The 58,777-nt window shown below is 45.3% G+C and overlaps 1 protein-coding gene across 2 annotated transcripts; it reads right to left on the bottom strand.

Annotated features, from left to right (window-relative positions):
- Positions 1–16,316: 16,316 nt before the first annotated feature.
- On the bottom strand, positions 16,317–58,546 carry LOC141050982 (gastrula zinc finger protein XlCGF66.1-like). 2 transcript variants are annotated; one of them, XM_073547750.1, is made up of 7 exons: positions 58,438–58,546; positions 57,632–57,781; positions 57,323–57,502; positions 57,117–57,240; positions 56,940–57,037; positions 56,652–56,742; positions 16,317–17,588 (listed from the first exon to the last, which is right to left on the bottom strand). In XM_073547750.1, exons 1-7 carry the CDS (start codon positions 58,462–58,464, stop codon positions 16,720–16,722), a joined length of 1,539 nt encoding a protein of 512 aa, XP_073403851.1. In that variant the 5' UTR covers positions 58,465–58,546; the 3' UTR covers positions 16,317–16,719. The 2 variants fall into 2 exon arrangements, with proteins under 2 accessions (XP_073403851.1, XP_073403852.1); XM_073547751.1 differs by lacking the exon at positions 58,438–58,546 and adding an exon at positions 58,232–58,414.
- Between the last annotated feature and the right edge of the window lie 231 nt (positions 58,547–58,777).

The raw sequence follows: 58,777 nt of genomic DNA, 5'->3' as shown, positions 1-58,777 counted from the left end.
TCACGCTCTTTTCACATTGTTAAATTGCACAGATCCAGTCAGTCCCCCCATTCAACATAAGAGACGCTCTCACAAATCACTTAACCATCTGCTCACTCTTTCTATCCTCCTAGTCGCAGGAGACATTGCTCCCAACCCTGGTCCCCCATGTTATAGGAAGTCAAACCCTCCAACTGCTACACTCAGAAACCCCTCTAATCTTATTAATATTCCCTGCATGCCATCTGTCTCTCTTAATTGTGCACTTTGGAATTCTCGCTCAGTGTGTAACAAACTCTCCTTCATTCATGACTTTTTCCTTTCTAACTCTCTTAACCTCCTGGCTCTTACTGAAACCTGGATCCAGCAGTCAGACACTACCGCTGCTGCTGCTCTTTCTTATGGTGGACTTCACTTCTCTCATACCCCAAGATCAGACAATAGAGCAGGTGGAGGCATTGGTCTGCTTCTATCACCAAAATGTACCTTTCAGATTATCCCTGAACTACCCTCACTAGTCTTCCCTTCTTTTGAGGTCCATGCCATCAGACTACACCCCCTTCTCCATGCGAGTGGTGGTGGTGTATTGTCCTCCCGGCCCCACCCATCAGTTCCTGGATCATTTTGCCACTTGGCTTCCACATTTTCTCTCCTGTGACATCCCTACCCTCATCATGGGAGATTTCAACATCCCCATTGCTCTTCCCCTCTCCCCATCTGCTACTCACCTTTTATCTCTAACCTCCTCGTTTGGCCTTTTGTAGCTTACTAATTCTCCAACGCATGAAGACGGAAACTCCCTCGACTTGGTCTTCTCTCGGCTTTGTGCAGTGGATGATTTCGCAAACTCCCCTCTCCCTCTCTCTGACCACAATCTTCTTTCATTCTCTATCAAGAACTGCCAGGCTGCTCAGGTCACCCCCACTGTCCATACTTATAAAAACATACAGGCCATTAACACCCAGAAACTTACGAAGAACTTGCAGTCTTCATTGGCCCCTATCTCCTCCCTCTCATGTCCTGATTCTGCACTGAAGCATTATAATGAAACACTTCAAAGTGCCCTGGATGAATTTGCACCCGCTATAAATAGAAAACCACAACACAGACAGCGACAACCCTGGCACACCCTGCAAACACGTTTCCTGCAGCGGTGCTCCAGGGGCACCGAACGTCTGGAGAAAATCCAATCTACACGAAGATTTCATCCATTATAAGTTTATGCTTCAAACATACAACACTGCCCTTCACCTCTCCAAACAAACCTATTTCAATACCCTCATCACCTCACTGTCCAATAACCCGAAACATCTCAGACACTTTTCATTCTCTACTGAACCCAAGAGTACAGGCCCCAACCACGGAGCTCCGAGCTGACGATCTGGCCAATTACTTCATAGAAAAAATTGACCAGATCCGACAGGAAATTATCTCCCAATCACCTCATACCCTGCACTGTCCTCCCTCCCCCACTGCATCTAGCTCACTCTCTGATTTTGAACCAGTCACAGAAGAAGTAGTAAACAGGCTCCTTGCATCTTCTCACCCAACCACTTACATCAGTGACCCATTTCCGTCACATCTCCTCCAGTCCCTTTCCCCTGCTGTCACCACTCACCTAACTAAAATATTTAACCTCTCTCTCTCTTCTGGTATCTTTCCCTCCTCATTTAAGCATGCCATCATACATCCACTACTTAAAAAACCATCCCTCGACCAAAACTGTGCCACTAACTATAGACCTGTCTCTAATCTTCCCTTCATCTCTAAACTCCTGGAAGGCCTGGTCCACTCCCGTCTTATCCGCTATCTCTCTGATAACTCTCTTATCGACCCTCTCCAATCCGGCTTCCGCTCCTTACACTCTACTGAAACTGCCCTCACTAAAGTCTCTAATGATCTACTAACAGCTAAATCTAATGGTCATTACTCCATGCTAATTCTCTTGTATCTCTCTGCAGCATTCGACACTGTGGATCATCATCTCCTCCTCACTATGCTCCGTTCCATTGGCCTCAAGGACACCGTTCTCTCCTGGTTCTCCTCCTATCTCTCTGACCGCTCCTTTACTGTATCTTTTGCCGGTTCCTCCACTCACCTTCCCCTTACTGTTGGGGTTCCTCAAGGATCAGTCCTAGGCCCCCTCCTCTTCTCCTTGTACATTGCCCCTATTGGTCAAACAATCAGTAGATTTGGTTTCCAGTACCATCTCTATGCTGATGACACCCAATTATACGCTGCTTCTCCTGACATCACGCCAGTCTTTCTAGAAAACACCAGCGATTGCCTAAACGCTGTGTCTAACATCATGTCCTCACTATATCTGAAACTGAACCTGTCAAAGACTGAACTCCTTGTGTTTCCTCCCTCTATTAATGTACCTATACCCGACATTGCCATTTCTGTGTGTGGCTCCACTATTACTCCCCAGCAACATGCCCGCTGTCTTGGGGTCATACTTGATTCCAAGTTTTCCTTTGCCCCCCACATTCGATCACTGGCTCGCTCTTGTCATCTGCACCTCAAAAACATTTCTAGAATTCGACCTTTTCTTACTTTTGAGTCTGCAAAACTCTTACTGTTTCTCTTATTCATTCTCGTTTCGACTATTGTAACTCTCTTCTAATTAGTCTCCCTCTTACCATACTTAACCCTCTCCAATCTGTCTTGAATGCTGCAGCCAGGATCATATTCCTCACCAATCGTTACACCGATGCCTCTACCTTGTGCCAGTCATTACACTGGCTACCCATCCACTCCAGAATTCAGTATAAACTTATTACCCTCACCCACAAAGCCCTCCATGGCTCAGCACCACCCTACATCTCCCTTGCTTCAGTATACCACCCTACCCGTGCCCTCCGTTCTGCTGATGACCTGAGGTTAGCATCCTCAATAATCAGAATCTCCCACTCCCGTCTCCAAGACTTTACACATGCATCGCCAATTCTTTGGAATGCACTTCCCAGGTCAATACGATTAGTCCCCAATCCCCACAATTTTAAGCGTGCCCTGAAAACGCATTTATTCAGACTGGCCTATCGCCTCAACATATTAACCTATTCTATCCTTGTGTGGCACAGCCAAAAGTTTTACCATAACCAGGTTCCCCGCATCATGTTCCCACATGCTTTATGCATCCATTAGCCCTCTGTGTCTGTACTGATACACACTTTAACATTATGGCTGGTCCATACAATCAGGGCAACTGTTACCACCCACCTTTCGTGTCTCCCTTTTTTTTCCTCAGACTGTAAGCTTGCGAGCAGGGCCCTCATTCCTCTTGGTATTTGTTATAATCTATGTGATTATTGTTATGCTGCAATGTCTATTGTCTGTACAAATCCCCTCCGAAATGTAAAGTGCTGCGGAATATGTCGGCGCTATAGAAATAAAATTTATTATAAATTTATTAACAAGCTAAAAAAGGTATTTATGACTCAAAGGTGCGGGGTCGGGGGAGTCAAAGGTCCGACTAGAATCTTTATGGGACGCACAATTTAGTGATATCTTTACATGATATCACTAAATATAGGTGACAGGTTCCCTTTAAACGTAAATACTGTATATATGTATATACTTTTATCCTCTTTAAGGAATTAAAACCTGCAATTGTTTAATCACCTATATATTGTAATGCCATAGAATTGGCAGTTTAGGGCAGGGTTCCCCAACCCCAGTCCTCAAGGCCCACCAACAGGTCATGTTTTCAGGATTTCCTTAGTATTGGTCAGGTGATAATTGCTTCACCTGTGCAATGCAAAGGAAATCCTAAAAACATGATCTGTTGGTGGGCCTTAAGGACTGGGGTTGGGGAACCCTGGTTTAGGGTATGTGCGTATGGTGAGTATTTGCTTGAAGAAATTTCTGAAAGGATTCTGCATCTCTTGGCAGTTAAAATGTTGCAGCAAAAATGTGCGATTTTTGCATGCATTTTTGCACAGCAATGAATGCTTTTTTGAGCTAAATAAAGATTTTTTTAAAAATATGTTTTGGGATGTAATTTCCTGGTTTAACACCTTCTTTTTCATTTTAATGTAGTAGCATCAGGGTAATGGGATTAGGGCTTGGTGTCAGCAGCTGTCGGACACCAAGCCACCCTAGGTTTAGTAATGAAGAGGTGTCAGCCAGACACCCTAATTACTAAACTGGTAAGCAAAGAAATAAATACACACACAGATTGTCACCGGCCTATGTAGGAGCGTTAACAGAATGAACCTGCATAGGCTGTTACCAAACAGCAACTGGCAGAAATCAGCATGCTTCATGATAACTGTTAATTTTTACAAAAAATTGCATTGGCTCCCACGTAATTTTCATAACCAGCAGATGGAAAGCTTAGGGCTGATATTAATATTCTGGGAAGGAGCCAATAGCCATAAAGGTTCCCAGGCTATTAATATCATCTCACAGCTGTTTGCTTAGCCTTTACTGGATAGTTTACAGGGGGACCCCAAAAAAAAATAATAGAGTCCCTCTATAAAATAAACCAGCAAAGGCTAGGCAGAGAGCTATGGGCTGATATTACCAGCATAGGAAGGGGCCATGGATATTGGCCCCCTCCCAGACTAAAATCATCAGCATCCATCAGGCTAGTTTCACACTAGCGTTCTTGGGCACAGCGCAGCGCCGCCGCTTAGCTCCGCCCCCGACGGCGCCCCCGATGGTCAGCTCCTAGGATTGCATGATGCTGCATGCGATCAGCGTACCGTATATTTAGCGTTGGGTATGCTGACCGTGCGCTGGTCTGATTTTGCTGGCGCTGCGCCCAGCGCACAAAAACGCGTTGTGTTGCAGTTTTGTGCAAGAATTGACATGCTGCAGAAAAAAACAAACTGCAAATACTCAAAGGAAAATTTCTGATCATGTGTACAACACTTCAGGATTCTCATTGAATTAACTGGCATAAGGTTTCCATAGCGTTTTTGGCCCATTTCCGAGAGGGAAAAAAACAGCAAAAATGCAAAGTGTGCACATAGCCTAATAGCAAAGCGGTGGTTCTAAAATGAAGCCCAGTCTGTGACTAGGCTTTAGATGAAGACTAACATGGAAGTTAAATCACCAGCTGCCATCATTTCGAAGATCTCATCTATCTCACTCACAATCCAACTGTTGGGAGTTAAAGGTTTGTGGATTTATTGCAACCTTCAGGAGTATAGCGCCAATGTTTTTAGCTCTTGTCAGCAGCTTCTGTTATACTATCATTTATATCAGGAGAACAGCTCCAACTTGTACAGGATTGTACAAAACTTTTAGGTTATGTGTGTAAAAATCGCTGTAAAGTAAGAATGTTTAAGAAAAATAGAAGCGTTAATAGTTTTTATCAATTAAAATGCAAAGTGAATGAACAAAAGAGAAATCTGAATCAAATCAATATTCGGTGATCACTCTTTCGACTCTTTGCCTTGAAAACAACATCAATTTTTCTAAGCACACTTTTGAAAAGCAAGATTATGAAGGATTATAGTTAGTTGTATCAGTAACCAATTGTACCAAACAGGTGATAATGAAGACAAATCACATCGTGTTTCCACACTGGACTGACGTCTTTCTCAAGTGTAAAAACCAACTTGGTTACACTTGAGAAAGATGCGTGGTCTGGCATGGAAATGCGTTGTGGAAAAAAAAAATGCTTCTTTATATATTTGATCAAGGATCATCATTTCAGTCAGCCCAGCCCAAAACCGTGAATTGTATTTTCCAGTTTACCCTCCAGCCCCAGGGCAGTAGCAACCGATATTGAGCTTTCCCAGGAGCTTGGCCTACAGTATGTAAATCGCTCAGGAAGGACCTTTTCATATCACAGATCATACAGCATGGCAAGACTGAGAACAGCAACAATACACAAGGTAGCTATACAACATCAGCAAGGTCTCTCCCTGGCAAAAATTTTAAAGCAGACTGAGCTTTCAATACATGCTGTTCAAGCTCCTTTGAAGAACTAAGAAATAGGCAACAGTGCAGCAGAAGAAAGACACATCATGCTTATTTTTCTTCAAAATCAAGATGTCCAGCAGTGCCATCAGTTTAGAACTGGCAGCCACCACTGGGACCCAGCAACTTCAACTATTTAAATCTAATGTTCAGAGAAGTCTAGTGAGAAGAGGTCTTCATGGAAAAATTGTGGTCAAAAAGCCATATCTTTTACATGGAAACAAGAAGAAGAGGCACAAATATGCACAAAAACATGGGAATTGGTGTGCATTGGCAGCAAGTTCTCTGGACTGATGAGTTAAAAATAAAATATTTGTCTGCCACACATTTTTCACTGAAGGACTGTAGAGTGGAACAATAATGAGTGTCTGTAGGAACAGTAGGAAAAGTCAAGCATGGTGGTGGGTTTATGGCTGCATTTCAGTAAATGGCACTCAGGATTTGGTTGTAAAAATGATGTCCTCAATGCTGAGAAATACAGGAAAATACCCATCATCCGAGAAGCGTCTGACTAGCTACAAGCTATCTAGATTGTAAAGAAGACCAAGGAGTACTGGAAGGGAAGTGATAATATGGCCCCAAAAGCTCTAATCTTAACATTGAGCCTTTATGCAATTACCTAAAGTGACAGAAGGATTTGCAAGGGCCTACATCCATGGAAGATCTGGGGTTAGTTCTCCAAGATGTTTGGTAAACAAATAAAATTCTTGAGCTTCTTAAAATTATTTTGCTTAATTTTTCCAGGAGGTAAAACCTAAAGTGATAATGGTTTGAATATTTGATGGATTGCCAAATGTGCACACTCTGCTGTAAGACTTCATTGTTATTGTGGAATGAGAACGCATTCCCGAACACCACGTATCCATTATACAGAAGTAGCATTAAGAAAATCCAGTTCTCTCTCCCCACTACTATTCTCTATTGCACTTTCCAACTGCCTCATATTCTCCCCACTTATGGCTCAATCACTGTATCCACCTAGACATTTCTACTTTTACCTCGCTAGAAGAGCAACACCATTTGTCCCATTTTCCAGCAGATAAGTGGAACATGGCTGATAAAGTACTGAACTTCAATGTGAAGAGCTTGAACTCCTCAAATTTCAGAACCCCATAATGCTGACCATAACAAAACTTTATGTCAGTGTACAAGAGACTCAATTTAAGAGGAAAGCTTTTAAGAAATCAATGGTCAGTGGTACCATACTGTAGCTGCAATCACATCAGCCTCTAAAGGAGAATCTACAGTGTTATTTTACCTGGTCCAGTTATTCAAGAGCTCTCTAGTTGGTAAAATTGTGACGCACAATGTAGGAAAAGCTAAGTGCCAGACAAAGGGATAAGGGGAAGGGAGCCCAATACTAGGGAAGACCCCTTAGGCAGATCTAACGTCACCCTATCCACCCTAAGCGTTCCTATATAGGTTCTGCACCTATCGGCGAGCAGAATACCTAATACCGTCCTGACCCTAGCAGTTAGCCCTGCTTAGGGAAGGACGGGGTTATAATGGTCAATCCCCACTATGACTAAAGACAGATGTGATACACAAACAAGGGGAACACTTAGCTTGAGTAGACTCAGATAGAAGCACAGACGTCCTCCAAACACCAAAGAGGAAGATAGCCAACTAGCAAGCAAGATAGCAAGCTGGGAGTTATAAGTACCCTGGTCCAGGTGTGTCAACTACAGCTGGGGAAAGGCTGCCACTGAGTCCTAGAGTCAGGACCAGAAAGAAGTCTGCCACACAAACTGCTGAGACCTTCTGCAGTCGGATCTTTAATTGTTTTTATATTTTGACAGATTGTACTTTTCCAAAAGTGGCGATACCACATATGTGCATTTAAAAAAAAAAAAAAAAACAACTTTATTTTCAATGAGAGAAAAAGTGGTAATTTTAACTTTTTTTTTGGGGGGGGTCATATTTTTTAAAACTTTTTTTCACTTTTCACTGTACTTGTTAGACCACTTGTTGTACTGCTGGTAGGACTAAAAAAAAGCATATTTACATACTAAACCATCACTAGTACAATTTAATTCTCATTTCCGTAGTTTAATACAAAATCCCTACTATTTCTCGCTCAGCTCTTTAGATTCTAAGGCAATATCTTAACATCAAAAGAACTAAGAAATTTAGATCCAAGCGCGATGATGTAGGTTTTAAAAGAAGATGTTTATTGATGATTGGTAACAAGTTTGTAAGGTGTTGTCCAACGTCTCTCTTCTACTTCATCTGACATCAGGCATGGGGACACACTGCTGTGTTAGAATCAAATAGAATAATAGACTGCTCAAAATTACATTTCATTATACGATTAAAAGTACAACACTCAAAAATTCTTTGAAAAATAGTATTATAAAGGTGTGACCAATAAGGGCAATTCAGGGTGTAACCACAAATTACAGATAACTAGCGATGAGCGAACATGCTCAGAGACGGTGGTATACGAGCATAATCGCATGCTAACCGAGTGACTTCAGCGAGCTCAAAAAATATGTTCTGGTCCCCGCGGCTGCATGTCTCGTGGCTGTTCGACAGATGCAACACATGCAGGGATTGCCATATTTTTCAAGCACGCCGAAGTCACTCAGTTAGCACATGATCATGCTCGTATTACACCTTCTCTGAGCACGTTTGCGCATCACTACAGATAACTTGAAAAAAGTACAAATAGATAGTTGAGAGGCTATTCCTTCCCTAGAAATCCCTATTAATCACCCTACATGACAGTGGAGGTTGGCACCCTAATGTTAGCGAAATGGCATCACCGGTCACAATTTTTATACTGAATCAAATTATGTAACAAACATGTCCCATAATCAGGATCATATATCAAACAAAACCATTAATCTAGGATTAATTAGAAATCATGATTATTATCATCCATGATGGTTAAAAGGTATTATTCCCTCATCCTGCTGTATTGGCCCCTGTATTTCTCAGGGTTCATCAGGGGACCCATAGGTGTCCATCACGAAAGGCCCAAAGGATGCTGTGTGGTTATTTTTTATATATGTTCCTGATTATGGGACATTATTGTCATGATCCAGACTGGGTTTTGAGTTCTGTTTTCCCTTTCCCCCGGTTTGGTCATGTCAGGGGTTAACCTTGCTCAGCCTCAGTCTGGGTTCAAGTCGGCTATTTATCACCACTGCTTCCAGCAGGCAGTGTCAGTTATAGTTCTGCCTAGGGCTGCTGTAGCTGACTCTGATTGAATCATAGAATCATAGAATCGTAGAGTTGGAAGGGACCTCCTGGGCCATCTGGTCCAACCCCCTGCTCAAAGCAGGATTCGCTAAATCATCCCAGTCAGATGTCTGTCCAGCCTCTGTTTGAAGACTTCCATTGAAGGAGAACTCACCACTTCTCGTGGCAGCCTGTTCCACTCATTGATCACTCTAACTGTCAAAAAGTTTTTTCTAATATCTAATCTGTGTCTCCTCCCATTCAGTTTCATCCCATTGCTTCTAGTCTTTCCTTGTGCAAATGAGAATAAAGTTGATCCTTCTACAATGTGACAGCCCTTTAGATATTTGTAGACAGCTATTAAGTCTCCTCTCAGTCTTCTCTTTTGCAAACTAAACATTCCCAAATCCTGCAACCTTTCCTCATAAGACAGGGTTTGCAGACCGGTCACCATTCTGGTCGCTCTTTTCTGAACTTGCTCCAGTTTGTTGATGTCTTTTTTAAAATGTGGTGCCCAAAACTGGACACAATATTCCAGATGAGGTCTGACCAAAGAGGAGTAGAGGGAAATAATGACTTCACGTGATCTAGACTGTATGCTTCTGTTAATACATCCTAGAATTGCATTTGCCTTTTTTGCTGCTGCATCACACTGTTGACTCATATTCAGTCTGTGATCTATTAGTATACCCAAGTCTTTTTCACATGTGCTGTCACTTAGCCCTATTCCTCCCACTCTATATATGCTTTTTTCATTTTTATTGCCCAGATGAAGTACTTTGCATTTCTCCCTGTTAAAAACCATTCTGTTAGTTGCTGCCCACTTCTCCAGTTTATTTAAATCTTTTTGAATCCTCTCTCTCTCTTCTCTAGTATTAGCTATCCCTCCTAGCTTTGTGTCATCAGCAAATTTAATCAGTTTACCCTCAATTCCTTCATCTAAATCGTTGATAAAGATGTTGAACAATACAGGGCCCAGGACAGAGCCCTGTGGTACCCCACTTGAGACATTCTTCCAACTGGATGTGCAGCCATTTACGACCACTCTTTGGGTCCGATCACTAAGCCAGTTATGAATCCACCTAACAGTTGCCTTGTCCATTCCATACTTAGTCATTTTTTCAATAAGGATTGTATGAGAGACTTTGTCAAATGCTTTGCTGAAGTCAAGATATACTATATCTACAGCATTTCCTTGATCCACCCAATCAGTGATACCGTCATAGAAGGAAATTAAGTTAGTCTGACATGACTTATTAGTTACAAACCCATGCTGACTCTGTTTAATCACTTCATTCTTATCAAGGTATTGACATACATGTTGTTTAATAATTTGTTCAAAGATCTTTCCTGGTATAGAAGTCAGACTCACCGGCCTATAGTTTCCTGGGTCCACCTTCTTCCCCTTTTTGAAGATAGGAACAACATTTGCTGTTCTCCAGTCTTCTGGCACTTCTCCTGTTCACCAAGAATTTTCAAAGATTATGGAGAGGGGTTCAAAAATTTCTTCTGCTATCTCCTTCAGTACTCTGGGGTGTAATTCATCTGGACCTGGAGACTTGAATTCATTTAGGTTAGCTAAGTGTTTCCTCACTATCTTTCTGTTTATAGATATCCTGGATTCTTCTATTCCCTTAATAGGACAGTGGATAACAGTTGATGTTGCATTTCCTTTCTGAGAGAAAACAGATGCAAAATAGGAATTTAAAAGTTCAGCCTTCTCAACATCCTGTCTTACCATTTCATCATTTTCATCCTGTAAAAATCCTATAGCATCTTTGACTTTTCTTTTACTTTTGACATATCCCCAAAATCCTTTATTATTGCTTTTGACATCTCTTGCAAGCCTCAGTTCATTTTCAGCTTTAGCTAATCTGATTTGTGCCCTGCAGGTTCTGCAGACAGCATTATATTCTTCTTTAGATATGCCTCCCTCTTTCCATTTTATAAACATTTTTTTCTTCCTTTTTAGCATGTGCTTAAGTTCTGTGTTCATCCATCCTGGTTTCCTTAAATGCTTCCTATTCTTCCCTCTTTTCGGAATTGTTAACAACTGTGCTTTGAGAATTTCATTTTTCAAGATTTCCCATCCTTCCTGGACATTTTTGTCTTTAAGGATATCCAGCCATTGGATCCCTCCAATTCTCTTTCTGAATCCCTTAAAATCTGCCTTTCTGAAATCTAACCTTGACGTCTGAGTCTTCACAGGTCTTCCGCCTCTAGTTATCCAAAATTCTAAAATAGCATGGTCGCTACCTCCTAGGGTCCCAGCCACTTTTACCTCCTCAACCATTTCCTCCCTGTTTATAAGGATTAGATCCAAGGTAGCAGTTCCCCTTGTTTTCTCCCTTACCTTTTGGAAGATTGCTCTGATTTGTCCTCCTGCGTTTGCTGTCTGAACCTGTATCTCTGTTTTTCCTCCATTCCCGTTTTGACTCAGTATTCCTCTTTAGTGTATTGACCTCCCGGTTCTGACCTGCTTCTGTCTTTTGGCTTATCTGCTCCTAACCTTCTCAGCTTGCCTCTGACCCTGAGTTTATTACGCTTTGTACTATGCTTCAGTGTGTTGCTTGACTCAGCCTGCTTGACTATTCTGCTGCCACCTGTAGTAGCCTTGCTGCTGCAATGCAAGCCTGTTCTGTTAAGGTGCAGTTCTGCGTTCACTCTACTACCATCTAGTGGAGTCTGCACCTATCTGGATTGCAGCAGCCTGACAATTATACATTTTTTCCACCATTTGATTCAGTAGAAAAATTGTGTATATAGTTGCATGCTTACGAATTTGCTGAATGGGTTCAGTACCATGGGAGTATGATATGAGCAATACATATACAGTTGTGGCCAAAAGTATTGACACCCCTGCAATTCTGTCAGATAATACTCAGCTTCCCTCTTGAAAATGATTGCAAACACAAATTCTTTGGTATTATTATCTTCATTTAATTTGTCTTAAATTAAAAAGCACAAAAGAGAATGAAGCAAAAAGCAAAACATTGATCATTTCACACAAAACTCCAAAAATGGGCCAGACAAAAGTATTGGCACCCTCAGCCTAATACTTGGTTGCACAACCTTTAGCCAAAATAACTGCGACCAACCGCTTCCGGTAACCATCAATGAGTTTCTTACAATGCTCTGCTGGAATTTTAGACCATTCTTCTTTGGTAAACTGCTCCAGGTCCCTGATATTTGAAGGGTGCCTTCTCCAAACTGCCATTTTTAGATCTCTCCACAGGTGTTCTATGGGATTCAGGTCTGGACTCATTGCTGGCCACCTTAGAAGTCTCCAGTGCTTTCTCTCAAACCATTTTCTAGTGCTTTTTGAAGTGTGTTTTGGGTCATTGTCCTGCTGGAAGACCCATGACCTCTGAGGGAGACCCAGCTTTCTCACACTGGGCCCTACATTATGCTGTAAAATTTGTTGGTAGTCTTCAGACTTCATAATGCCATGCACACGGTCAAGCAGTCCAGTGCCAGAGGCAGCAAAGCAACCCCAAAACATCAGGGAACCTCCACCATGTTTGATTGTAGGGACCGTGTTCTCTTTTTTGAAAGCCCCTTTTTTTCTCCTGTAAACTCTATGTTGATGCCTTTGCCCAAAAAGCTCTACTTTTGGCTCATCTGACCAGAGAACAGTCTTCCAAAACATTTTAGGCTTTTTCAGGTAAGTTTTGGCAAACTCCAGCCTGGCTTTTTTATGTCTCGGGGTAAGAAGTGGGGTCTTCCTGGGTCTCCTCCCATACAGTCCCTTTTCATTCAGACGCCGATGGATAGTACGGTTTGACACTGTTGTACCCTCGGACTGCAGGGCAGCTTGAACTTGTTTGGATGTTAGTCGAGGTTCTTTATCCAACATCCGCACAATCTTGCGTTGAAATCTCTTGTCACTTTTTCTTTTCCGTCCACATCTAGGGAGGCTAGCCACAGTGCCATGGGCTTTAAACTTCTTGATGACACTGTGCACGGTAGACACAGGAACATTCAGGTCTTTGGAGATGGACTTGTAGCCTTGAGATTGCTCATGCTTCCTCACAATTTGGTTTCTCAAGTCCTCAGACAGTTCTTTGGTCGTCTTTCTTTTTTCCATGCTCAATGTGGTACACACAAGGACACAGGACAGAGGTTGAGTCAACTTTAATCCATGTCAACTGGCTGCAAGTGTGATTTAGTTATTGCCAACACCTGTTAGGTGCCACAGGTAAGTTACAGGTGCTGTTAATTACACAAATTAGAGAAGCATCACATGATTTTTCGAACAGTGCCAATACTTTTGTCCACCCTCTATTTTATGTTTGGTGTGGAATTATATCCAATTTGGCTTTAGGGCAATTCTTTTTGTGTTTTTTCATTTAAGACAAATTAAATGAAGATAATAATACCAAAGAATTTGTGTTTGCAATCATTTTCAAGAAGAAACTGAGTATTATCTGACAGAATTGCAGGGGTGTCAATACTTTTGGCCACAACTGTACGTTTGGTGTTAGATTTGGGTGTACTGCTTCACACTCATCTATTTGAATACTCAGAAGAGATTAATTTTAGTTAAAATCCGTATCTTTGCATGCTTAGTCACTTCATTCTCAGTACTAATTAATTACAGGATGAGGAATATATCCAATATGCACCTGGCATTTGAATTGGTGCATTACCTTATATTTACTAATGTGCGTAGCTTGAAATTAGGTTATTTCTATGGCTATGTATCTATACCTTGGATATATAATTTTTTGGCATCTGAATTGATACATTGTCTAATATGAATTAATTTGTCTACCTTGAAGAAAGGCTGTTTAAGGCTTGTCATCTATATCTTGGATAGATAATATTTTTCAAATGAGACCTGTTGTGATCTCATTTTCTGGTTTACCTCTGGCTTCTGGTGAGGGTGGTGGAGCTGGCTGTGTTGACAGAGGAGTCGTGAGTTCTCCATCCGGGCTCCCTCTGGTGGTGACAGCAGGTAATGAAGCTGATCCAAATGGCAGAGACCTGCCACCTGAGGAGGCCTGTGAATGGACATCAGGAGTCTCTGACTGGATTTAAGACAACCGACTCCCTAATTTTGTGCTGGTGATTTTTTCCTGCCCTGAGGTTCTGGTTTCCAGTTCTGTTCCTGCCTTCTCAAGCTAAGTGTGCGCTGCTATTTTTTCACATGAGATTTGGTCTGGTTTACTTAGTTTTTGTGGTCAGCCAGCCCCTGCTGGGGCTGTGCTAAATTTCCATTCTTATGTCTCTGTTTATGCCAGTTTGCTTTTTGTCCCTGATCAGATTGGTCTCTTTTTGCTCTGTCTTCAGAATATACCAGAGTGCTGATATAGGGAATTGAAGTCTAGCGACTTCAGGGTTTTTGCTATCAGAAAGTGTTGGACGTTTTTTGGCAGGGTTTTGTGCGTGATTGCAGACAGCATCTTTCCTTTCCTGTCCTTTCTAGTTAGTGTGGGCCCCATCATTTGCTCAGCCTATTTGTCTATCTGAGTTTGTGTTTTCATCTTGTCTCACCGACAATACATGTTTGGGGGCTGTCTATTGCTTTGGGGTCTGCTCTGGGGCAGTTTAGATTTCCCCTTTTCTTGCTTTAGGCTTATTTAATTCTCTGGCTGTGACGAGGCGTCTAGGATCATCGTAGGTACGCTCCACGGCTACTGCTAGTTGTGTGGATAGGATCAGGGGTCTGCAATCCGCTTAGTTACCAACCTCTCTGGTTTTCTGGGGCTTAGCTTGTTTTTGTTTTTCCTCCTCGGTGACTCATTCATAACAGAGACCTGTTTTTTGACTTTGCTACATTGTTTAAATATAGTATATGTGTTCAACAGGGCTTTCAGGAATACCAACGTTGAGCGGGAGCACCATATCGGCAACATTAAGGTGCAACCTCTGCTGTCAGGTAAGTTAATTTCCTGGGAATTCTAGGGAATGAATAGTACCCACAACTATTTGTATTTTTTTAAGTTATCTGCAATTTGTGGTTAAACCCTGTATTTCCCTCATTGGTCACAACCTTATATTATTTTCAGATTTTTTCAGTGTTGTACTTTTAATTGTATAAGAATTTAATTTTTAAGGGTCTATTTTTTTCTTTTTGTCTCTAATAATATTGAGGCCCTGTGGTTTATCAGTTTTTGGTTTGATTTTGGACACACTGCTGAATGTAATCGGAAAGATTTGCAAGCATTGAAATCTCAACCGGTTTCATCTAATTGCTAGAACACACTATTAATTAGGGCAGGCCACGTTCACACGTGCAGTATTTGGTCAGTGTTTGCAAGCCAAAACCAGGAGTGGGTGGAAAATGCAGAAGCTGTGCACGTGTTTCTATTATACTTTTCCTGATTGTTCCACTCTTGGTTTTGGCTTACAAATACTGATGTAAAAATACTGACCAAATACTGAACGTGAACATGACCTAAGACATGGTCAGCATTAGGTAATTGCCTCAGCAACTGTACTGATTATGTATAGCATAGCAGTGTCTCTCCATGGTCCATGTGTGGTAGGGGCCGGGCTTGGGGGGTGGACCACTGCTTACCCTGTCCGGATGACACAGACACTAGGTGATGCAAGGACGAGGCGGAGACAGATTTCAATAGTAACAGTTCCGGATTTGTCGTCTTCCTGATGACAACCATGCACCGCAGCTTCTGTACAGTTCTCTGTCTCCACGCATGGGTGCCTACACCTTTGCTCCAGTCGAAGTAACGTCCCTCACGGATCTTTCGCTGGGGCTGTCCTAGACCAATCTACCGCAAGTGCTTCACCTGCCTGAGGTCGTCGTCCAATCGGTACCCCCGGGGCCTCGTCTGTCCTGCGGTCCGTCGGGTCAGGGCCACCCCCGACTGTCTCTTTGCTGTCCATCCCCTGGTTGAGCTCTTCTCTCTTCAACGTCTTCTACCGAACTCCTCCCGGGTCTAACCTGCCTGGAACCCTATCCTGTTCTATTTATCCCCTCTCTCACCGGGAATTCCCCTCTTGGGTTCCTATCTCCCCGCCCCCCATGACTAAGAGTTTCTCAAGCCATAAGCTGTTGTTGAGTCCTGCACTACTCCCCCCTGCCATCTTGTGGTCATTTCTCGGTACTGCACTCTCCTATCTACCTTTCCTAGCTGTCACCCTTCTATCCTGTCAATCTCCGTCTCTTGTGCACAGACCGTCCCCTCCTTCTACCAGTCACGTCTGTCCGTCAAGTCATCTTCCCCATACGTCAAATAGGATGAAAGACAACAGCATCAGACAACCCTTTTAATTTGAAATTACACAACATATACACAATATTTTATACATATGGTTCATATATAGCTATGCAACATTGATTTTAATTGCTTTTCAAAAATTGATTATTGGTAATCGTATTTTAAAAAGTGGCCAGAGCTTGCCAGTAATGATGTGAGAATACAAAATGTTGCACAATTTTTATACAATTTTGATATGCACAAACAGTTTGCAACATTTAAAGCAATTTTACGCTAGAATTCTGGTTTGAACTGCTTGATGAATCAGGGCCCTATGTTCTAAATTGCTTTAAGTTTCTTCTTTTAGATATGTGACTTTACTTAATTATAAGTATCTTCCCTTGTACATATCAATACAATTATTTTGCTATTTGATGTCTAACAAGCTTTGATTTCTCTGTTAACATTTTCCATAATTGGAATATGAAAATGGCTTCAACCCTGTATGAATTCTCTGATGTAGAAGAAGTTTGGATTTGCTGATATAAAATTTCCCACATACTGGACATGCAAATGGCTTTTCTCCTGTGTGATTTCTCTGATGTCTAACAAGTTTAGATTTCTGGTTATAACTTTTTCCACATTCTGAACATGAAAATGGCCTCTCTCCTGTGTGACATCTCTGATGTACAGTAAGACTTGCTTTCCGACTAAAACATTTCCCACATTCTGAACATGAAAATGGCTTCTCCCCTGTGTGAGTTCTTTGATGTGTAACTAGATATGATTTCTCTCTAAAACAGTCCCCACACTCTGAACATGAAAATGGCTTCTCCCCTGTGTGAAGCCTCTGATGTCTAACTAGACATGATTTATCATGAAAATATCTCCCACACTCTGAACATGAAAATGGCTTTTCCCCTGTATGTGTTCTCTGATGTGTAATAAGATATGATTTCCGATTAAAACATTTCCCACATTCTGAACAAGAAAATGGCTTTTCCTCTGTGTGAGTTCTCTGATGTGTAATAAGTGTTGATTTAAAACTAAAAAGTTTACAACATAGAAAACACGAAAATGGCTTTCCCTCCATGGCACATATTTGAGGTTCAGTAATTGTTCTGTTAGTTTCAGTTAGTATATTGGTATTTGATGAAACAGACGATGGGACTTGTTGAAAAAAATCAGATGATAGATTTTTGTAGTCGGAGGCTTGAAGTATATCTGGGGTAATGACATGCTCTTCAACTGTACCGAGGGTGACATCATGATGATTTGCTGTGAAATCTGAAAATATTGGATGACCATCTAAAGTGCTGGTTCTGTTACCTGCCAAAATAAAACTGATATTGTTATTTTTCAGTAATGGTGCCTTGAAATTCTCTTACTATTCACCTTGATTATTGGGCTCATCCAGGTTGAGACATAAGAAAACAAGAAAAAAATATTTCATACTAATTAAACTTTCATGGTGATCTGTGCTGGTTCCTGTCCCTTCTGTTTTTCTTTTTCCACTTCGGCTGCTGGGCAGCACTGTGCTTTAGGTTGAGGGGTGACGCGTCATAGTTGCAGTCCTGTTTTATTCTTTGGTGTTGCTAAATCAGGGAGCAGTGGGGTTAATTCTCGTCTGATCGTGCTCGATTGGCCTGAGCCATTTTTTGATCGCTGGTCTCCCGCTGGCCAGCATGCATCGCGTAGCAGCGAGAGACCAGCGATCAGCAACGCTGGACGCTGGTTTCTAATGTAAACATCGGGTATCTCGGAGCCACGGCTCTTGGATACCCGCTGTTTACCTTGGAAACCGGCGTACACGCTGGTTTCCAAGGTAAACATCAGGTATCCAGGAACCACGCGGCTCTTAGATACCCGATGTTTACCTTGGAAACCAGCGTGTACGCCGGTTTCCAAGGTAAACAGCGGGTAACCAAGAGCCGCGGCTCCTGGATACCCGATGTTTACATTAGAAACCAGCTTGCTCGCTGGTCCTGATCACTGGAGGGGCTGTCTATGTGACAGCTCACCAGCGATCAGCCTAACGATGTCCCCGCTATCCCATCCATGTCGGATTGTTGGTGGGATCGCTGGGACATCTTTATGTGTAACAGGGGCCTTAAGTCTAGATTCCTGTAAGGTTATAAAGGGTGAAGGCCAGGATAACCTCTGGGTTCAGGTAAACAGAGTGGCTGTCCGTAGACATTATTAACAGCTGTCAGGCTTCCACAAACAGTGCATTCATGACAAGAAGTAGGAATACAGTGAGGTAACTAACTAACTTCCTAAATAACAGTAAAGTTTGCATTTCAAATTACAATGCATGGATGAAGGTTTCAAAGGAGTCCATCACATCCAAAATGACTAACCATAAAGTGATTTAGGGGACTTCACCCCTATAAAATCATACTAGCATTGTGTCTGTTACAGTGTGGGAGAAAATAACTTTTAATTCACATGTAAATGGGTGGGCTTTGGTGCACTCATGATGTGGACAGGAGCTGGGTGCACAATTACACCCCCTCAATTTGCATCTTGGAGACTACCCTAGCCTGTGATGGACAGTGCTCACTCCTAGTGTGAAGATCGCCCTGCGTGTGTACACATGCGCGCTAATACTGGCTGTGCTGGCTGCACACGGTGGCTGGTTGCATTCTCCTTACTGGAACGTCCATGTTGATTCCTCTCGTATCACTAAATAAATTGTCTAAAAGGCATATTGGGCATGACAGACTAGCTTTGTTAAGGAAGTGTAGGTGTTAATGTAACTGCACAAATATTACTTCAGGTCTCCTCTCATGCTGTATGTTTAGGTGATCAGGTGTAACAATTATGTGGTTACTATGGAATCTGTTTGCGTGGGATAAAACAAATCTGAGACCAAAGCTGAGGCAAATGATTGTATTTAACAAAGTAAGAAGTGGAAAAATGATAATTACTTACCGGTAATTTGATTTTCCAGAGCCATGACAGCACCGCACATGAGAGATGGTATCCGCCCCCAGGAACAGGAAACCTGTAGCAGAGATAAAAGAAGGGGGCGGCACCTCTCTCCTCAGTTTGTTTCAGAGTATGCAAGGTAAATCGCCTTATTAGTTGACATGTATTTTTTATTTGATTAAGTCACTCTTACCACCTTCTTTTGTTATATTATATATTTCTATATATATTTTTCTCATATACAGTCATATGTAAAAGTTTGGGCACCCCTATTAATGTTAACCTTTTTTCTTTATAACAATTTTGGTTTTTGCAACAGCTATTTCAGTTTCATATATCTAATAACTGATGGACTCAGTTATATTTCTGGATTCAAATGAGGTTTATTGTACTAACAGAAAATGTGCAATCTGCATTTAAACAAAATTTGACCGGTGCAAAAGTATGGGCACCCTTATCATTTTCTTGATTTGAACACTCCTAACTACTTTTTACTGACTTCCTGAAGCACTAAATTGGTTTTGTAACCTCATTGAGCTTTGAACTTCATAGCCATGTATATCAAATCATGAGAAAAGGTATTTAAAGTGGCCACTTGCAAGTAGTTCTCCTATTTGATTCTCCTATGAAGAGTGGCATCATGGGCTCCTCAAAACAACTCTCAAATGATCTGAAAACAAAGATTATGCAACATAGCTTTTCAGGGGAAGGATACAAAAAGTTGTCTCAGAGATTTAACCTGTCAGTTTCCACTGTGAGGAACATAGTAAGGAAATGGAAGAACACAGGTACAGTTCTTATTAAGCCCAGAAGTGGCAGGCCAAGAAAAATATCAGAAAGGCAGAGAAGAAGAATGGTGAGAACAGTCAAGGACAATCCACAGACCACCTCCAAAGACCTGCAGCATCATCTTGCTGCAGATGGTGTCACTGTGCATCGGTCAACAATACAGTGCACTTTGCACAAGGAGAAGCTGTATGGGAGAGTGATGCGAAAGAAGCTGTTTCTGCAAGCCCGCCACAAGCAGAGTCGCCTGAGGTATGCAGAAGCACATTTGGACAAGCCAGTTACATTTTGGAAGAAGGTCCTGTGGACTGATGAAACAAAGATTGAGTTGTTTGGTCATACAAAAAGGCGTTATTCATGCGCTGTATTGTTGACCGATGCACAGTGACACCATCTGCAGCAAGATGATGCTGCAGGTCTTTGGAGGTGGTCTGTGGATTGTCCTTGACTGTTCTTACCATTCTTCTTCTCTGCCTTTCTGATATTTTTTCTTGGCCTGCCACTTCTGGGCTTAACAAGAACTGTACCTGTGTTCTTCCATTTCCTTACTATGTTCCTCACAGTGGAAACTGACAGGTTAAATCTCTGAGACAACTTTTTGTATCCTTCCCCTGAAAAGCTATGTTGAATAATCTTTGTTTTCAGATCATTTGAGAGTTGTTTTGAGGAGCCCATGATACCACTCTTCATAGGAGAATCAAATAGGAGAACTACTTGCAAGTGGCCACTTTAAATACCTTTTCTCATGATTTGATACACCTGGCTATGAAGTTCAAAGCTCAATGAGGTTACAAAACCAATTTAGTGCTTCAGGAAGTCAGTAAAAAGTAGTTAGGAGTGTTCAAATCAAGAAAATGATAAGGGTGCCCATACTTTTGCACCGGTCAAATTTTGTTTAAATGCAGATTGCACATTTTCTGTTAGTACAATAAACCTCATTTGAATCTAGAAATATAACTGAGTCCATCAGTTATTTGATATATGAAACTGAAATACCTGTTGCAAAAACCAAAATTGTTATGAAGAAAAAAGGTTAACATTAATAGGGGTGCCCAAACTTTTACATATGACTGTATACATATATTTGTGCATCACACAACCTTCACCAAGATAGGGCGGGAATCAATACGGTGCGGTCATGGCTCTGGAAAATCAAATTACCGGTAAGTAATTATTTTTTCCCTTCCTCATGACAGCACCACACAAGAGAGGAAGAAATAGAAGAGACTCCTAGGGTGGGACAACAGCAGATAACACCTTCCTCCCAAAGGCAAGATTCGAGAGCCGTAGATCTAGCCTATAGTGACGGAAAAAAGTGGATGGTGAAGACTATACTGCTGCTTTGCAAATCTGTTCTACAGATGCATTTGCACTTTCGGCCCAGGATGTGGTTATGGCCATTGTAGAGTGAGCCGTTACACCCAGTGGGGGAGTCTTACCTGAGGAAGAGTAAGACAGTGAAATAGCCATATGAAGCCATCGTACAATGGTTGATTTTGAAGCCTTTTTTCCCCGTTTGTCCCCTGGAAGGAGAAAAAAAGGTGCAAAGACTGCCACCATAATTTTGAGACCTCTATATATTGGAGTAGGCAACGTCTGACATCCAAGCAATGAAAGGTTTGCTCTCCCTGGGATTTTGGGTTGGCACAAAACGAGGGCAAAATTATTTCCTGGTCCCTGTGAATTTTGGAATTGACCTTCGGGAGGAAGGCTGGGTCAGTTTTAATGATTACTCCGTCATCCAGAAATGTAGTGTATGCGGGATTTACAGAGAGAGCTTGCAGCTCGCAGACCCGCCAAGCTGAAGTCAGGGCACCAGGAGTACTGTTTTCAACGTTAATGTCTTTACCGAAATGGAAATAATAGGCTCGAAAGGAGGAGATGTTACGGCATTTAATACTAAATTTAGATCCCAGGGAGCTACCTTAGTCAGTAATTTTGAGGGTCTGGTCGTGAAGGAGGTTTGAATGCACCTACAGACCCAAGGGTGATCAGCAAGTTTTTGGTCAAACAACGCACCCAGGGCAGATACTTGCACCTTTAGGGTGCTCGTGGACAACCCACTTTCTAGCCTTTTTGGAGGAATTCCAGGATCTCTTTTATTGGAACTTCCTGGCTCATTTCGGATAACTGTCGGCCTGAGAACTCCAGGAACCTTTCCCAAATTTTTTGGTACTTGACTGGGGTGGTTACTTTTTCCTGCTAGCGAGCAGTGTGGTCACCAAGAGCCCTGAGAATCCTTTTGCTAAAAGGAGTCCCCTCTCAAGTTCCATGCGGTGAGATGGAGTCTGTGCACTTGAGGATGTAGTACTGGGCCCTGGTGAAGTAGATTCGGGATATCTGGGAGGATCCATGGGTCTGAGATAGACATGCGTCTGAGCCATGTGAACCATGCCCTTTTTGGCCAGAAGGGTGCAATAAGGACTACTCGTGCCCTGTTTTCCCAAATCTTTTTCAGGACTATTGGCATTAACGGAAACGGGGGAAATGCATAATCTGGGCGAAATTCCCAGCGGTGTAGCAGTGCATCCACCCCTTCTGGGTGTTCTCTTGGGTTTAGAGAGTAGAACCTGTTTACTTTCCAGTTCCTTTTTGTGGCAAACAGGTCCACTTCTGGTGTGCCCCAGATGGCACAGACCTTCCCAAATATTTCCAGATTTAGGGACCACTCCCCCTGGTGTAATACATTCCGGCTTAAGAAGTCGGCCAGAAGATTGTCTGTCCCTTTCAAATGTGTCCCCGTCAGGGACAGGAGATTGTTTTCTGCCCACATGAATAATTTTTTTGTCGGTTTATTTAGGCTATGGCCGTACTGTTGTTGGATAAAATTGCAACATGTTTGCCTTAGATTTCTTCTTTAACCTGAAGAAATGCCCGCTTTACAGCTGCCAGTTCTTTTAAACTGGAGGATGCTGTCCTCATTGAGGGTTTCCGTTGGCCCTGTAGAATCCTGTCCGCTAGGTGTGCTCCCCAACCTAATGGACCTGCGTCCGTTGTTAGCACCACCGGGTTTTGAACAGACCAGGGTACTGCCCTGCTTAAGTTTTCGGTGCTCAGCCACCATTTTAACGAGTTCTGAACTTGTGGCACAAGATTATCTTCCGATTCAAGTTGCAAGGGTCTTTTCCCTGCTGGCCAAGATCTGTCACTGTAATTCTCTTGTGTGGCTTTATGCCCACCGAACCGCCGGGATTCTCGCTGTTAAGGGACCTAGAAGTGACATCGCCCCTCTTACCATTATGGCCTGACCAGTTTGTATTTGTTGTATTTTTGATGAATGGTCCGATCTTCCTTTCTGGGAGGACACATTGTTGTTTGACTGAATCTAATTGAATTCCGAGGAATTCTTGTGTCTGGACCATAACTAACCTGGATTTTTTTTTTTTTTAGTTTACCATCCAGCCAAACCTGGTTAATATCTCTAATACTTTTGTGACTGCCTCTCCACAATTTTCCTTGTTGTTCCCCATGACGAGGACATCGTCCAAATAGGGTACTAGCAGTATGTTTTCTTTTCTCACAAAGGACGCTCTCTCTGAGATGATCTTTGTGAATATGCGAGGGGGCACTGACACACTGAAGGGAAGGCATTGATAATGAAGATGAGTGGGACCTGAGCAATCTCCACTACCAACTTTAGGTATTGCTGATGTTCTCCCCATATTGGCACATGGTAGTAAACATTGGTTAGATCTATTACTGCCATGTAGCAGCCCCGGTCGAGTAACCTTACCGCCAATTTTAAAGTTTCCATTTTGAAGCTCTCTGCCCGGATATATCGGTTCACTGCTCTTAAGGCCTGTTTCACACATCCGTTTTTTGGCATCCGCCATCCGTTTTTTGCATCCGTTTTTGTGTGAAAAAACAGATCCGTTTCCGTTTTACCGCAAACGGATGCAAACGGATCCGTTTTTTTGACGGATCCGCGGTAACCGCTAATGGAAGTCTATGGGACCAAAAAACGGATTCTCCAAAAAATGGCGGATCCGTTTTTTAACGGAAAATGACGGATTTGGACGGATTTTAAAAAACGGAAGTGTGATCCAGGCCTAAGTTGGATATTGTTCTCAGTGAACCGTCCAGCTTTGGCGTGAGGAACAGGGTGCTGTAGACTCCCTTTCCTATTTGGTGGTGTGGTACTTTTATCAGTACTTACTTTTGCATGAGGAGGTGAATCTTCTTCTCTAGCGTGGCCTGTTTTTTTTTTTTTTGGCCACATGCGTCATTATTCACTGCTTCGGGGAGCTGTGCAGACCTTTGGATAACAGATTGGTTATCCAGTTTGAGGCGGGTAATGCTGCCCACTAGTGCCGAAGTCTTCCCCCCCAACGGAATTTTGGCGGCTAGAGAAGGGGGGTGGTGGGATCCATTTTTTTTTTCCTTATCTGACGCCCTCCTGACAAGGTATTTTCCCTCACACGGGACTGCACAACACTTGACCATCGACTGGAAATCTGCGGCCCAACTTTTTGCCATAGTGCTCTGCTGCCCGAATTTGAAAGGGCGCATGCACGGGCGGCACATTGGACGGAGTCCACCGCGGCATCTGCCAGGAAACTTGCTGCTTTCTGTAGGGAAGGTATTGCTTCTAGCAGCCTTTCCCTTGGGCATTTATTTTTTATCTGCTCATCGAGTTCCTCTAACCACTTGACCATAGCACGTGCAGTGCAAGTGGTGGGTAACCCAGGTTTAAATGACCATGTTGACACCTCCCAAGCAGATTTTAGAAAAGCATCAGCTTTTTATCAAGGGGATCTTTCAAGGCATCCACGTCTTCAAATGGCAGAGCTATCCCTCTGGAGGTACTGGCGATAGCAGCATCCAGTCTAGGAGCTTTTTTCCCCAATTTTCACATACTTCTTCATCAAACGGGTATTCACGTTTAAGTGTTTGTGGTATGGACATCTTTTTGTTGGGCTTTTTCCATTAAATGTAGTAGATTATCGTGGAAAGGAAAACCTTGCGTTTTTTCCTTTCTAAATTGCTAAACATGAAATCCTGTACTGTCTGCGGCTCCCTAGGCGTTTCAACCCCCATGGTAGACCTGACAGTTTGAGTAATTTTCCAATATCTTCGGATAGAAAATAAGGGTGACCTTCTTCCTCGTCTGAGGAGTCCGGGTCTGAGTCATCAGAGGGCTAACTCTCCCAGCTCTTCCTCTGAGTCCTCATCTGTTTGAATCTCTGTAGGGGGTTGGGTTAGGGTAGGTTTGGCAGAGCTGAGCGCAGTGTGCTGCTTTACTGTTGTTTTTACCTCATCCCGGATAATAGTTTTTATATTCTGGAGTAGGGATGGTGATTCTTTGGCCACTGTTTTCTTAATACACGAGCAACAAAGTCGCTTATCATATGCTTTAGGGAGGGTTTTCCTGCATAATGCACATCCAGCTGGTGTCTCAATCTGGTCCCGGCCCAGCCTCAAGCTACTCAGCGGCCACCACCTGACGAATGCAGTCACGCTCAGCTTAGAATGGCCGGTGGCCCAGCCTCAAGCTGCTTAGGGCCGGCCCCTAGGGAAGACATGACAGAGGGCATCATTACCCACACATTTTTGCCTTACAAAGGCACTCACCCAAACCCCCTGGATACTACGGTAGCCTCCGGGTCTTCCTCTGGGGGGAGCACTTCGGTTGCGTGGTCCGCCATGCTTTACCAGCTGCTGCCGCCTGCGCCTTGTTTCATTATAACGGAGGAGCGGTGTGCGTGCTCCTGGATCAGCTCCCTCCCGTAAGTGTCCTGCACACCGACTTCCCCCGGCTTGTGATGTTACTTCCGGTTCGACCGGAAGCCGTCCTCCATTCAGTCGGCGCTAGCGTCGTGATGGGCACGCCTCCTCTCAACTCAGCCTCCCGACAGGAGCGGCCGCCGGGGAATCCAGCGGGGGTGGATGAGCGTGGCACTGACAGCCCCCCCTGGCTGGGATTACAGGCGCGCGGGACGTGCCCAGCTGCCTTTCCCCCCACATGAACCTCAGCCTCTTGACCAGATTCCATCAGAGGGGGATCCCCCTGGAGGTATGCAGGCCTGCCACAGGCATCCACCTGCAGGAACAGGGAACCAAAACTGAGGAGAGAGGTGCCGCCCCCTTCTTTTATCTCTACTACAGGTTTCCTGTTCCTGGGGGTGGATACCATCTCTCATGTGCGATGCTGACATGGGGAAGGGAAGACAAAAGTAACAGATCTTCCTGCAATTGTAATGAAGGGCACAGCACAATATAGAAATGTTCAACAAACTGAATATCGGAGTGCGACCGCTAATACGAACCAGTGCAGCAGTAATATGATGCAGGAGTGCACATGGCACTTAAACATGGAAGTCCAGCAATAACATGAATGTGAATGCACCCAGTACTTAAACGTTTAAGTCGAGCAATACACAGATGGAGCGTTAGCAGGAGAAGGTCTCTTAATGTACTTTTTGGGTTGAAAAGTCCTGCTCAAGTCCTGCACCTCAGCCCAACAGACACAGTCCAGGAAGAAATAATGGTGTCAGAATCTATTACTGATCACAGCAGTTCCAGAAGCGAGTAGCTCCACACCAGAAGTCCAGACAATAGGTAATCCTGGTCAAAATCAAGGAGCAGCACAGAGGACTGAAGGCAGCAGAACATGGAGAGATAGAGCACTAAGTAACGAGCAGCAGCAAGGAGTCCAGAAGAAACAGGCTGAAGCTCAGGAGCCAACAGCAACAAAATACTCAGGCAAGGAGAATCTCCTGACCCGGACTAAAATAGCAGGACAGACAGAAAGTTCAAGGGCAGGGTGAAGTACCAGACTCCATCTTGAACAAAGGCAAAACAGGCTCCAAGGAACATCTGGAAGCCTTACATTACTCTCACCTTAGAAGCGGCCTCAGGACGAACCAGAACCAGGAAATTTCTGATGGAATAAAGCAATTTTTTGAAGAGGACAACTATATTACTTACAGGCTCCCAAGAGTTTTCCTCAGACGAATATCCCTGCCACTAAATGAAGTACTGCAGCTGATTCCTACAGATCCTAGAGTCCAGAATCTTCTCCACGACAAATTGTTCTAGTCCGTCCACCAACAGCGGCTGAGGAGGAGGCACAATACGACCATGAAAAGTATTCAGAGACACTGGTTTTAATAGGGAGACATGGAAGACAGGATGTACCTTCATGGTCCTTGGTAACTTCAGACGACAGGCAACGGAACTCACGATCCCAGAGATCTTGAATGGGGTGATGAATTTTTGTCTCAGTTTCTGTGACAGAACATTCAATTTCAAATTTTTCGTGGATAACCACACAGAGTCCCCTACCTTGAACATAGGTTTCAGAGGCCTGCACTTATCGGCAGATCTTTTTTTCCCCTTCACCCATGACAGCACACCTGAGAGAGGGATCCGCCCCGCCAGGACAGGAACCTACTGAAATGGGGCGGTACCTCTCCCCTGCTTCAGTTGGGTTCCTGTCCTGGATGGGAATCCCGTACTGACAGCGGAGGTGCCAGCCATAGGAGAAGAAAAAGGTCCCAGGCCTGTCCCGGGAAGAACAGGGTTCATACCTGCAGCGCCGTCCGTCCGTGAGCGCAGTCCACGGGTCCTCCTGGGGCTTGGTGTTTGTGCGGGCGCGGGCGGCATCTTCAAGAGGTGGCCTGATGGGAATCCGCCCCCCCCCCCGAGCTGGCCAACACTGATTCAGGACGTGGAAGTGCGACTGGGGGTGACTTCTGGATGTCGCTGACGTCACGGGTGCAAGGAATTATGGGGCACGCCCTGCTGACGTCAGAGAGGCGCCGTAAACAGTGCGATGCCGCCGGCTTTTTCTGGATGAAGAAATGAGCGGTCCGGAAGGTGGTCGCAGGGGGGAGGGGCAATATCTCACCCGGTTCGGGGCGTCCTATTTTAAGGTGGACACCAGGGTATCAGGCTGCCGGCAAAAATAGAGTCAGAGCAGCGGCAGTCGCCATCGCCAACACCTCCAGCACAATTTTCGGCTCACTGACGGCAGGATCACATAGGTGACAGCCGGTCAAGTGCCGGAAGCAGCAGTCATCCCAGCCACAGGTCTGGGGACTCCTCGGTGTCCAGAGAAGATGCATTACATGTCCCTCCACGGCTTCAGAGTCTGGTACCCTTGCTTATCAGCGGGTGGTGAGTGATTCTTCGTGAATGTTAGCTAGGTGATTAATAGGCCCCTATTGTCTGCTTGAATCTGTAGGAAAGGCCTAGGAAATCTGGGGCAAAGAAGAATAACAGAGTCTGTGCCCTGTGTAAAAGTTCCGTAGCGAAGGATTGGCAGAAGGACATATGTTCCAACTTCATCCAGAGAACCATTGCCCCAAATTTTGCAGCTAGCCTTAGGTCGGCTATTAGGTCGGAAGTGGAGGGATCCCTTAAAACTCTATTACAGAAAGGCATGAAGTGGGTTGAAGATTTTCCATCTGACTCAGACTCTTCCTCGGTGTCGTCTCAGGGTCGAGTGCAGGCTGAATCCCCTTCTTCCTCCTCCTCAGATAGTGATAGAGGAGGTAAACCATGTTTTCCTATGGAAGACACGGATGGTCTCCTTAAAGCCATCAGGATAACGATCAGCCTAGAGGAAGAAAAAAATGGCTAAGTCCCTGGAAGATTTTATGTTTGGGGGATTGCATGAGAGGAGAAAGTGATCCTTCCCAGTCAATGACAAGGTCCAAGCGCTCATTAATAGAGTGGAGGAAACCGGAGAAGTCAGGAGCCCTACCTTCCTCCTCTAAAAGGAGGTATCCTTTTGAAGAAAAGGATATGGAGATGTAGTGTCCAGGTCGTCCAAAAAAAGGCATTGCCCTTAGAGGACGCAGGGGTACTCAGGGACCCGTTGGATAAAAAAGCAGATTCTTACCTGAGACATACATGGGAAGCAGCAGCGGGGGGCGGGGGGGGGGGGGGATTAAAATCCGTAATAGCTGGAACTTGCACGGCACGTTCCTTAATGATCTGGCTCCAGCAGCTTGAAGAACAACTCGCTTCCAAGGTGCCAAGGGAGAAGATTTTTTCTGATATGTACCTATTACATGGGGCGCCAGCTTTTTTAGCAGACACATCTGCTGGGTCAATGAGACTAACAGCCAGAGCAGCTGGGTTATCAAATGCCACAAGACGTGCTTTATGGCTTAAAGGCTGCCCAGGTGATCTACAGTCCAAGGTCAAGCTGTGTCTCTGCCGTGTGATGGCCACTTTCTGTTCGGAAAGAATCTGGATGAAATCATAGAGAAAGCGAGTGACAAGAAGAAAGGCTTTCCCAGGTTCCCAGCGGATCAGAGAAGGCCGTCTTTTTGGAGGAGAAAATTCAGCCATTTTCCAGGAGAAAAGACGAAATGGGAGAACAGGAGAAAAAAGGAGTCTGGATTCATGTTCGGCGGGTCCGCCTCTACAGCCAAGAAATCCCCGCAATGATGCCAGAATCCCGGTGGGGGGGGGAAGAGGCTGACATTTTTTACTCAGGCCTGGGGAAACATCTCTTCCAAAACCTGGATATCAAACATAGTGAAGGAAGGCCTGAAGATACAGTTTTATCATCAGCCAAGAGCTACTTTAGTAATAACCCCCGTCAGGAGGGGGATAGGGGAACAGTTGGCCCTAGAAACAGAGACCTTGAGTCTCGTAGACAAACAAGTCTTGTGCGAAGTCCCGAATGAGCAGAAGGGGAGAGGGTTCTACTCGCCCCTCTTCTTAATAAAAAAAACAGACGGTTCTTTCAGGACGATCATCAGGCTATGTGCCCACGGTGCGTGTTAAAACGCACACCAAAAACCAGACTCCTTCCCAGAAATCGCGCGGATTTTACCGCGATTATGATCGCGATTTTGCCGCGATTTTCGTGTGCGATATTCAAGCACTTTCCAAGCGATTTGAAGCATCGCTTGGAAAGTGATTGACAGGTTGGTCACACTCGTCAAACATAGTGTTTGACAAGTGTGACCAGGTTTTTACTATTGAGGCTGCCTATGCAGCATCAATAGTAAAAGATAGAATGTTAAAATGAAAAAAAAAAAAAATAAAAAAAAAATAAAAAAAAATCGGTGTATATTTACATTACGGCATCCCGCGCTGCATTCCCGGGCCACAGCGTTCCCAGTAATGCCTTGCGAGACCTGTGATGACGTAGTCTCGCGTTACTATAGCGATCTCGCGAGACCGCTAGAGTCACGCGAGACTACGTCATCACTGGACCGTGGCACAAGGCATTACTGAGAACGCTTAGGCCGGGAATGCAGCGCGGGACGCCGGAAGGTAAATATACCCCGATTTTTTTATTTTTTATTTTTTTTTACAGGGCTATGGTGCCCAGGGCCTGGAGGACAGTCTCCTCTCCTCCACACCGTGGGTACCAACCGCACGTGAGACGCTTAACTTCCCGCATGGTGGGCATAGCCACATGCGGGAAGTAAGCGATTCTCATGCATTCCTATGGGTGCGGAATCGCGGCAATTCTTTGCGATTCCGCACAAAAGAATGAGCATGCTGCGATTTTTTCCGCGATGCGATTCCGCCGCGGAAAAAAGCGCAGCATTAGCACAGCATGTGCGGAATGCCATAGGAATGCATGGGGGGCGTTCTGTACATGATTTTTAAACGTTTTCGCGCCGAAAATCGTGGCAAAAACGCTTAAAAATCGCTACGTGGGCACACAGCCTCAATCTCAAAGGTCTCAATCGATTGGGTGGAAAATCATACCATCAAAATGGAGTCAGTGACTACAGCTGTAAAACTTCTACATCACAACTGTTTTATGGAGGTAGTTGATTTAAAGGATGCCTATTATCACATCCCCATCCAAGCTATCAAAAATATTTGAGGGTGGCCCTATATATACAGGGCAATCATAGGCAGAATCTCTCAGCAGATAGTACATCTGTGGGGAAAACCAGAAATAGATTTATTTGCCAACAAGAGCAACAAGCAGGTGGAAAAGTTTTACTCGTTAAACCCAAGGGAAAGGCCGTTTGCGGTAGACTCCCTGCAAATTCCTTGGGACTTCAAGATGGCCTACGCATTTCCTCCAGTAACTTTGATTCCAGCAGTGGTGAGGAAAGTCAGAAGGGAGCAAGTGAGAGTGATTTTGATTGCCCCATTCTGGCCAAAAGACCCTGGTTTTCCCTGTTGCAAATAATGTCGCTATAAGAACCATGGATCCTGCCAGAGATCCCATACCTTCTCAGTCAGAGTCCAATATTCCAAGCGCAAGTGAAGGAGTTCCATCTTGCAGCATGGAATTTGAGAGGTCGCTTCTGAGTAGTAGAGGGTTCTCTCCGGGGCTAGTTTCTACCTTGTTAAGAAGTAGGAAACCCATAACTACAAGAATCTAGGGAAGAACATGGAGTAAATTCCAACAATTCTTAGGGAAGCCGTTAGACCAAAAACCTCTGATTGTTGGAACTCTTTGATGGGACCAATCAGGGTTGCAATTGGGACTGGCTGTCATAGAATCATAGAATCGTAGAGTTGGAAGGGACCTCCTGGGCCATCTGGTCCAACCCCCTGCTCAGAGCAGGATTCGCTAAATCATCCCAGTCAGATGTCTGTCCAGCCTCTGTTTGAAGACTTCCATTGAAGGAGAACTCACAACTTCTCGTGGGAGCCTGTTCCACTCATTGATCACTCTAACTGTCAAAAAGTTTTTTCTAATATCTAATCTGTGTCTCCTCCCATTCAGTTTCATCCCATTGCTTCTAGTCTTTCCTTGTGCAAATGAGAATAAAGTTGATCCTTCTACAATGTGACAGCCCTTTAGATATTTGTAGACAGCTATTAAGTCTCCTCTCAGTCTTCTCTTTTGCAAACTAAACATTCCCAAATCCTGCAACCTTTCCTCATAAGACAGGGTTTGCAGACCGGTCACCATTCTGGTCGCTCTTTTCTGAACTTGCTCCAGTTTGTTGATGTCTTTTTTAAAATGTGGTGCCCAAAACTGGACACAATATTCCAGATGAGGTCTGACCAAAGAGGAGTAGAGGGAAATAATGACTTCACATGATCTAGACTGTATGCTTCTGTTAATACATCCTAGAATTGCATTTGCCTTTTTTGCTACTGCATCACACTGTTGACTCATATTCAGTCTGTGATCTATTAGTATACCCAAGTCTTTTTCACATGTGCTGTCACTTAGCCCTATTCCTCCCATTCTATATATGCTTTTTTCATTTTTATTGCCCAGATGTAGTACTTTGCATTTCTCCCTGTTAAAAACCATTCCGTTAGTTGCTGCCCACTGCTCCAGTTTATTTAAATCTTTTTGAATTTTCTCTCTCTCTTCTCCAGTATTAGCTATCCCTCCTAGCTTTGTGTCATCAGCAAATTTAATCAGATTACCCTCAATTCCTTCATCTAAATCGTTGATAAAGATGTTGAACAATACAGGGCCCAGGACAGAGCCCTGTGGTACCCCACTTGAGACATTCTTCCAACTGGATGTGCAGCCATTTACGACCACTCTTTGGGTCCGATCACTAAGCCAGTTATGAATCCACCTAACAGTTGCCTTGTCCATTCCATACTTAGTCATTTTTTCAATAAGGATTGTATGAGAGACTTTGTCAAATGCTTTGCTGAAGTCAAGATATACTATATCTACAGCATTTCCTTGATCCACCCAATCAGTGATACCGTCATAGAAGGAAATTAAGTTAGTCTGACATGACTTATTAGTTACAAACCCATGCTGACTCTGTTTAATCACTTCATTCATATCCAGGTATTGACATACATGTTGTTTAATAATTTGTTCAAAGATCTTTCCTGGTATAGAAGTCAGACTCACCGGCCTATAGTTGCCTGGGTCCACCTTCTTCCCCTTTTTGAAGATAGGAACAACATTTGCTCTTCTCCAGTCTTCTGGCACTTCTCCTGTTCTCCAAGAATTTTCAAAGATTATGGAGAGGGGTTCAAAAATTTCTTCTGCTATCTCCTTCAGTACTCTGGGGTGTAATTCATCTGTCAATACCCTTAAGGTTCAGATATCGGCATTAGGGGCATTATACAACCTCTCATGAACTGCAAGCACTGGTGCATAGATCGGGGATCTGGGAAGAATACTAGGATGATAACCCAGGTTGGCAAAGGGTGTTACCTTAGTAGATGCACTCTGAGGAGTTGTAACAAAACTCTGCTAGAGGAAGCAACTCCAACCAGTCATCCTGTGAATGACTGACATACCATCAAAGATACTGTTCCAGAGTCTGATTGGTCCGCTCCGTTCCGTCTGCCCATTAGTCTGAGGATGATATGCAGAAGACAGACACAAATTAACACCAAGCGCAGAACAGAATCCCTTCCAGAGTCTGGACATAAACTGCACTCCTCAATCAGAGAGGATTTGATCCAGAACTCCATGCAGCCGAAACACATTCTGAATGACCAGATCTACCATCTCCTTGGCTGAGGGAAGACTCGTACAAGGAATGAAGTGGGCAGCTTTAGTAAGATGATCTATTACAACCAGGAAATAATTCTTTCCCCCAGAGGTTGGTAATTTGACTATAAATTCCATAGAAATAGACCCCCAAGGGCTAGAAGGAACAGGTAGTGGTTGCAGCAATCCAGTAGGTGATACACGAAGAGCCTTAAAGCGTGCACATACCTCACAAGAGAGAACGTACTGTAGCTCTTCACAACCTTCAGACAGGTAAGCCACCCAAACAAATGGCTCAGGAACTACTGTGTCTTCTGTACCCCCCGATGACCAGCCAATTTGGAGTCATGGACAAACTTGAGGACCTGCAGCCTTACGACCTATGGAACATATTAACGTTGATCCCAGACCCACATACCTTTCTTGATAACTAAGTTCACATCATCAGTCGGGTTAGTGAGAAATGGGTCTGCATCATAGGCCTCCTTAATAGTCTTCCATAAATCCTTACTCTGGATGACTCCAACAAAGTTGGCATCCAACAAAATGGTCTTGGACGGGATCCCAGGTATGGAATCCATGGCATGGATTCGGGAAAAAGCATCCGCTTTCCTATTAAGTGAACTTGGGCGGCACGAATTGACAAGGTTAAACTGATTAAAAAAATAGACTCCGAGCCTGACATGGAGAAAGACTCCTAGCAGATCTGAGAAATTCCAGATTGCGATGATCCGTGAGCACAATAACTTGTTGTTCTGCCCCCTGCAGATGGTACCTTCATTCCATAAATGCAGCGATAATGGCTAGAAGCTCTTTGTCACCCACATCATAATTCTTCTCTGCAGCAGAAAGTCTATGAGAGAAAAAAAAAGCACACGGATGTGCTTCTCTCTTGTTCTTTGCTAGAGGATGGCCCCCAGAGCACAATCTAACGCGTCCACTTCCACAATGAAAGGATGTGCTGGGTTAGGGTGAAAGAATACAGGTGCAGACGTGAAACGGGTCTTAAGACAATCAAAAGCCTCTTGAGCCAGCGTAATCCACAAGAAAGACTTTTCCTTCTTGGTTAGTTGCAAAACGGGACGAACAGTTTCAGAGAAATAATGAATAAACCATCTATAAATGTCTGCAAATCCTATGAAACGTTGTACCTCTTTGACCTTTTTAGGTGCGGGCCAATCAAAAATAGCTTGGATTTTACTTGCATCCATGTTAAGCCCCTGTGGCGAGATGACATAACCCAGAAATTGAATCTCTATGCGATGAAACTCACATTTCTCAGGCTCGATGTAGAGATGATTCTCTTTCAGGCTGTCTCAAAACAGTTTTAACATACTCTTGATGTTCCCTTCAACAAATCAGAAAAAAAAAAAAAAAAAAAAAAATCGAAATATCGTCCAGATAGATTATGACAAAATGATCTAACAGATCTCTAAAAATGTCATTAGCCAGGTGTTGGAAGATTGCCAAAGCATTCCAGAGAACAAAAGGCATCACAAGGTATTTGAAGTGCCCGTAACGGCATCTAAACGCAGTCTTACATTCATCCCCAGAGCGGATCCGTATCAGGTTATAAGCTCCTTGAAGATCCAATTTAGAGAAAATCTTGGCATGTTGTACTCTTTCCAGCAGTTCAGGAATTAATGGCAAAGGATAACGGTTCCGAATGGTTAACTTGATGAGCTCCCGATAATCAATACAAGGTCTAAGAGTTCCATCCTTCTTTTTAACGAAAAGATGGGTGCTCCAGCCGGTGATGAGAAGGGGCGAATCAAACCCTTAGCCAGATTCTCATCAATGTATTCCTTCAAGGCTTGCAGCTCCGGAGCTGAACGGGTAGATTTTTTTTAATGGAATAGCCGCCCCCAGAAGTAGTTCAATAGGGCAATCATAAGGTCTATGAAGAGGAACCTGATCTGCCATTTTCTTTTCACAAATATCAGAGAATTCATTATAAATGGATGGTAATAAAGATACCTTATTCCGTATCCGGAGAACTTGCCTGACTTGTTACTGGTGTCTCCCTTGGTGGAAAAGTGATCTCCTTGGTCTTCCAGTTGATAATTAAATTCTGCGACTGCAGCAAGGGATTTCCTAAAATTAAAGGGAAATGTGGTGAAGAAATTAACATAAAGGATATCATTTCCTGATGATTGGGTCCAATGAAAACCTCCAGAGGTACTGTTTCCTGATCCACCGGTCCTGAAACTCGAGGGGAACCATCCACAGCTTCCATGGTTACCGGAGTGGCTCTCTGCTGAGTCTGTATGCCATGTTTCTTGGCAAAGGTTAAGTCCATAAAGTTACCTCCTGCCCCTAAATCCACCATGGCTGCACAGGAGATCCATTGTCCCGACACCTTTATGGGAAAGGAACAATGCGTCTCTTTATCATTCTGTATTTTAGGAGAGGCAGTCAGTTATAGGGAATGAAAAACAGCATTCACAGAAAAACTGGACTCAGAAGCAAAAATTCGGCATCCAGATTCACATATTCCCCTACAGCAGCTAACCGCTTGGGACAGTTAATAAGGAAGTGATGTGACTGACCGCAGTAAAAACACAATCTTTCCTGAAAATGATACTCCCTGCGCTCGTTACCCTCACACCGCTGTAAGGCATCCACTTGCATGGGAACTGGTTCATCTTCCCAAGAGGATTTGCCTGCAAGTTCTTTAGGAGAAAGGGGAGAGTTACTGCACGGTTAGAGGCTGCAAATCTCTATTGTCTACGTTCAGTAATTCTTATGTCAATGCGCACGCAATGCTGTCTGAATGCCTCTAACTCTTGCGGACCGTCTGCATGGGCTAACTCGTCCTTAATCACACTAGAACGTCTGAAAAATGGGTAATTGGGCATAACAGTCCCAAACCGTATCCACCGCCAGCCGTCCAAATTCAGTAGCGTATTCAACAACAGAACGCTTTCCCTTACGTAATGATAACAATGCGGTTTCAGCTGTAGTGCGACGATTTGGATCATCAAACATCATAGACATTGCAGCAAGAAAATCGTCAAGGTTATTCAAACGAGAGTCACAAGTCTCAATAAGCGGATTCGCCCACGCAAGAGCTCAGGAGGTAAGTAACATGGCAATACATAAGACTTTGGATCGATCTGTATGGAAGCAGGCAGAATGTACATCAAAATACAAAATGCACTGATTAATAAAGCCACAAAATTTGTAGCAGTCTTCATTAAACCTAAACGGCGGTAACTTGGGAGGACTGGTTGGCAGTGGCTGCCCCGGAGGTGGAGGAGCCTGTGCTGTTATTTGATTATTTAAATCCTGAAGCGCCTGCCCAAAATGGGCCCCTTGTAAGGAGTTGATCATAGAGAACAACTGATCTAACTTTGTCTCAGTCGACATTATCCCAGTAGAATCCTTACCGGAGTATTCTGTAACAATTATGTGGGTACTATGGAATCTGATTTATCCCACGCAAACGAATCTGAGACCAAAGCGGAGGCAAACGAGTGTATTAAACAAAGAAGTGGAAACAAAACTAACAGAGATCTTCCTGCAATTGTAACGAAGTGCACAGCACAATATGGAAATGTTCAACAAACTGAATAGCAGGGCGCGACTGCTAATACGAACCAGTCCAGCAGTAATATGACGCAGGAGTGCACGCGGCACTTAAACATGGAAGACCAGCAATACACAGGTGGAGCGTTAGCAGGAGAAGGTCTCTATATGTACCTTTTGGGCTGAAAAGTACCATTCAAGTCCAGTTCTGTGTTTTTTGTCTCTGTTGCTTTGAGTCTTATTTTGTTTGTTTTATTTTATTAGTATGTTCAAGAGATCAAGTATTATATACCGTCTTGATGTGTGAAGTGATAAAGATCTGGTGGGACCAGAAGCCTATGATGTTATCAAGCTCCAGATGATCAATATGAAGTTGGGATGATTAAGCGGAAAACATCAACTATTTTAATATATGTGTTGTTTGAATACATATGGATATTCTTTATTAATGGTGTTTCACTTCTTTAGGGATTATGTGCAATTTTGTATTTATTCTATAATAGTCTTATATGACCTACTTATATTATTTATTTATAGGGATTGTCAGGTTTGGATAATATATATATACTAGATTATGGCCCGATGCTATCGCATCGGGAGGATGCGATAGCATCACACCTCTTGCCATGTTAACCCTCAACACACACACTCCTCAACACACACTCCTCTCACCTTTCACCATCTCCACTCACTCTTTGACTCCACATACGACCCCTTCTCTCACTCCGTCTCTCATACTCACGCCGTCATCGCCGCTGCTCCACGATCCCCGACATCTTCTTCCGCAGGCGCCATCCTGGATCCAGACGTTGTCCACGCCGGCGACATGTTCTTGCGGCGACGCCATCTTGAGTATCGTGAAATCCCGCGATAGTCAAGATAGCGTCGCCGGAAGAACATGTCGCCGGCGTGGACGACGTCGGGATCCAAAATGGCGTAGGCGAAATCTCGCGAGTTTTCGCCGACGCCATTTTGGATCCCGACGTCATCCTCGCCGGCGACATGTTCTTGCGGCGACGCCATCTTGACTATCGCGGGATTTCGCCGATCCAAAATGGCGTCGCCGCAAGAACATGTCGCCGGCGTGGACGACATCGGGATCCAAAATGGCGTCGGCGTAATCTCGCGAGATTTCGCCGACGCCATCTTTTTGGATCCCGAGTCGTCCACGCCAGCGACATGTTCTTGCGGCGACGCCATCTTGAATCTCGCGGGATTTCACGAAATCCAAGATGGCGTCGCCGCAAGAACATGTCGGCGGCCTGGAGAACGTCTGGATCCAGGATCGCGGCGGAGGAGGAAGATGTCGGGGCAGCGACGATGACGGTGTGAGTATGAGAAACGGAGTGAGAGAAAAAACGCATGTGGAGTGAAAGTGAGTGGACGTGAGTGGAGGTGAAAGGTGAGAGGAGTGTGTGTTGAGGCGGTGTGGTGTGTTGAGGGTTAACATGTGCGTGTGTGTGGTGACGTCACCGGTTACAACTGGACGGAAGTTGTTACAACCGGAAGCTGCTTAGGGCATTTATTATTATAGATGATGAGGAAGAAGCCGTCTGTTGTTGGCGGTGATGGCGTAGAGAGGCTTCTTCAGCCAATGTAATAGATTTAGAGTTAGGGGATTCGTGTGTGAGACGACGGCGTTTATAAGCCTTAATCTTGTCAAGTCGATGCTGTTTTTCCTCAGGAGTCTCATTAGCATGGCGTTGTTTTTGTCGCAGTGCTAAAGCTGCTTTCCTTTCACTGGCATTGGCATACTGTGCATCGGTATTGAATGGTGGTATTGATAGGGCAGAAACAGATTGCTGATTAGTTATGTCAGTGAACGGCATATGGGATGAAGTGTAGCAGTAAATTGTTCCACATGCTGATGTGGAAGCATCCTGTTGTGAGTCTAATAATAATGAGGAGGAAGAGGCCGTCTGTTGTCGGCGGTGACGGAGTGCAGAGGCTTCTTCAGCCAATCTTATGGATTTAGAGTTAGGGGATTCGTGTGTGAGGCGACGGCGTTTATAAGCCTTAATCTTCTCAAGGCGATGGTGTTTTTCCTCAGGAGTCTCATTAGCACGGCGTTGTTTTTGTCGTAGTGCTAAAAGCTGCTTTCCTTTCACTGGCATACTTTTTGTTATGACTCATGTTGGCACAGGTAAAGGAGTCTATTTGGCAGTTATCTGGCAGTGAAGAAGGCGTCCTGGAGTATTGTAGAGTAAACAGATACTAATTGACCCTGTAATTGCCCAGCAGTAGTTATGAAGTGGTAGTGGCAAATTGGCCCTGTAGTTAGACACCGGCAGAGGAGCAAGGCAGCAGTAGTTATGGCGGTAGAGGCAAATTGGCCCTGTAATTAGACACCGGCAGAGGAGCAAGGCAGCAGTAGTTATGGCGGTAGAGGCAAATTGGCCCTGTAATTAGACACCGGCAGAGGAGCAAGGCAGCAGTAGTTATGGCGGTAGAGGCAAATTGGCCCTGTAATTAGACACCGGCAGTGAACAGTCAGAGGAGCAAGGCAGCAGTACTTATGGCGGTAGAGGCAAATTGGCCCTGTAATTAGACACCGGCAGAGGAGCAAGGCAGCAGTAGTTATGGCGGTATTGGCAAATTGGCCCTGTAATTAGACACCGGCAGAGGAGCAATGCAGCAGTAGTTATGGCGGTATTGGCAAATTGGCCCTGTAATTAGACACCGGCAGAGGAGCAAGGTAGCAGTAGTTATGGCGGTAGAGGCAAATTAGCCCTGTAATTAGACACCGGCAGAGGAGCAAGGCAGCAGTAGTTATGGCGGTAGAGGCAAATTAGCCCTGTAATTAGACACCGGCAGAGGAGCAAGGCAGCAGTAGTTATGGCGGTAGAGGCAAATTGGCCTTGTAATTAGACACCGGCAGTAAACAGGCAGATGACCAAAGCAGCAGTAGTTATGGCGATAGAGGCAAATTGGCCCTGTAATTAGACACTGGCAGAGGACAAAGGCAGCAGTAGTTATGGCAGTATAGGCAAATTGGCCCTGTAATTAGACACCGGCAGAGGAGCAAGGCAGCAGTAGTTATGGCGGTATAGGCAAATTGGTCCAGTAATTAGACACCGGCAGTAAACAGGCATAGGACCAAGGCAGCAGTAGTTATGGTGGTACAGGCAATGCCAAGCGTCCGCACAGCAAGTCGACGTGAGGTAAATGACGCAACTTCACGAATGCAAGATGGCGTCGGCGAAATCTCGCGAGATTTCGCCGACGTTGTTAACGCCTCTTGCCATGTTAACCCTCAACACACCACACCGCCTCAACACACACTCCTCTCACCTTTCACCTCCACTCACTCTTTCACTCCACATACGTTCCTTTCTCTCACTCCGTTTCTCATACTCACACCGTCATCGTCGCTGCCCCGACATCTTCCTCCGCCGCCGCGATCCAGGATCCAGACGTTCTCCAGGCCGCCGACATGTTCTTGCGGGACGCCATCTTGGATTTCGTGAAATCCCGCGATATTCAAGATAGCGTCGCCGCAACAACATGTCGCTGGCGTGGACGACATCGGGATCCAAAAAGATGGCGTCGGCGAAATCTCGCGAGATTACGCCGACGCCATTTTGGATCCCGATGTCGCCCACGCCAGCGACATATTCTTGCAGGACGCCATCTTGGATGTCGTGAAGTCCCGCGATATTCAAGATGGCATCGCCGCAACATGTCGCTGGCATGGGCGACATCGGGATCCAAAATGGCGTCGGCGTAATCTCGCGAGATTTCGCCGACGCCATCTTTTTGGATCCCGATGTCGTCCACGCCAGCGACTTATTGTTGCGGCGACGCCATCTTGAATCTCGCGGGACTTCACGACATCCAAGATGGCGTCCCGCAAGAACATGTCGGCGGCCTGGAGAACGTCTGGATCCTGGATCGCGGCGGCGGAGGAAGATGTCGGGGCAGCGACGATGACGGTGTGAGTATGAGAAACGGAGTGAGAGAAAGGAACGTATGTGGAGTGAAAGAGTGAGTGGACATGAGTGGAGGTGAAAGGTGAGAGGAGTGTGTGTTGAGGCGGTGTGGTGTGTTGAGGGTTAACGTGCGTGTGTGTGTGGTGACGTCACCGGTTACAACTGGACGGAAGTTGTTACAACCGGAAGCTGGTTAGGGCATTTATTATTATAGATATATATATCTTTGCACACTAATTATGATTTTGTGCACTTGATTTATCTATTTACTGTATATACTCGTGTATAAACCGACCCGTGTATAAGCCGACCCCCCTAATTTTGCCACAAAAAACTGGGAAAACTTATTGACTCGTGTACAAGCCTAGGGTGGATTATGCAGCAGCTACTGGTAAATTTCAAAAATAAAAATAGATACCAATAAAAGTAAAATTAATTGAGACATCAGTTGGTTAAATGTTTTTGAATATCCATATTGAATCAGGAGCCCCATATATTGCTCCACACAGTTCATGATGGCCCAATAAGATTCTCCATACAAAATACACCCCATATAATGCTGCACAAAGGATAATAATGCACCCATAAGATGCTCCATAGAATAATATGCCCCATATCCTGCTTCATAAAGGTTATGGCCCCATAAGATGCTCCATAGATTATGCCCCAATAAGAGGCTCCATAGATTATGCCCCCATAAGATGCTCCATAGATTATGCCCCAATAAGTTGATCCATAGATTATGCGCCCATAAAATGCTCCATAGATTATGCCCCCACATGCTGCCCCATAGAATATGCCCCCATATGCTGCTCCATAGAATATGCCCCTATATGCTGCCCCATAGACTATGCCCCCATATGCTGCTCCATAGACTATGCTCCCATATGCTGCCCCATAGAATATGCCCCCATATGCTGCACCATAGACTATGCCTCCATATGCTGCCCCCATATGCTGCTGCTGCAAAAAAAAAAAAAATGCCATACTCACCTCTCCTGTCCGGGGTACATCGCCGCTGTCTGCCGCTTCTTGTGTCAGTGACTGTTCAGCCAGCAGAGGGCGCAGCGTCACCGCGCCCTCTGCTGCCTAAACGTCACTGACACAGGATGCAGCAAACAGCGGTGAGCAGCGATGGACCCCGGGCAGGTGTATATCGCTATATTTACCCCGTCCTGGCGCGGTCTCTGCAGCCCCGTTCTCCCATGGTCTCCCTTCAGCGGTCACATGGTACCACTCATTACACTCATGAACATGAGTTTAATGAGCGGTACCACGTGACCGCTGAAGGCAGGAAGGGAGACCGTGGAGAAGCGGGGGGCTGCAGAGATCACGCCAGGAGGGGGCAAGAATGATCTCTGACACCCCCACTCCCCCTTCCCCGCCGACCCCCAAGTATATGACCCGTGTATAAGCCGAGAGGGGAACTTTCAGCCCCCCAAAAAAGGGCTGAAAAACTCGGCTTATACACGCGTATATACGGTATGTATATAATCGCTATACACTCACTGGCCACTTTATTAGGTACACCATGCTAGTAAGGGGTTGGACCCCCTTTTGCCTTCAGAACTGCCTCAATTCTTCGTGGCAGAGATTCAACAAGGTGCTGGAAGCATTCCTCAGAGATTTTGGACCATATTGACATGATGGCATCACACAGTTGGCGCAGATTTGTCGGCTGCACATCCCTGATGCGAATCTCCTGTTCCACCACATCCCAAAGATGCTCTATTGGATTGAGATCTGGTGACTGAGGAGGCCATTTGAGTACAGTGAACTCATTGTCATGTTCAAGAAACCAATCTGAGATGATTCGAGCTTTATGACATGGCGCATTATCCTGCTGAAAGTAGCCATCAGATGTTGGGTACATTGTGGTCATAAAGGGATGGACATGGTCAGCAACAATACTCAGGTAGGCTGTGGCGTTGCAACGATGCTCAATTGGTACCAAGGGGCCCAAAGAGTGCCAAGAAAAAATTCCCCACACCATGACACCACCACCACCAGCCTGAACCGTTGATACAAGGCAGGATGGATCCATGCTTTCATGTTGTTTACGCCAAATTCTGACCCTACCATCTGAATGTCGCAGCAGAAATCGAGACTCATCAGACCAGGCAACGTTTTTCCAATCTTCTACTGTCCAATTTCGATGAGCTTGTGCAAATTGTAGCCTCAGTTTCCTGTTCTTAGCTGAGAGGAGTGGTACCCAGTGTGGTCTTCTGCTGCTGTAGCCCATCTGCCTCAAAGTTCGACGCACTGTGCGTTCAGAGATGCTCTTCTGCCTACCTTGGTTGTAACGGGTGGCAATTTGAGTCACTGTTGCCTTTCTATCAGCTCGAACCAGTCTGCCCATTCTCCTCTGACCTCTGGCATCAACAAGGCATTTCCGGCCACAGAACTGCCGCTCACTGGATTTTTTTTCTTTTTCGGACCATTCTCTGTAAACCCTAGAGATGGTTGTGCGTGAAAATCCCAGTAGATCAGCAGTTTCTGAAATACTCAGACCAGCCCTTCTGGCACCAACAATCATGCCACGTTCAAAGGCACTCAAATCACCTTTCTTCCCCATACTGATGCTCGGTTTGAACTGCAGGAGATTGTCTTGACCATGTCTACATGCCTAAATGCACTGAGTTGCCGCCATGTGATTGGCTGATTAGAAATTAAGTCTTAACACACAGTTGGACAGGTGTACCTAATAAAGTGGCCAGTGAGTGTATATGTTACAATATATACACACACACACACACACACCTTATTATAATAGCTACTGTATATTCATGTTATTTAATGGGTATTACTCTGATCGCACATATGCAAGTCCGTTTCTTTCGAATGACACTATTATTTTCAATCTGGAGCGGTTTGTTTTTGTCTATGTACATATTCCGTTGTGCGCATGTCTGCAGTCCGGAAAATCGCCGATGGTGCTGGGTGGTGACGTGTGCGTGTCAGTTACGTCAGCGTGACGGCGGGCTGACATGCAGCGTCATCATACCCTGCCAGAAGTGATGCAAGTTCCGGCGCGTACTTCCGGACACATGCACTGTGAGCACGGACACCTGTAAGTTGGGGTATTTAACCCTTGCCCACCACACAGCACACCACAGCACCTTGAGAGAGCGAAACGCGCGTCTGTTGCGGATGAGCACGTGTCCTGACTTGTTTGAAAATATGGGTAAGCACTTGGCGCTGGGTAATATGGGGTTTAATTAATTAGTGCGCACACATTTATGAGATTTTACTTATCCCTATTATATCCCTGTCCCATTGGTTCATTTGCACTTGGCACTTTATCTTCATTGTTTTACCATTCTCATGTTAGGACATTGGCAGCCCATACTACCGGACCTTATCTGGATATTGTCTTTGACTTTAGCTATATTGTATTTGAGTGTTCAATACATTTCTACCTTTTCATTAACACTGGACGCAGTAATCCTATTTTTTTGTTGGCATATTATGGTATTCAGGAGTGTCCTTCTGAGATATCCTTGGAGACATAACCACATGGTGTTGGATTTCTCTGGTTCATCTCTACTTATGGTGTCCTACATGGTTTATATCTATCAAGTCCAGCACCACAGCCCAACAGACACAGTCCAGGAAGAAATAATGGTGTCAGAATCTCTTACTGACAACAGCAGGTCCAGAGACAAGTAGCTCCACACCAGAAGTCCAGACAATAGCAGGAAAATAGCAGGACAGACAGGAAGTTCAAGGGCAGGGTGAAGTACCAGATTCCATCTTGGCTAAGGGCAAAACAGGCTCCAAGGAACATCCGGAACCCTTACATGAGGTGACATCACATGAAGGTTTGGATACATAAATATGTTGGAGAGAAACACCAGGACAGGGGAAATTATTAAGGAAAGCGGCCACGATGGGGATATTAAGGAAAAGGGCCCAGTATGAGGGACAATATTAAGAAAACATGACCCCAGGACAGAATTATGAAAAGGAGCCATTCAGGGAACATTATTAAGGAAACGGGCATAGACATGGCGACATTATTACTAGAATGGGGGCCAGAACAAAGGACATTATTACATACAGGAATGGGGGCTGGAATGAAGGACATCATTACAGTATGGGTGATATAATTATTGTATTGAGGCCAGAATGAGGAATAAACATTACCAGTTTATGGTAGCAGATGGAGAACATAATTACTGTAACAGGCCAATTGGGAGACATTATTGTAAAGGGCCAATTAGGGGAAAATATTACTGTATGAGGGCCAGAACAGAGGAACACTATGATTCCACAGTGAGTGTCAATAATATTATTCCCCACTGTGGTCCATACATTTTTAATTTATGGGGTTACAGTATGAAATTTTCCAACTGTATCGGGACAGAAAAGGTGGACGCTTTTATTGTACGAGGCAGAAATGGTGTTTGTTACTACTGTTTTGTTGCTACTGAGGAGGGGGCATTACTGTTGTATTTTGATTACAAAGGCAGACATTAATTCTGCATGGGGACATTAAGAGAAATCTTAATGTTGCACGAGGGCCACAAATGGGAACATATGTATTCCTAATGGATGGCGGACATAGAGGGGGACATTTCTACAGTGAGAGGGTCACAAAGGGAGCCATTTCTCCTGTAATATATTGTATTTTTGTGGATGCTGTTACCATGGGTGAAACAAAAGGGAGTGTACTGTTACGGTGCTGGGCACCAAGGTGGTATTATTGTACTCTTCTTCTTCAACTGGGGCAGTGTACAAGTGGGGCAGCAAATGTTGATGGTGCTGCAGAAGTGATCATACATGTGGTAATACATGGGTTTATGGAATCTAGAATGATACAGCAGCACATAAATCTGACCAACATGTTGGGGCCCAGATTTAAATTTTGCAATAGGGCCTGTAAGACTCTAGTTACGTAACTGACTGTTTAATGTGAATTAAGAAAAAAAAAGCACAACAGCTGAATCGGGATGTACTGAATAGAGATGAGCGAATATTTTAATGTTCGGTTCGGCTCACGATCGCCGAATTAATCGCCGAATATAGCCAAACATGCACAGCACAAAAGCCGGTGGTTCCCACGCTGTGTGACAGCGTGGGAAACACCGGCATAGCGCTTCTGATCGGCAGTGAAATCATCCCCGCCAGTCGGAGAGCTGCGGTTCCCACGCTGTCAGAAGACAGCGTAAGCGCTCAGCTGTGATCGGAGGTAAAAGCTTTACCTCTGGTCACTGATGTCAGCTGATGGGACTACAGCTCCCATAAGCTGACACTTGCTGCCGCTAATAACAGTGAGAGCAGGAGCGGCGGATGGGAGAATTCATCAGCCAGTCCTGCGCTGTAAATAAATAATAAAAAAACCTGCGTGGGTTTCCCTGTATTTTTGATAACCAGCCAGGCAAAACTATCATCTGGGGGCTGCAACCCTCAGATGGCAGCTTCAGCAAGGTTGGTTATCAGAAATAGCGGGGTCCGCCCAAAAGCCGGCAATTCATGTGCCGCATTCAGTAAAATCACAGAGTGACAGGTTAGAATAGAATAAATATATACACATAGATTACATAGCTATATAGATATCAGTGACACACACATACACACACACTACAGCAGCCGCAGTAGTGTAAAATCACAGCAGGAGCCAACAGGATAGAAGACATGGATTACATACAGTAAGTACTGTGGTGTAGTTACCACTATGTCAGCTAGGGGGAGCTGTGTGGGTGTCCCAGGACGGGTGTACAGGCACATTCAGTGTGGTAACAGGAGCAGAGTCCTAAATGACCATTATGGGTCTCAAGGTGGGTGGCCTTGGGATGCAGGCTCCAGGGTGTATTGATCAGCAGAGGTACTGCTGATCTTTCTGTTACACTGTGTCAGGGAAGCCTGTGTGTGTCTATACAACCTTTAGTGATGTGATAGCCATGTGATCACCTGTGGATGTGGTTACAGGGCTATGTAATTGAGGTGTTTGGCACATGTGAGAGAGTCTGTCAGAGTGTGGACAGACTTCCATGTGTCCAGGTGGGACACTACAGAGAGTGGCCTGTGTGCTAATGAAGGAGAAGCCTTCCTGGGTCTGCGGCTGCAGATAGAGCGCTGCTCGGGACATTGCCCTGGCCTATGTATATTAGTTGTATATGGGGAGGACTACAGCTCCCAGCATGTGCTGAGACTCTCAGTCCGAGTCTGAAGCCACGGACATTTCTGTTCCTTTGCCTGAAGTGAAGCTTACATTTCAGTGTTATGCTGTCTATGGTTTATGGAGTAATAAACCTGGTGAAATTTTAAAGGAACGTGCCTCATGTTTGTCTCCCGCTGCACCTAAGCGAGTCAAATCCCTACAATTGGTGACAGACTGCGGGCAGAGGTTCCCAGAAGCACGTGTGGCAGTGCTGGCGATTCTGAGCCAGGAGAACAGACGGTCTGACAACCGTGAGTAATACTGACTGAGGTCAGAGAAAATGACTGTGTTAATATTTGTGGGATACCTCTGAGGAGAAGAGGCGTCCAGGAACCTGTGTTGCCGACACAGGTAACAGACAGGAGTCTGTGTTGCACTGACCAGGGTCAGTGAGAGACTGTGTTCCTGGAGGGGTCAGTGAGCAAGGTCCTGGAGGGTCAGTGTTGGGAGGTTCTGGGAGAGGAATCGGATCCCTGGAACACGTGGTATGACCTTGGACCTGGTGAGGTGTGTGTTGGGCAGTCTCAGGCGGAGACGGATGTCCTGAAGAGCACTTGCTGAGCCCCTGGACCTGGTGAGGCCGGTGTGTTGGGAGACCCTGGGAGGAGGGTCGGCTCCCTGAATAGCACCCGGTGTGCCCCGTGTGTTGGACGTTCTCAGGTGGAGGCGGTACGTCCTGAACAGCACACGGACAGGACACGTGAGAGACTGTGCATGTGTTTTGTTTTTTTTTTGTTTTTTTTTTTCTCTTTTCCTCTGCAAAACCTGAAGGCAGATTGCTGTGGCTCAGAGCAGTCACGAAGGTTTTTTTTGCAAGGCAGATTGCTGTGGCTCAGAGCAGTCACGAAGGTTTTTTTGCAAGGCAGATTGCTGTGGCTCAGAGTGGTCGCGAAGGTCTCGCAGCACAGGGACCTGGTGTTTTTCCTCTTTGAGCATTGGTAGCAGACGCTGTCTGGCTACACCATCCTGCTGCAGCTTTATGGAGTGTAACTAAGCGGATACAGTAGTTGTGGCTTTACACAACTATTAAGGGTGAGTACCCTGTATTATTGCTTCATAACCGATTATACCTGCACTGGTAAGGCCCTATGGGCGCGCTTTTGTGGTTTTTTTTATCTTTGAGGGTGACAAGCGGCTTCCAGTAACCCGGCGGGGTTACGAAGGTGACAAGCGGCTTCCGGTGGATCAGCGGGTCCACGAAGATGGCGCAGCAGGAGCTGCAGTGACACCAGCCGCTGTGTGTGTGTGTGTGTGTGTGTGTGTGTGTGTGTGTGTGTGTGTGTGTGTGTGTGTGTGTGTGTGTGAACAGCAGCCAGAGGTGCTGGTGATCAGTGACAGCAGGAGCTGTGGTGGTGCCAGCAAAGACTTGTGTGGTATCGTTAAAAGACAAACTGTACTGTGTGAACTGTGGCCTAAGAGGTTCTGCAGGACGGACATGGGGAAATCCCAAAAGGGGGCGGTGACCCAAGAGGGGGCGGTGACCCAAAAGGGGGCGGTGACCCAAGTTGGAGTGGTGACCCAAAAAGGGGTGGAGTTCCAAAAGGGGGCGGTGACCCAAATTGGGGTGGCAACCCAAAGTGGGGTGGTGGTCCAGAAAGGGGCCAAGTGTGAAGAAGTGACAACACTGGGTGACTCAGTAGATATGTCTGGAGTACCGCAGTGTATGTGCAGGTCTTTTTCAGAATGTGGAATATCCTTTCCGGGTAGTAATGACGGGCCACAGATGTGTACAGTGATGCTGCACCGGGAAGGAGCCTTTGGTCGGCTGGACTCAGAGAGTCAGGTGACTCTGACAGGAACGCCTCTCGTTTTCTCTCTGGCCGAGAAAAACGTCAGGGTTCGCTGTAAACACGGGGTCACGGTGAACTACGCAGTAGACACAGTAGTGTTTGAGGGGACCAAAGGTGGTGAGTGCCAAGGTAGAGGAATACCACGGGACTTAGTCTATGCCTGGGAGAGGGGCCGGGACTTTCTTTTGTTTGATGACGTTTGGTCTGACGATGGAGATGCTTCGACTGTGGGACAAGCAGACACTGAGACAGTGACGGCTCCTGACATGGACAGGTCAGAGGTAGAACTGACCAGAGGAAGAAGTACATCTGCCCAACTGACGGACCTGACGTCTCGTGATAAGACAGATGGTGGGCTGGGAGATGAGACTACTGGACTAGACACATTGGTGCTGGACGGTCACTGGAGGGATCACTTGACTGGGGTGACTGACCAGTGGTACCCTTTAACGATATAATTAAAGAGGTAGTGGTGCGACACGTGATGGACAAAAGAGAGCAGGATCGTGAGATACAGCTGATAAAGGAGACTGTAACAGAACATGTCGAACGGGAAAGAGTCCTAAGGCAAGCAGCTGAGCACAGAGTGGATGAGCTGGAGAAGGAAGTCTCTGAGCTCAGAGGTCACCTGTCAGCGTGTAAAACCATGAACAAGACCCTGTTGGAAGATATGGAGGTGCTCAGAGAGGCCCAAGAGAAGCATCAACAGGAGATTCTCAGGAGAGAGGATCAGCGTCGCTACCTGGCAGAGGAGCGAGATAAAGTTCTGCAAGAACTCAGTGGAGTAGTAAAAGGTCTTCTACAGGAGAAGAAGTGGATGGGCGAAGACGTACAGCGGCCTTGCCCGACTGATAGCAAGGCAGAACTGCCAAAGCCCATCTTGGAAAAGGGTCCTGAAGACTGTAAATCTCAGGAAGGTGGTGAACCAAGAGCTGCACAAGACAGTCACCCGGTCTTGGCAGATACCTTGAGGGAAGTGTCCGTGGGGAACCCAGAGCCATCTGTCCAGGATGAGAGCAAGTCCATGACCTTCAAGTGCGTGATGGAGGTACCCGAAGACGTGCGAGAAGCGTGTGCCAGCGAAGGTGTGCATGAGACCTTTAAAAAGGCAGTAAAGGCCTATAGTGTGAGCTGGGCACCAAAAACAAACCAGTTGGTGATACTGGCAGAAACGGAAGACACAGAGAGAAGGGTGGCTGTCCTGAAGGAGATGCACCTACAATGTCTCCGCACGAAACAGATGCTCGTGGAGCGTAATAAGAAAGCCGCTCGACGTCTGGAGCTTGCAAGGGAGGCTCAAAGTCGGCTGGGCTTTGTGGAAGACATAATTCCGGTACCAAGAAATCTGGTGGGGAAAGTCGTTGGCAGACTTGGAAAGGTGATGCAGGAGATGGTGAATCGATCCTGTGTGAAGAGAGTGAGGATCCCACCTGCTGGTTAAATCCAAGTCGTTATTGAAGATGACATGGTTCCTGTCATTGTGGTTGGTTCAGTGGAAAGCTTCGCATGCTCCTGGAATATCGGGTAGCGTACCTGAAGGAGATTGAGCAGCTAAGACAGGATCGACTGCAGATGAACGAGCAGATAGAGAACGTCAGGTGGCGCCCCCCTCCAACCCAAGGTGTAAGGACCCGAAGGGATCCTCCAAGGAATGAAAGGACAGGTAGTCGAAGGCAAGAACGTCGAGAGTCCGCAAGTGGCCATTCTAATCTTAGTAACATAGGCACGAGACTCGGTGGTGGACATAGCGACAGAGGGTCAGACTCAGACCAGCCAGTTGGCCCAGCTGGACGTGGGACTCATGACCGTGCGAACTGGGAGAGCCAGCCAGTGAGAGAAAGGTCGCGTGATGAAGCACACTGCAGACAGGTGGAGACTAAAGAGTGTCTGGTCACACTGACGGACGTTGACGGGAAGGCCAAAGCCCAAGGCCGAGATACTGACCGCTGGGGGCAGGGGAGGCCTAACGTAAATATGCAGTATGACTACCGAAACAGACGTAGATGGTCCTCCCGACTGGTAGGGCAAGGTGACATGGGTGCCAGGTCTCAAGATCCCTGGGTGATGTCATGTGTTCAACCCCACAAGTTTGAACAGAGGGGGGAGGTATGTGGTGTAGTTACCACTATGTCAGCTAGGGGGCACAGTGTGGGTGTCACAGGACGGGTGTACAGGCACATTCAGTGTGGTAACAGGAGCAGGGTCCTAAATGACCATTATGGGTCTCAAGGTGGGTGGCCTTGGGTTGCAGGCTCCAGGGTGTATTGATCAGCAGAGGTACTGCTGATCTTTCTGTTACACTGTGTCAGGGAAGCCTGTGTGTGTCTATACAACCTTTAGTGATGTCATAGCCATGTGATCACCTGTGGGTGTGGTTACAGGGCTATGTAATTGAGGTGTTTGGCACATGTGAGGGAGTCTGTCAGAGTGTGGACAGACTTCCATGTGTCCAGGTGGGACACTACAGAGAGTGGCCTGTGTGCTAAGGAAGGAGAAGCCTTCCTGGGTCTGCGGCTGCAGATAGAGCGCTGCTCGGGACATTGCCCTGGCCTATGTATATTAGTTGTATATGGGGAGGACTACAGCTCCCAGCATGTGCTGAGACTCTCAGTCCGAGTCTGAAGCCACGGACATTTCTGTTCCTTTGCCTGAAGTGAAGCTTACATTTCAGTGTTATGCTGTCTATGGTTTATGGAGTAATAAACCTGGTGAAATTTTAAAGGAACGTGCCTCATGTTTGTCTCCCGCTGCACCTAAGCGAGTCAAATCCCTACAGTACAAATAAAATAAGTAGATATATAGATGTCAGTGACAAATACAATTAGTACAGTGCGTATGCAGCTTACTGTACATGTATTAATAAAAGATTATTTTTCTGAAAAAAAACGGCGTGGGCTCCCGCATAATTTTTGTAACCAGCAGAGGGAAAGCTGATGGCTGGGGGTCGATGTTTATAGCCTGGGAAGGGGGTAATACCCATGGAGCTTCCCAGGCTATTAATATCAGCTCACAGCTGTATAATTAGCCTTTACTGGCTATTGAAATGTGGGACCCTAAAAAAAAATGACGTAGCAGCCCCCTATAATTAACAACCAGCAAATGCTATGCAGACAGCTGCAGGCTGATATTAATAGCCTAGGAAGGGGCCATGGATACTGGCACCCCCCAGGCTAAAAACATCAGCTTTCAGCCGCCCCTGAAAAGGCACATCTCTAAGATGCGCCAATTCAGGCACTTACATAGCTCTTCCCACTTGCCCTGTAGCAATGGCAAGTGGGATGATAGTTGGGGGGGTTGATGTCACCTTTCTATTGTCCGGTGACATCAAGCCCGAGGTTAGTAATGGAGAGGTGTCAATAAGATGCCCCCATTACTAACCCAATAGTCACCTTGTAAGAAAACAGACACCCAGAAATGCGTTGAAAGAATGACAGAGACTCCTTTAATAATCTCAGTTAAACTTACGACCTTGCCTAATTCTACCAAAGTCCTCGATCTCCTGTAATAAACCAAATATAATAAAACAACAATATCCCTCAGCTCTTAGTTGTTTTGTCCCACGCAGTAATCCATGTTTCTGGGAGAACTAGTTTTCAATCTGGACGGTGCCAAGATGCGACCGTCCAGGCTGAGAACTACTGGTGAATGAGATGCTGCAAGGTCAGCATCAGTGACATCACAGAGGCTGCATTCCCAGCCGGGCTGAACCACGGCGAACTTGGTGAGATCCCCGCTAGCACCGTGAGAAAGTTGCACAGTGCAGAGAGGGGTTCACCGGGAGAATTTCACTGCAATCAAATGCGGTGTTTGCTGTGCTGTCATGAATATGACAGCGTGTCTAACACTGTTTTGTCGGGCACCCCATTCAAGTGAATGGGGTTCGGGTCCGCTCTGCTGAATGACAGGATGTATGGATGCATCATGCAGCCTGCCATCTAGAGGTAGCAGAGCCGAGTGTGCGGTCACATCTGGCTATCCTTAACTTTTCTGCAGCAAATATGCTGCAAAAAAAAGTCAACCTGCGTATTTGCAGCGTTTTTTCACCATCCATTCAAGTCAACGTTAGCATAAAAAAAATGCAGCAAAAATGCCCAGTGTGAACATACCCTAAACATGCGTTTTTTGCTGCAGCTTCTTTCCTGCCAAGAAATCAGATTTTACTGCAGTAAAAAAAACCACTGCAAAATGCGTTTTTTATGCTAATTTTCAGCTGCTTTTTACCGTACCGGCAAAGCCTGTGAGATTTCTCATGCACACATATTGTTTTTTGTCATCAGGATTTTGTGCTTTGCAGTGTTTTTTTGACAGAGCATGTCACTTCTTTCAGCTTTTTTTCCAGAGTTTTTGCAGCGTTTTTCGCCCATTGACTTGAATGGATGGTGAAAAAACGTTGCAAATACGCAGGTTGACATTTCTTGAAGCTTATGTGCTGCAGAAAAGTCAAAGACAGCAGGATGTGACCTCACAGTCATCTAGGGGTATGTTCCCATGGTCACTAAATGCTGCAGGTTGGACACTGCGTACATGCGCAGTCAAACCGGCAGAAGTCAGATGTTACAGCATAGTGGATAGGAGTTCATATATGTGTGCTCCAAGAAAAGTGCAAGAAATCTCACCTCATTTAGGAAAAAAGGGAGGAGCCCTGGATCAAATGTGTGATGTGTGTAAGGACACAGAGAAGAGGCAAAGTTGATGGTAACTCCTAGGGCTGGCAAAATTTTTAGGTGTCTGTAGTTCAGAAGTGATGCACTGAAGCAAATTCAAGCACACTGGGTGGGTGGAGGCAGACAGTAGATCCCATGGAATTAGTCATCATGGAGGGTGTTGGAAGGCACATCAGCGCCTAAGCCGTAGATCCAGAATCTAAATATAGGTACTATCCTATTCTGAACCGAGAGATATTTAGATGGGTAAACCATGAGTGGCTGGAGTAAGCCATGCAAAACCTGGAAAGGAGACCTACCAACTTCCTGGAGAGTTGACCAAGGATAAGTCAGAACCTAGAACCCAAGTGCTGAAGAACAACAGTGTGAAAAACAGAGTTGGAAAGTGCCCATATGGTGAATAGAGCGACACTGTTGAAGACTAGTCGATATAAGGATGAGCGGTCCGGCTTATGGAAAACCACTAATTCTCTGCAGCTTGTTGGGTAAGCTTTGTCAAACCCGGACGATCTTAGAAATGTAGGTGGCAGGGATCCTGCGTGTCTGATTGACCAGACAGCGGACCGGGCACTTACATTGCAGTAGAGATTGACCATGTGGTCCATTGTAGATGTTAGGTCTGACTCACTGTATAGTGGGCAGAACAACGGAAATGCTGGTGCAATTGACAATGAGGCATGTGGTGGACAGCGTTTGACTTACTGGATATTGAACAGGAACATTTAGCGCTGCTGCAGTCGAACGTGAGGTATGTGGTAGAAGGCGAGTCTGACTCACCGGATATTGGACAGAACAATAGTACCACTGTTGCAGTTGACCGCAAGACACGTCTAATTCACTGAATAGTGGACAGAAAAAAGTGTGGTCGGTTGCTGTCAAGGACCATAAGGTACAAGGTAGGTGGTGCGTCTCATTCACTGGATATTGAACACAGCATTAGTACTCCTGTTGCAAACGGCTCTCAACACAATGCGACTCACTCACTGTGGGTAGAAACTGGAAGAAAAAGGGCATAGGAAAACGCACTTTTGTGCTGCGGTCAAGGTCTGGATATCAGACAGCATTAAACATAATAGCAGTCACTGACGTCCGGCTATGCTGTGCACCGCATCACAAATTTGGTCCTGAAGTATGACCTGTCTTAACATATCTCCTGAGCCAGGGTCTGGAGGTCAGAGGGAGACTGCTGGTGAGCACAGAGCTTTTAGTCAGCTGGGGCTGGCCCAAACACTGCAATAGTGTAGGCCTGAATGTAGCTCACCTCTCTTCATAATGTGGTGTAATGCCGGCATCTGAAGAAAGATGGCACTGAGGAAAAACAAAGAGCGAGTTCCCACGAAACAGAAAAAAAAGACGCGCTGTTTTACCAGGTCTCAAAGGGAGCAAGGCGCGCTCTGGTTGCATGAGGCCAGTAGGTGGGGAGCGCAGGAGCGATCAAGCAACATATTGGCTGGGAGGCTGGGGGCATTGCCCAGCCACAGGAGAAGGCCCAGAACTGAGCCGGAGATTAAATTTAGAAACCAGGCGGCCAAGAAGAATCAGGGTGGCAAGGGGACCGCCGATGCACTATCCCAAGAAAAAAAAAGAAAGAAAAGAGGGGTTGAGGACCAGAGGCTCCAATGATCCCAGTGTCCGGATAACGAAAAAAGGCGGCGGGCCTCAGGAAAGAAGAAAAAATAGGCGCACAATCTCCCAGGCCACTGAGCTAAATGCCCTGACTAAGCTGAATAGAAGCCGATGGCCTAAAGTAGGGAGATAGGCCGGAGAGGAGGAGCGGATGTCTAAAAAAAAGGTGCACGGAGGGCTTTATGTCCAGAGACAAACAAAACACACACATACACACCTCTGGACACCCAGCTGCAGTGGGTAACAAAGTATTTTGGTTAGCCACCAATTGTGCAAGTTCTCCAACTTAAAAAGTTGAGAGAGGCCTGTAATTGACATCATAGGTAGACCACAACTATGAGTGTCAAAATGAGAAAACAAATCCAGAAAATCACCTTGTATGATTAGGCAAGATTTATTTTTCAAATTACGGTGCAAAATAAGTATTTGGTCACCTAAAAACATGCAAGATTTCTGACTTTCACAGACCTGTAACTTCTTCTTTAAAGGGAATCTGTCACTCCTTTTTTTGACTATCAGCTGCCGGCACCGCCATCAGGGGCTTATCTACAGCATTCTGTAATGCTGTAGATAAGCCCCCGATGTAACCTGAAAGAGAAGAAAAACACGTTAGATTATACTCACCAGAGGGGGCGGTCCGGTCCGATGGGTGTCGCGGTCTGGTCCGGCGCCTCCCATCTTCATACGATGCCGTCCCTCTTCCCTTCCTGTAGTTGCTCTGGCGCAGGCGCCCTGCTCTGCCCTGTTGAGGGCAGAGCAGAATACTGCAGTGCACAAGAGCTGGGAGAGGTCAGGCGCCTGCGCACTGCAATATGTGATATTTCAGGTTTTTTGTTTTTTTTTGTTTTTTTTTTTTAATAAACTTGCAAAAAATTTCTACATTTCTGTTTTTTTCAGTCAAGATGGGGTACAGAGTGTACATTAATGAGAAAAAAATGAACTTTTCTGAATTTACCAAATGGCTGCAATGAAACAAAGAGTGAAAAATTTAAAGGGGTCTGAATACTTTCCGTACCCACTGTAAACTGATCGGTTTGGCTATGGTCGGTGGGTGTACACTACTGAGGAGGAGGTAATTTTTTTTATTGCCTTGTGTCAGGCTCCTAGTAGCAGCAGAATACACCCATGGTTTCCTGTTTCCCCCTAAAGAATACAACATAGAAATAAACCAGCCAGTAAATGAGAACCAAGTGAGGATGTGCCGAACCTGAGGCCCAAAGAAGAAGCTATGGGACAAGTGATGTAAGGATAAAAGTACCTTTATTAGCCAAGCATAATAAATGATAGCACTTCATGCAAAGAAGGGCCCACACTTAAATCATTGTTTTTCATTCAAGTGTGGGCATTTCTTTACATATAATTCTACCATTTACCATGCTTGTTTAATAAAAGTACTTTTATCCTTACATCATCCATCCCATACCTTCTTCTTTGGACCTCAGGTTCGGCACATCCTCTTTTTGTTTTCAGAGTTTTCCCGAATTGTTCAACCATACATCCACCTCACAGATCGGGGTTTATTCGATGCATTTTTCTTAGTTGATGTATATTATTTGCTACTTTCAGTAGGTGCTCTTTCCAGCCAGCAAATGAGTAGAATTTAGTGGTTATTACCCACCTGTGCCGTTATCTGTAAGAATCTCCTCTTTACACAGCTCATCACCCCTCACATATGTCTCTGTAGTATTAATAGGGGGCAGATCCTCATCCTGAAACAAAGATTGTAAAAGTCACAGACAGATGGAGAAGTCACATCTATGATCAGGTCTAATCCTGTCATCTCCACCATTCTCATTACACAAGTATAAAACATATAATACTGGTGGATAAAACACGACTGAGCACAAGACCTTCACAGCCGTCTACACATCATAGGGGAGATCTCATGACACCTTCTCTCATCTACCTGATGATCCTGAGGAACATTCGAATTTTCATGGTTACAGTCTTGTGGAAGAAGAGGACGGGGACATCTCTCTGGTGTTGTCCTCTCACTGGATAGAACTGGAGGAAACACATACAGGGACTGAATCCATTCTTCATATACAGATAATTATAGGCCGTGTGTATTTAGTCCTATTACCTGGTGATGTGAGGGGCTGGGGAACCTCCATCATGATGTCCTTGTACAGATCTTTGTGTCCTTCTAAATACTCCCACTCCTCCATGGAGAAATAGACGGTGACATCCTGACACCTTATAGGAACCTGACACATACAATGATACCATCATCCTCCGATCCCTCCATAGCGTTACTGTATAATGTCCCAGCATTCCCAGCAGTGTCACCTCTCTAGTCAGCAGCTCAATCATCTTGTAGGTGAGTTCTAGGATCTTCTGGTCATTGATGTCCTCATGTATCAGGGGGTGAGGTGGAGGCCCCGTGATTGGGCTCAGGGTTCTTCCCCATCCCTCAGACACAGGGTCCTGACAGCGCTCACTAGAGGTCTTCTTCACTACTGTGTAATCCTGGTTATGGAGAGACACATTAATAAATCTCACTACAGACTTTTCCAGAGTCCTCACCTCTCCAGTTCTGTCCATCTGTTATTCCCATAGATAAGAATGATGTAATGTGACGTCATCAGCATCTATCACCTCTCCAGTAAGCCGGAAGAGGATCTCTAGGGTGAGGTGTAACATCCTCTCCGCCATCTTCTCCCTGTCCCTATCCATCCTTGTAGGGTCACTCAGGAGAATTCTCTTATACAGAAGATCTCCACTGAGAGGATCCGATATTGTAGGGACCTGAATGGGGAGAAGATGACGATGTAACATTATAAAGATTCTATGTAAAACCCTATGCAGTTGATTAGCCTGCAGCTGCCAGTTTTGCTTGGCTGGTTATGAAAAAAAACAGGGGAACCCATATCAATTTTTATTATTATTTATTTATAGCACAGGTGGCGGCTGATGAATGCTCCCATCAGCCCCTGCTTGCTCTCGATGTTAACAGTTGAATACCACTCTCAACATTGTCCCCTACTATCGCTGATCGCAGCACAGGGGACAATGATGAGAGCCGTCTTCACTTCAGCACCCGGCAGCAGCGCTTACTGTACCACTGATTCCCGTTATGTGTCACACTGATTACACAGGGATGTCATCAGTGTGCACATGTGCGGGACGTTTTGCAGCCCGTGCTGCTACCGGAAACACTGATGTCTGAAAGAGCCCTTAGTGAACTCAATCACTTACCAAATTTTAGCCGATTTTTAGGAAAAAAGCTCAAGAATTCAAACGAGCAACGTTTGTGCCGAGTTTGAGATTGGCGGACGTTTTCCAAACAAGTTCTCTCAGTCATCTCTAGTCACAACTCAAAATCATAAAACAAGTAAATATACACAAATAGCGATACAATATAGAAGTTCTATCTCCAGTAATGGGGAATCTCCAGCACCTACCTCCACCTGCAGAGCCGCACTCCACATATATTTATATGGCTGTTCTGTGCGCACAGGACCTGGGATGAGGTCACAGGAGGGGAGGAGTCAGGGGTCAAATGATCAGGGGCCTCAGTGTATGCAGGACTCTGCTGTGTTGGTTGTCATGGTGCTGGATGAGGGGAAGTTTCTGTGTGGGGTCAGGAGGGGTTTACAGGGTGGATGTAGCAGAGCCTTGTGTGTACGAGGTGTAGGGAGAGGAGCTGTGTGTGTACAAGGTGTACGGAGCGAAGCGGTGTGTGTACGAGGTGTACGGAGCAGAGCCGCCTGTGTACGAGGTGTACGGAGCAGAGCCGTGTGT

The sequence above is a fragment of the Dendrobates tinctorius genome, unplaced genomic scaffold, assembly GCF_039654945.1.
Source record: "Dendrobates tinctorius isolate UK_male_01 unplaced genomic scaffold, ASM3965494v1 ptg000155l, whole genome shotgun sequence".
Taxonomy (NCBI): Eukaryota; Metazoa; Chordata; class Amphibia; order Anura; family Dendrobatidae; genus Dendrobates; species Dendrobates tinctorius.
Note: the sequence above shows the minus strand (reverse complement) of the source record. Positions and strands in the feature narration are given on the sequence as shown.

Excerpts from the sequence above, each read along its gene's own strand:
- LOC141050982 (XM_073547750.1), bottom strand. The coding sequence starts at position 58,464 with ATGTGGAGTGCGGCTCTGCAGGTGGAG. Across the intron at positions 57,038-57,116 it reads CCAGCCCCTCACATCACCAG|TTCTATCCAGTGAGAGGACA; the intron begins GTAATAGGACTA and ends TGTTTCCTCCAG. Across the intron at positions 17,589-56,651 it reads TCTTACAGATAACGGCACAG|GTAACAGAACCAGCACTTTA; the intron begins GTGGGTAATAAC and ends TTATTTTGGCAG.